General features: G+C 36.8%; 6 protein-coding genes and 2 long non-coding RNA genes across 12 annotated transcripts in view; 1 reads left to right on the top strand and 7 right to left on the bottom strand.

Moving 5' to 3' along the window:
* Positions 1-706, bottom strand: part of LOC133853777 (disease resistance protein RPV1-like) — a 6,476-nt gene extending 5,770 nt beyond the window's left edge. The window contains exons 1-2 of the mRNA XM_062289804.1: positions 556-706; positions 1-116 (exon numbers count right to left, since the gene is read on the bottom strand). The exon at positions 1-116 is cut by the window's left edge and continues 389 nt beyond it. Coding sequence (XP_062145788.1) covers positions 1-116; positions 556-682 — 243 coding nt within the window. The 5' untranslated portion in view covers positions 683-706. The remainder of the gene's footprint in view (positions 117-555) is intronic.
* A 16,668-nt stretch (positions 707-17,374) lies between these two features.
* On the bottom strand, positions 17,375-23,709 carry LOC133854822 (disease resistance protein RPV1-like). 2 transcript variants are annotated; one of them, XM_062291090.1, is made up of 6 exons: positions 23,532-23,709; positions 22,706-23,207; positions 19,967-21,065; positions 19,248-19,523; positions 18,228-19,136; positions 17,375-18,108 (listed from the first exon to the last, which is right to left on the bottom strand). In XM_062291090.1, exons 1-6 carry the CDS (start codon positions 23,656-23,658, stop codon positions 17,593-17,595), a joined length of 3,429 nt encoding a protein of 1,142 aa, XP_062147074.1. In that variant the 5' UTR covers positions 23,659-23,709; the 3' UTR covers positions 17,375-17,592. The 2 variants fall into 2 exon arrangements, with proteins under 2 accessions (XP_062147074.1, XP_062147075.1); XM_062291091.1 differs by having other exon boundaries at positions 17,938-18,055.
* Positions 23,710-30,487: 6,778 nt separating this feature from the next.
* On the top strand, positions 30,488-34,476 carry LOC133853703 (uncharacterized). Its single transcript, XR_009896713.1, has 3 exons — positions 30,488-30,637; positions 30,727-30,792; positions 34,233-34,476. It is a non-coding gene; the product is annotated as an uncharacterized LOC133853703 (long non-coding RNA).
* A 3,889-nt stretch (positions 34,477-38,365) lies between these two features.
* Positions 38,366-43,026, bottom strand: LOC133853676 (uncharacterized). 2 transcript variants are annotated; one of them, XM_062289672.1, is made up of 3 exons: positions 42,694-43,026; positions 42,027-42,623; positions 38,366-39,253 (listed from the first exon to the last, which is right to left on the bottom strand). In XM_062289672.1, exons 1-2 carry the CDS (start codon positions 42,883-42,885, stop codon positions 42,108-42,110), a joined length of 708 nt encoding a protein of 235 aa, XP_062145656.1. In that variant the 5' UTR covers positions 42,886-43,026; the 3' UTR covers positions 38,366-39,253; positions 42,027-42,107. The 2 variants fall into 2 exon arrangements, with proteins under 2 accessions (XP_062145656.1, XP_062145657.1); XM_062289673.1 differs by having other exon boundaries at positions 38,366-39,246.
* LOC133853860 (probable inactive receptor kinase At4g23740) lies at positions 38,595-42,062 on the bottom strand. Its single transcript, XM_062289885.1, has 2 exons — positions 42,027-42,062; positions 38,595-39,305 (listed from the first exon to the last, which is right to left on the bottom strand). The coding sequence occupies exons 1-2, from the start codon at positions 42,060-42,062 to the stop codon at positions 38,595-38,597; spliced, it is 747 nt and encodes a 248-aa protein (XP_062145869.1).
* Positions 43,003-48,145, bottom strand: LOC133853859 (disease resistance protein RPV1-like). The gene is made up of 5 exons (XM_062289884.1): positions 48,016-48,145; positions 47,089-47,593; positions 44,389-45,487; positions 43,732-44,007; positions 43,003-43,602 (listed from the first exon to the last, which is right to left on the bottom strand). Exons 1-5 carry the CDS (start codon positions 48,143-48,145, stop codon positions 43,003-43,005), a joined length of 2,610 nt encoding a protein of 869 aa, XP_062145868.1.
* An 8,717-nt stretch (positions 48,146-56,862) lies between these two features.
* Positions 56,863-59,377, bottom strand: LOC133854773 (uncharacterized). Its single transcript, XR_009896847.1, has 3 exons — positions 58,842-59,377; positions 57,681-57,710; positions 56,863-57,193 (listed from the first exon to the last, which is right to left on the bottom strand). It is a non-coding gene; the product is annotated as an uncharacterized LOC133854773 (long non-coding RNA).
* Positions 59,378-68,179: 8,802 nt separating this feature from the next.
* LOC133854348 (probable inactive receptor kinase At4g23740) overlaps positions 68,180-71,490 on the bottom strand; it is a 6,084-nt gene continuing 2,773 nt past the window's right edge. For all 3 annotated transcript variants that reach the window (XM_062290503.1, XM_062290504.1, XM_062290505.1), the window contains exon 4: positions 68,180-69,062. In XM_062290503.1, coding sequence (XP_062146487.1) covers positions 68,404-69,062 — 659 coding nt within the window. In that variant the 3' untranslated portion in view covers positions 68,180-68,403. The remainder of the gene's footprint in view (positions 69,063-71,490) is intronic.

The following is a 71,490-nucleotide window of genomic DNA, read 5'->3' as shown; positions in this document are numbered from 1 at the left end:
GTAGAGGTGATCGGTGAAGTTGCTGCGGGTGTCTTCACCTCTAAAACTCAGGAAGACGTCATAATTCCAATGGGGTCTGGAAAAGGAGGCACTTGTGGTGGTTGAGTTTGATTGCACTGAAAAAGGAGACAAATTCTGTGAGTTAATAGGAGGGGTAGAGCCTGTATAACGGGCTAATAACTACTAAATTGAAAAAATCTATTAAAAAAAAATCTACTAAATTGAAAAAGGAGAAAGAGGTTAATAAACAAATGCAAAATTCTTTTTATGGAAGTGAAAGTGAAAATTATTTTTATTTTCATTTTTCAGTCACTGAAATGGGTCTCTCTGTTTCTCTCTCTCCCTGAGACTTTGAAGATGAAGACGACTCCAGTTTTGTGGGAGCACCGACATCAAGATCACACCAGTATGCCAAATAATTACTCTATCAAATTGCCATTATACCCGCTCAAACAAAAAATAATCTCAATCCAAAAAATAATAATAATAGTAAAGAATTAGAAAATATTTGACCACTTGTATATATTTGATGTGTGAGTGCGGCGAAAACAGTACCGTCTCTGTTTGGGTCTTCGACGACGAGAATCTTGCGAGCCTGGTTTTGGCCTTGGAATTCTGGATCCAGCTTCCTTTTCAAGCATGGTCTCGCACTGCTGGTTGTTTGGCTCTCCAGGCGATCCATGGGTGTTTGAGAGAGAGAGTGAGAGATTCGTAAAGCAAGAAAGCAGTTGTACTTTGCCCATTGACCACGAATTTTATAATTCAGAAAAACGGTTTCAATTTTGCAATTAACAAAAGATTGACTATGTTATTTTGACTTAAAAAAAAAAACAAATTATTAAGTTGTAAATAATAATTAAGTCCACCCTAAACTTGTAACACTCGATGAGTTTATTAAGTTGATTAAGAATATTTTAATATAAATAATAATTTTATGTTAAAAAAATATATTTAATATCTAATTTTATATTTTTAATTTGAACTAAAAAGTGAACAATTCAAATTAAACTCTCATCGCATTATAGATAATTTGAGAATTGACATTTAAAATTTAAATGATTAAACTTAAAAGAAAAACAGATTAATTAAATAAAAAGAGAAAAGAAAAGAAATAAAAGAATAAAGAATAAAAGAAAAGAAATGAGCTCTTGTTGTTGACAAGTCAAAAGTTTGTGAAGAATTTTCAAACTACAAATGAAACTTCCAAGAAAAGCATAAAAGGCTGACGCATGGTGTGAAAAGAAACAGAATTTTCGGCGCCTACAACCTGTTCGCACCGACAAAACTCTTACCAAATTTTCAGTTATGTCCCTAAAAATTGCCAAGCTACATAAATATTATACGTGGGAATGATACATAATTGTTATGATGCCTAAATAATACTAAGATATTTTAGATATGTCGTTATAATGATCAAGTTGCATTATGACATTGTAAACATGTCATATGTTGTCCGAATTTATAGGATTTAAAATAAAGCTTGAGAATGAGAAATAAATAATATAGGCTAATATGAAGGTACAATATTAATGCAGAAAGTATACGAAGGCACAGAAAATTATCTAAATAGTATAAGCTTAAACGGTAAGTTCAAACTTACTGACCCTGCATTATTTTAAAAAAGCATGCCCTATTATTTTGATTACACATAGGAATATATTTTGAAATGTTTTATATATGCATGTGTTAAATAAAAATGTGTTTTCAAAGGAAATTATTTATGAAAAGAGATTTAAGTTTTGGAAAGAAAAATGTGATTTACAAAAATTGATAATATTATATGAAATTATGTATGAATGCATGCAAAGGCCCAACGATTAGATGGAGATTATGTGTCTAACACCTCGATGTTAGGAATGAGAAAAGTTTCCTAACATCCTTGTGGTTAAGTGGGGTCACACGCTTAACACTTCGAAACTATAAAATGGATAAATTATTAGCAACATTGCAGTTAAGTATGGCAACACTTAGCAAACTCTTGAGAATAAGTGGGAGTATAAATTCACTTATTGTTATGATAATATGTTATATTATGTAATATTATGTGCTTAAAGTATGTTGATTTTAACTGATGTTTTACTTATCATGTTATGAACTGTTTTATTGCTTCATATTATAAAATGTGGAGTTAATTATGTAGTAAGAAAATGCAAAGAAAGATATTTATGTTTTTGTACTATGTATCAAATTGTCTCACATGGTTTACTATTTAGCCATACTTTTATTGAAAACAACTTTGTAAAAACCCTTCATACGTGGTTATTTAGTAAACACTAGTGAACAGATGTTTTATAAACAACCGATGACTCAGATTATAAATAGTCAGTTTGTTTGAACTTTCTAATGTTTTATAAACAACTTTTGTATATCTCTTTTTAAAATTAGCCACTAACTATTAGATCTGTAAGATCCACAAGAACTCATATTTAGGTCCTATAGACAGGGGTAGAGGGAGGGGGTCGAGAGGAGTCTAGTACCTTTACACTTCCTAAAAAATATATTTTTACCTTGGTATAATTTTTTTTTTTTTTTTTTTTTGTTTTTTTTACCCCTAATCCCCTGGAACGCCCCCTCAGGATTTTACCAATGCAAAGTTGCTCACCCTTTGCCATGGTTTTTTTTTTTACCTGTTTTACAGAAATGGCAAACGTGTAAAAATAAAAAATAAAAAAAATACACAGGTGAAAGGTTGAACGGACGAAGGTCGAAGACAAGCTGATAAGGCAGGTTTTTAATTTTTCTCCAAAACACACCGTTTACAAGTCCTAAAAAGAGTCAAGTACTAAGTCAAGTCCACAAGTCTACAATTATAGCTACAATTGAGTTTCCGTCACTTTTGGATCAGATCGATTAACTTTTCGTGTTAGCTTTAAAATAAGAGTTCTTCTACACACGAGTCTCTCCTCCTTCCTTCATCCTCATTTGATAATAAAAAAATTAATTTTTATTAAAAAGTTGTCTCTGATGTGACACCAGAAACAACTTTTTCCTTAAAATTATTTTTTTTTAAAAAGAAAAAGTGATGTTAAAATAGTAGGTCTCTGTGCGTGTGAGGCTGTGACCCTTTTGGACGGATCAGATTTTTTTTTTTAATTTTTTTTTTGGTAAACTACGGATCAAATCCGTGTGGTCGAGTGAGTTGTGTGCTTTTTTCTTCTTCTTTTTGTAATCGTGAGTTGTGTCATGATTGCTTCTTTTTTTCTTTTTCTTCTTTTTTCTTTTTATTTTTTTATTTTTTTATTCAGTGTCATGATTTTTTTTTTTTTTTTTTTTTAAAAAATAGTGCCATGATTGCTTAATTGTGACTTTAGTGTGGTTATTTGGGACAAATTCGTCGGTGTGCGTGTGAGTCACGGTGTGAGTCGTCTGTCCGTGTTCTTTGGGGGCGGATCAGGTTTTATTTATTTATTTATTTGTTTTTTTTTTAAATGACGGATATGTGTGGCCTATAATTGAAAAAAATTATAAATATACAAATATATAAAAATTAAATATGAGGAGAAAGTCTACATATCCTTCTTAAATTACCACACAATTTACAATGTTTCTAAATTTTCAATTGGAACAATGTTCTCCTTAAACTTATAACACTCAATAAATTTATTAGGTTGACTAAAAATACTTTAATATAAATAATAATTTTAAGTTAAATTAAATATATTTAAAAAATATATTTGATGTCTAATTTTATATTCTTAATTTAAGTAAACAGTTCAAATTAAACTCTAATTCGCATTATGAATAATTTGACATAATCTTTAGACTTAAAAGTAAAATAGATTAATTAAATAAAAAGAGAAAATTAAAAAAAAATAAAAGAATAGAGAATAAAAGAAAAGAAAAGAGCTCCTGTTGTTGACAAGTCAAAAGTTAAGTTTGTGAACACTGTTAGTATTTTGGCCTCATTCTGTGTTTAGACAAAATCACTTAAGTGTAAAAATGCTGTAAACAGGGATTCCACTATTTAGAGTCTGCAAGTCAGAAGAATGCAAGTTCCTTGTCAGCCGTCCGGACGATCGAGCCATCCCATCCGGACGCCCATCTGTCCACAATTCCATCCTTCCGAATGACGTGTCATCCCGTCCGGACGCTAGACAGACCAGCATCATCCGTCCGGACGAAGTGTTCATTCCGTCCGGACCCCATACTGTATCGAGAAGTTTCTGTGCCAGCTTGAAACCGTCCGGACGTTTCAGCAGCATGTCCGGACGCCTCTCAGTACTCGATCAGCTTCTGATTTCTTTTCAAGTTCCAAGAAAGGGAAGATCAGTCAACCGTCCGGACGATGTGGTATCCCGTCCGGACGCGCGTCTCCGTAAGGCAAGAATCGCAATTCAAATATGACCGTCCGGACGTTTCAGCAGCATGTCCGGACGCCTCCCAGTACTCGATCAGCTTCTGATTTCTTTTCAAGTTCCAAGAAAGGGAAGATTAGTCAACCGTCCGGACGATGTGGTATCCCGTCCGGACGCGCGTCTCCGTAAGGCAAGAATCGCAATTCAAATATGACCGTCCGAACGTCTGACAGTTGTGGTCCGGACGCGCGTGCATCAAAGAAGGAAATTGCCGATTCGACTTCAACCGTCCGGACAACTGCCTATCATGGTCTGGACGCGCGCATTACTGATATGGAAATTGCGTGTTGAAGAATAGCCGTCCGGACGCTCATCCCCCATGGTCCGGACGCTATAGAGCCTTATAAGGAAATTACTTGCAGCGGACGTACGACCGTCCGGACGATGTGCCATCCCGTCCAGACGATGTCCTTAAACAGGAAAGATTTCTCCGCGAATTTTTCGAAAAATCTTGTCGCATAGTTGTCCGTCCGGACGACCCATGTCCACCGTCCGGACGGTGCCCAGGTATATTTTGCCTGACGCTCATTTGAGCCCCCAGCCTATAAATAGAGGCCCCTGGGCACTGCGAACTGCAAGAATTCAGTGTGAATTCCATTATAGCTCAGAGAAGTCATCAATCCCTCTGAAGCCGTGCTAAAAGTGTGTTGTTGCTGTACTACAACTGAAGTCTATCTTAGAGGTTGGCTCTAAGGTAAGGAGTTCCATTGAAGACCTCTTCAGGTAGGTGAACTTGGTTGGGAAGTGTTCGTGTTAGGTTACACGTCAGAGATCAAGGTACGACCACTGCATCGGTACATGTGAGTGTTACTATCTTGTATCTAGCATTGTCTTCTGAATAATGGAGTTCCTGGGTTTGGCTGCCCCGGAGTGGTTTTTCTCTTAATTGAGTTTTCACTTCGTCAACAAAAATCTGTGTGTCATTTATTTTCCACTGTGCTTTAATTTTTGTTGACACGTATGCACACACTTTAATTTTAGAAGTCAATTCAATTTTTCAATTGGTATCAGAGCTTGGTACACTCGGAGAAGATTAATTTCTTGAGTGTTATTTTTGACTTCTATATCTTGATATGTCTCAAACTCTTAATTCTGTTCCTACCTTTGATAGTACGAACTATGTCTATTGGAAAGCTCGGATGCGATTCTTTTTAAAATCTATTGACTGTTGGAGTATTGTTGACTCTGGTTGGACTAAACCGGAGGATACAACTCCTGAAACAGTCCCTCTGAAAAACGCCCGACTTTCCAATGATAAAACCCTCCATGCTCTGTGCCAAGCACTTTCTCTCTCTGAATTCGCCAAAATCTCAAACTGCGAATCAGCCAAAGAAGCATGGCAAATCTTGGAAACAACATATGAAGGCACGAAATTAGTTAAATCTGCCAAACTTCAAATGTTAACTTCAAGATTTGAAGAAATTAAGATGTTGGAAGAAGAGACCTTTAGAGAGTTTTAATCCAAGATAAGTGACCTTAGAAACTCCATGGTGAGTCTTGGGAAATCTATCTCGAATGTAAAATTCATCCGAAAAATTCTAAGATCTTTGCCCGAGCGTTTCAGGATAAAGGTAACGACAATCAAAGAAAGCAAGGATCTTGAAGAAATGAAGATTGAAAAGCTAGTTGGATCTCTTCAAACATATGAGCTGTCTCTGCTCCCGGTCAAGGAATTGAAGGCCATTGCTCTTAAGGCTTCCAAGAAGAAGGTAGAAGCCTCCTCTAAAGAAGAATTTGAGGATGAAGAAAAGGCTGTGGCTATGCTAGCCAAAAATTTTAGAAGACTAATGAAAGATGATCGGTTCAAGAAGAAGTTTTCTGAAAAAGCTAAGAAACCTCTCAGAGAAGCTGAACTAGAGGATGAAGAGAAGAAAGATCCCAGAGGACCCTGATGCTTTGAATGCTCAGGCTATGGGAATATCCGGGCCGACTGCGGGAATCTCAAAAAGGGCAAGGGGAAGGCTTACAATGTGACTCTCAGTGACGAGTCCGAAGAAGATGCTCCAGAGTCTGACAAATTTCTGGCCTTTGTAGCCCCACATGTTGAAGAAGAAGACTTATATTACTCGGAGCATAGTGAAAATGAGGAAGAGCTCAAAGAGGCCTACAAGACACTCTACAAAGGGTTTGAGAAGCTGAGGGAAGGCAGAAAGTAGCACCTGAATGATCTAAACAGTTTACAGACCGATAAGAGTTCATTGCTGCTCAAAGTACAAGAGCTCGAGGAAAAGCTACTAGAGACACAGCTCTAGCTAGAGAGAGTCACTGATGAGAAGTTGACTCGCATATTGTCCATCCAGAAGAGCCCTAATGACAAGACTGGTCTCGAGTATGTAGCTTCCTCTTCTGATGTTCCTTCTACCTCAAAGACTGTGCTTGTGCCTCCTACAGTCCTAGAGCTTCCTCCCGCTGTTGAAGATAAACAGAAGGAAAAGGTTAATGATGATGTTCCAGGCATTCAGCAGCCTTATTCCATCAGAAGACCTCCTATTTGCCATCACTGTGGTCTTAGTGGGCATGTTCGGCCTCAGTGCTCCCTCTTGAAAGCTCAAAAGGCCAAAGCCAAGAAAGAAGCGCCCAGACAAGCTCATTATGGCGCAAGCGGCCTCAGCAGCGGTTTGTACCAGCCAATCATAATGGCACTTACAAGAGCAAACCCAAGCATTTGAGAAGGCCTCAAGAGCAATATTCCAGTGAGCCTCCTGTCTGGATGCAAAACATGATGGAGTTGATGATGCAGTCTTGTCAGCAACCACCTACTGGAAGGCAGACTTGGGCTGAGAAGGGCAGTTACCCCAGGAAGGGGAACCGACGCACCTAGCAGGTTCGGGTGTTCATGCCTAGGATTTGGTTCCTAATCCTAAGGCATCAGGTTTGATTGCTTGCACTTGTTATGTTTATGTGCATATTATGCAATCTAGGAACTAGCTTGTTGTGCCCCCTGTTTCTCTTGAGAGAACTTTGCAGGTATCTATTGGGGAAGACAGAAAAAGCAGGTCGAGCGTCTGTTTTTCTATACTAGCATCTTTGAGCAGTTACAGGTGTGATCTTACCTTTGCATATGATGTCATTTTCATATTGCATGTTTTGTTTGTTTTTAATAATAATAATAAAAAAATGGGTATTTTGGGGAGAATTTGCAGGACTTTTTTTCTTCTTGGCTTATTAGATATTGTATGTATCTTTACCTGATATCTCAATTCTGTGAGCATTAATTTACTTTGCTTAGATACATTTGAGAGTATATGATTTTTTTTTTTGGCCAATTTAGTTTTCCTGGTTGTGCAAAAGTAGGATAGCTCCTTTCCTCATGCGATGAAAAAGTGCACTATCCAAGACTCCCTAAAGGTACATCATTCCTTCTCTGACTATTTGCTTCTAGAATTTCTAAATAAGAGAAGAGGTTTGTGATAAGATGGTCAATTTGACCACAGGCTAGTTGAACCTAAGATCTATAAATTCTTGCATTCCCTCTAGCTTACAGCACCATAAGAATTAAGCAGTTATTCGTATGAATTTTGTGCTTTAAAATTGTCTATTCACTGCCTCTGTACTGAATTTGCAATATACCTTGCCCTCTATGAGCAAGTAAAAATTTATCTTGTCCTTCATGGTACAAGTAAAACAATTCAGTGCAGTATCACAGGGGGAGTGTATCAGATGAGGATGACTAGACCCTAGTAAGAGTAAGGTTTGACTTTTGGCTAATCTGTCACGGATTCTCTCTCTTCTTTAGGAAATCCGGTTGCTCTTGTCATGATTTTTCAAACCTTGTCGGTTCAGTCTTCACACACACACACACATTGCATGAGTTGAGTTGCCTATTTGAATTTTCTATTTTCAGGAAAACTATTTGTGCTAAATGAAATCTCAATTCTCATTTATATCTCTGTTTAGTTTTTGAGATGCTCTCTGATTGTGTTATCAGTTGATTATACATGCGTGTTCTAACACTGACTTGAGGAAATTTGATCTTTGTAATTTTTCCTCAGCTTTTCTGGTGTTTCAGTGTGGAGCGTCCGGACGGTCTACATTGACGTCCAGACGGACTGGTGGTCCGGACGGCTCTCTCTTTGGAGTCCGGACGGAGATGGAGCCCACATGTCCGGACAGGACCTGACGGAGTCCGGACACGCGCTGTCATCATCATCCGAACGATCTCTTTATATCGTCCGGTCGCTCACGACCAGTATGCTCCTTTCCGAGGCAGCGAGCGTCCGGACGTCATCAATCCACCGTCCGGACGGGGACCCCACAGTGGCTATAAAAACCCTGCTCGCCGCACTCCCTTCATACCCCACAAAATCAGATTTTTTGGCTGTTTGTGAGTTAAGTTGGCTTTAAGTTTTTGGCTTTTTGCATATTCCTCTCATATTTCAGGTATTTTTCTAGTCTTTTTCTCTTCAGTTTTTTTTTTTAAAAAACTGTTAGAATGTTATTTTTTTTTTTTGGAATATGAGATGCATATATCTGCCATATTGAAATTTCTTGGACTTAGTTGTGATATTATTTTGTATTTTTTTTTTTTTACAAGTCCTTTTAACTGCTGTTATTCTGCCAAATTTTTATTATCCTAACAAGAATATTTTTGGAATATTTTTCTTTGGACAATTCTTGTTGGATCTTTTGCAGAATTATGTCTGCTGGCAGTCCAACCCGCAGGGTCCGTCAGAGGCTTGTGGAAGATAGGGCTGCAATTCAGGCCAAAATTATGGACCGCTTCGTCATTGCTGAGCGGAACGTTCTTCGGGCTGATATCATGGTGCCACCGCTGGACAACATACTTGACATCATCCAGACGTACAACTGGGGATATCTCCATAGCTGTGCTTGTGTGGTGTACACCAGATTGGTCAAGCTTTTCTACGCCAACCTGAAGGTGGTGCAGAATGATGATCATGGAGTGGTGCTTCAGTCCTCCGTTGTAGGCCATCTCATCACTGCTGATCCTCAAGTCATCAGTCACATCATCCGAGTCCCAGTGCTCGAGATTTTGGCCAGCCCATACAATGAGGTGGTGCTTCCTCCATCCCTGGACGATCTCAAAGAATTCGTTCGTGTTGTTCCCCAAGGTAAGGAGCGCTCTACTGCCATCTGGATTGGTGCCCTGTCATCCTTCCACCGCATGCTGGCCAAGATCATTCAGCAGAACATCTGGCCTGTTGCCCGGCGCAGTGATCTGATCTTGAAACGGGCCCAGTTTGTCTATGCAATCCACCTTCGCTTGCCTTTCTGCCTGTGCAAGCACATTTTGGGGGTTATATTAGAGGCCCATGATGAGAGCACTGCTGGTCTCCCTTTTGGCTGCCTCCTCACTCAGATTATTCTTCAGTCGGGCATCAATGTCAATGGCGAACCGAAGATGAAAATCTAGCAGCCCATCAGCAAGCAGACTTTGGTGAAGTCTAATGCGCAGCTGCGGAGAGATAACTCCGATGATGAGGCGCCCCCACCTGCTGCTATGCCAGTCGGCTTTCCAAATATGGCTTCATCCTCACATACTGTGCCGCCATCTGAGCTAGAGGTCAATTATGCTCAGATTATGGAGGCTCTTGCTGCACTTCAGGGAGGGATGAGCAGCTTGCAGGTGTCTATGTCCTCCATGCAGCAGTCTATGTGTTCCATGCAGTTAGCTGTGCACTCCATTGACAGGCACGTGGAGCAGAACCAGCTGGACCTTCAGGAGTACTTGAAGTATCATCAACCTAGCAGCAGTGATGATGAGGATGGTGCAGATGGGATTTTACCCATGACTGAGGATGTTTGATTCCCTCTTATGTTTTGTAGATTTTTTTATCTTTTGTTATTTTGAGACAATTTCTGTTTTGATTAAAACTTTTTGGATATATATTACTCTGTTTCCCGGGTCCTTCTGAGAGTGTTAGGGGGAGTAATTTTTATGACAGTTAGTTTTTTTTTATTACTCTGTTTTACCCTTTGTCCCTTCGTGACAAAAATGGGAAGTAATTTTTATTTTTCGACCGGGAATGTATTTTCAAACCGGTCAAGTGATTTTTGTCCCAGAATGGCCAATGGGGGAGTTTGTTAGTATTTTGGCCTCATTCTATGTTTGGACAAAATCACTTAAGTGTAAAGATGCTGTAAACAGGGATTCCACTATTCAGAGTCTGCAAGTCAGAAGAATGCAAGTTCCCTGTTAGCCGTCCGGACGATCGAGCCATCCCGTCCGGACGCCCATCTGTCCACTGTTCCATCCGTCCAGATGACGTGTCATCCCGTTCGGACGCTAGACAGACCAGCATCATCCATCCGGACGAAGTGTTCATTTCGTCCGGATCCCATACTGTATCGAGAAGTTTCTGTGCCAGCTTGCAACCGTTCGGACGTTTCAACAACATGTCCGGACGCCTCCCAGTACTCGATCAGCTTCTGATTTCTTTCCAAGTTCCAAGAAAGGGAAGATCAGTCAACCGTCCGGACGATGTGGTATCCCGTCCGGACGCGCGTCTCCGTAAGGTAAGAATTGCAATTCAAATATGACCGTCTGGACGTCTGACAGCTGTGGTCCGGACGCGCGTGCATTAAAGAAGGAAATTGCCGATTCGACTTCAACCGTCCGGACAACTGCCTATCATGGTCCGGACGCGCGCATTACTGATATGGAAATTGCGTGTTGAAGAATAGCCGTCCGGACGCTCATCTCCCATGGTCCGAACGCTATAGAGCCTTATAAGGAAATTACTTGCAGCGGACGTGCAACCGTCCGGACGATGTGCCATCCCGTCCGAATGATGTCCTTAAACAGGAAAGATTTCTCCGCAAATTTTTTGAAAAATCTTGTCTCATAGTTGTCCGTCCGGATAACCCATGTCCACCGTCCGGACGGTGCCCAAGTATATTTTACCTGACACTCATTTGAGCCCCCATCCTATAAATAGAGGCCCCTGGGCACTGAGAACTGCAAGAATTCGGTGTGAATTCCATTAGAGCTCAGAGAAGTCATCAATCCCTCTGAAGCCGTGCTAAAAGTGTGCTGTTGATGTGCTACAACTGAAATCTATCTTAGAGGTCGGCTCTAAGGTAAGGAGTTCCATTGAAGACCCCTTCAGGTAGGTGAACCTGGTTGGGAAGCGTTCGTGTTGAGTTACACGTCAGAGATCAAGGTACGACCATTGCATCGGTACATGTGAGTGTTACTATCTTGCATCTAGCTTTGTCTTCTGAATAGTGAAATTCCTGAGTTTGGTTGCCCCGGAATGGTTTTTCTCTTAACTGAGTTTCACTTCGTCAACAAAAATCTGTGTGTCATTTATTTTCCGCTGTGCTTTAATTTTTGTTGACACGTATGCACACACTTTAATTTTAGAAGTCAATTCAATTTTTCAAAGACTATTCAAACTACAAATGAAACCTCCAAGAAAAACATAAGGCTGACGCATGGTGTGAAAAGAAACAGAATTTTCGACGCCTACAACCTGTTTGCAACCGACAAAACTCTTATTCAAATTCCAGTTATGTCCCTAAAAATTGCCAATAAATATTAAGGCGTAACAATAAGAAAATTTACTAAAAAAAAAAAAAAAACTCTCTCTCTCTCTCTCTCTCTCTCTCTCTCTCTCTCTCTCTCTCTCTCTCTCTCTCTCTCTCGTACGAAAGTTCAAAAGATTTTTTATTTTTTATTTTTTTTTCTTAGAAAAGAAATAAAGAAGACTGAAAAATATTTTAAGAAGAAGAATTAATCTTGGAGTTACTTAGAGCGAGAGTGTCAATTATAATTCTTATATCCTTAGTTTATGTCAATTCTAATTATTAAAATTTAAATTATGTCAACAAAATGTCTAAATTGTTGAAGAAAGTGTGATTGAATATCTCAGAGAAATATATTATATTCAATTATTCTTTTAAAAATTACAAATGCATCGTTGTGTTGCCTAAATATTATTAGGTATTTTACAATAGCGTCATTGTAATGCCCAAGTAATGTTAGAGGTTTAAATAAGTATTATACTAATGCCGTAATAATGCCAGTATGAAAAATACGTGCAAATGAGACATAATCGTTATGATGTACAAATAATACTAAGATATTTTAGATATGTCGTTATAATGTCCAAGTTGCATTATATTGTAAACATATCGTTATGCTGCCCGAATTTTTAGGGTTTAAAATAAGACTTGGGAATGAGAAATAAAGAATATAGGCTAGTATGAAGGTACAATATTAATGCAGAAAGTATACGAAGACACAGAAAATCATCTAAAGAGTATAAGCCTAAACAGTAAGTTCAAACGTACTGACCTTGCATTATTTTAGAAAAGCATGTTATATATGTTTTCTTGAGCTCTGTTATTTTGATTACAGATAGGAATATTTATTGAGATATTTTACATATGTGTTAAATGAAAATGTGTTTTCAAAGGAAATAATTTATGAAAAGAGATTAAGTTTTGGAAGGAAAAATGTGATTTACAAAAATGATAATATTATATGAAATTATGTATGAATGCATGCAAAGGCCCGACGGTTAGGTGAGAATTATGTGTCTAACATCCCGATGTTAAGAATGAGGAAACAAAGTTTCCTAACAGCCTAGTGATTAAGTGGGGTCACACGTTAACACTTTGAAGTTATAAGATGGATAAATTATTAGCAACCTTGCGGTTAAGTAGGGCAGTACTTAGCAAACTCTTGAGGATAAGTGGGAGTATAAATTCACTTATTATTATGATGATATGTTATATTCTGTAATATTATGTGCTTAAAGTATGTTGATTTTAATTGATGTTTTACTTATCATGTTATGAACTGTTTTACTGCTTCATATTATAAAATGTGGACTTAATTATGTAGTAAGAAAATGCAAAGAAATATATTTATGTTTTAATACTATGTATCAAACTGTCTAGCTATCACATGGTTTACTATTTAGTCATACTTTTATTGAAAACAACTTTGTGAAAACCCTTCATACGTGGCTATCTAGTAAATACTAGTGAGTAGATATTTTATAAACAACCGAGGACTCAAATTATAAATAGTTAATTTGCTTGAACTTGTTAAGTCATGGACTCACCTTTCCCACTTATAATTTTTATAGATACGGTTGAGGAGGAGGAAGAAGAAGATGTGAACCTGTTTGAGTGTCTAATCTATGATGAGTGAGGCTGACTGTGAGCCTAAGTTTTTGGAAAGATTGACATACTTGAAGTCAATAGTGAAAATACTTGTAGTATTAGATATGTGTATTTTAGTATGCCACTTATGGCAACTTCTTATCTACCGTGTCTTGTTAATAACCTTGTAAAAGATGTAATCTGCTGACTGTGACAGTTTTGAAAAACTAAGTTCTTAATTGCTGATATTTATATAATATGTAAAGTTTTAATTAAATGTTCTGATACAATTATACCTTTAAGGAAAACTTTTATCTTTTTTTTTTTTTTAAAAAAAAGTATGCTGCTATTTTATGTAGTAGTGTTACGTGTAATTTCAGATAATTACACTTATGGCTTACTTAGAAAATTGGGGCGCTACACTACCAAAAAGTATCAATGTTCCCCAATGAAAAAACCAAGGAGTACAAAGATTGGGGTATATTGACAATATTTTGGTAGTTTGTGGGATATTATCAATTGGGTCGTAATTTAGAAGCAAGTATATGAACTTTTTCTTAAATATAAAGTATTTTGTTTTTTTAGAATAGTTTGTTAATAATTTTAATTAAATTATTTTTTATTTAAAAAATATAAAAGTGTTTTCAAAACGATTGAGGGATGAGGCCAATTGTATTTGTAGCAGAGAGCACTATGTTCATAAAACATGGGGATTCTTTTGCATCGAGGAAATTGTATCTCCTAAGTCGTAACATAGGAGTCTCACAATTTAATTTAATTAATTTTTTTATTTAATTTTTTTTTTCTTTTCTTTTTAGTGAGAGCTTGTGGTTATGGAAGTTCCTTTTTTAACTAGAGCTGTAAAAAAGGGGGAAGTGGGAGTAGAAAGAGAATTATCAACTCATGATAATAGAGTCCCATTCTCGTCCTATTATTTAACTCATGATAAAGGTTAAATAATTGATATTTCAATTGGTTGAATGCTTTCATAAAGGTTAAAAAAGAAAAGAAAAAGAAAAGTCACAATAGGTTTAGTAGTAACACTCCAAGCTATTTGAGGTGTTACAATAGTAGTTGATGTGCCCAAGAATAAACCCCATTAAGTGGGCCTCCTTAGCTCAAAGTTAGCCCAAGAAGATTTATTGCGAACGGGCCATAGAGGTCGACTAATTCCAGCTAAGCCCATATCCATAGGCCCACTGACTCCAAAAGATCATCTTGTGGAGGGCATACTGGCTTATGCCACCTGTATTCTTAATGCCCCATTATTCCCAAAGCCAAAGGAATATTCACATAACAGCATTCACTGCAGCTTCTTTTTTATTTTTTTTTTTAAATTTAAGAGACAAAATTACTTTTTTTCTTTCCTATCCAAATAAACTCCACAATAATTTTATTTATCTTTCTTTATATTAATTAAATATTCTTTCTTTACAAATATAAGTTTGCATCTACCTTCACATTTTTTACAAAATTCTAACACAATTTTCATTAAAAGGCAAAAAGATGAGAGATGAAAGAAAAATATTTGATATTAAAATAATGGATAAGGAAGCATTCTCAATGCTTAGAGAACCGATAAGGTATTGCTGTGTATGATTTTTTGTGATGTTTTTGACATTTTCCATATATATAGGAAAATATAAAAAAAACTATAAAAAAGTTGTTGGGAATGTTGCATTTAAGATTATTCGGAGTTACAAAATCAAATATCAAATATGTTATCTCTTGGACCCCACTTTCTAACCAATGAAGCGAGGGAAAACACTCTAGAAAGAGAAAGAAAGAGACTCACCCATGAGATACACATCATTCTTGCCAAACATCATCCTCACCACACATGACATAGCTATCTGTAACATCTCCACCATCTCTTCCTCAATATTTGGGTACCTCATCAGCTCTAGGTCAAACACTTCAGCTCTCCACTCTTCTGGACGACTGAATGAACCCACCTCACCAAGTGGACAATCTCGTCACCTGCTGTAGTATGGATGGGGGATTTTCCAGTGAGGAGCTCCAGTAAAACCACCCCAAAGCTGTAGACATCAGAAGGCTGAAAAGTAACAAGCATTAGAAGAGATTATGGGTTTATAGAGACTAATTAAGCACCTTCAAAGTAATACAATCCAACCAGGACTAATAAACTGAGAAATACTTCTTATTTCAATTGATACAATTTTACCAAGGAAAAGCTAATACATGTGACAGAAGAATTTGGGTATCTGGTTCCATGATGATTATCAGGTCACATAATTAGTAAACAGTTCTTAATGCTTTAACGCCAACAGTCAGGTATCTCTACCACCCAGGGACCAAGGCTTGCAAGATGTATGTGACCACAAGATTCTCAAATCCTAGCATGGAAGAAACATCAAATGGTATTCCAAACTGTAGGCTGCCCACACAACATTGCGCAGCCAGAATTGGCTTTATTGTTCAGATCATGTCAAGTCTAGCCACAACTTTCAAAAGCTTGAAACCCTTGGCTAATCTTTTCTAAATAATTCTTGTAGCACTTAAAGCCCTCACAAATTACTAAATAATAACATTGCAGAAAGAATGAGTAAAGCCAGATTGACTTTGAAGTCTAATTCTTATTATGGGGATCGACAGTTGAACTTTTACTCGATTATGCTCCTAGAGAGAAGTTGAGCATTGATTCTCAAGGTATTCAACATGCATAGCCCTCTAGCATTCAAAATGCTAAGAACTAAACTCATGAAGTTATGTTTTCAATCATTCTTTTCCAAACCCTCTTTTAATTTCTTTATACTCTAACCAAAGCCTTTCTAGAAGATGACCTCAAAGGAACGCAAAACTACAGGAATGAAATTCGTACAACAAAGTTTCATGTTTTATGCCTCAAACGAAAGGCATTCCTTTTAACTGTAAGACATGGGAAGAATGATTCAAGTAGTTGACTTCAAGTAGAGATGCACTGGCCTTAAAAGCAGCCACTACAGTTAGATTGCTCAGTAGCAAGGTTAGTTCCTCTGGTCAAATTCAAGTCATTGAAGTATAAAAAATTCTAAAGCTGCATACATGTTAGCTTAACACCTCATAATACCCTAATACCCAGTAGAGTTGTTGCCTAGTTGGAAAGGTAAGTTTGGAAACGACCCACCATAATATAGAAGCCTAAAAGATGGTTCCCTTGTACTTAATGTAGTGTACTTAGCCGGAACGCAACACAAATGTTATGCACCCAGAATTACCATTAAGATTAAACTTTTTGCACAAAATGAATGTAAAATAACACATGATTAAAGGTATGGTCATTTTTGACGTGCTTGACTAATTCTTCAGGCCGGTCGATGGCAGCTTGTTTTTGACGTGCTAATTTTTTGTATAATGTTAGCGTATCTGATCAAGTTGATAAACATTCCACTACAGCAAATGATGAAGACTCCCCAAGTGCTTGACACCTACTCTGTTTCCTCTAGTGATCAGCATCCATCTACTCAAGATGTTCTAGATATATTCCACAATTCATCTAATCACAATAGATGATCCCATAATCCCTTATTTAAAGTGCGTTTGGAACTTCGATTTCGTAGACAGAAAGTATAATTTTAAACCAAATCACAGAAAATGAATCATTTGAAAATTGCGATTTAAAAAAAAAAAAAAATCTGCTTTTTCAAATCGCTGACAATGAGAGTACTTTTTTTAAAACACATAATTTTAAAGGCCAAATTACAATTTTGCCAAACGCTTAACTACGTTTTTAAAAATCATTTTTTCAAATTGCATTTTTTCAAATCCCAAACCGATTAGGTTTGTCCGTTAAATTTATCATTTTATCATTTGTAATCGTTGTAACACTGGCTCATACTTATCATTGTAACTGTACAGCCTATATATTATGAATACAACACCAACAAGAAGTCGGCAACTATTATCCTGGGCAATTCATATCTCTCCATTCGTTTCAAAGAAAGTTAAAAAAATTCATATCTCTCCATTATAATTTACTGATAATTCATAATTCTAAAAATTCACAGATTCCTTCCTTAAATTTGTTGGGGGAGCTCATGGCATGAGCAACGAAGATTTGGGACAAGAGAGAAAGAGATCACATGTGATTTTTCATCCTTTCCACCATCATTGCCATATTTGGGAGGATCATGCCTGCGGTTGCTAATGGATCCTCTTTATCTTAAGAGACCTTCTCTTCATGGCCAGCATCATCTTTAGCAGTATCAGAATCGAGATATTGGACCACGCTTCCACATTCTTCCATTACATTTGGCACATCAACTAGCAGATGAATTCCACACTTGTTCACTTTAGCTGCTTCCCAAAATTCGATAGACAACTCAATTTCATCTCCACTTTCCATCTCAATTTCATTTCTTATGAGTGGCGTCAGGTATAGAAAGACATGATCTTCACAAGATACAGGACCAGGAAAGAGATCCAGCCAAAGAATGTGCTCGCAGCATCTAGTTTTATTATTGATTATCACGTGAGGAGTAAGACCACCCATCTTATTGTATACTCCGTTGGCTACATAAACAGCACAAACAAGCAACCGAAGGATTTGACCATTTGAAACTGAAGGTACATGGAAGGATATCGAAGACCCAATCCTCCGATGGCTAAACCAATTTGGAACCTCACTACCAGGGAGGCAAATGAAACGAAACTGATCATCGCGCATGGTTGACAGACACTATTCAAAAAAATATGTTAACATCATAAATTGAATCACAGAGAGAGAGAGAGAGAGAGAGAGAGAGAGAGAGAGAGAGAGAGAGAGAGAGAGAGAGAGAGAGAGAGAGAGAGAGGCACCTGGAGATAACTCCTAAAATCATATGCTAGATTGTTACAGCCTTCCGTGTGAATGATTGAAGTAAATTCCAAATTCTCCAGGCCTTGAATCTCGGTCAATTTGTGGCAATTACGAAGGACAAAAAATTGTCTACTTTTATGGTTCGGCAAAATTGAGAGTCTTTCCACTGATGTGCAGCCACTTGCATCCAAGACGCCTACACTTGCAGGGAGTCCAGAAATTGATTGAAGAGTCGTACACTCACCCAACCACAAAAAGTACAATTTAGGAAGGTGACGGATGCAATCAGGTAGGTTATGGAAATTATTTCTTGATAAATCCAAATTCCAGAGTGATGATAAACTCCCAAGATCAATAGGAATTCCATCTTCAGACAAATTGCGCCCAGAGATATTTATTTCTGTCAAAGAACGTAATCCAGAAATGGAAGCCGGTAGCAAACTTACTGGGTTTAAGCTTTTTTGTGACATCCATGATGAGAGAAGTGACAACCAAGATTTTGCGGATTGTTCTTTAAATCCAGATAATAATAGAGTTTTCAAATTCTTCAAAAGACCAAAGGAGAATGGTAGTTGCTTAATAGCAGTTCCATCCGCAAGCAATTTCGTTAAAGCCATCATATTCCCCAATTCTTCTGGTAACTTGTCAACTTTTAAACAGCCGGACAAGTTAAAAGTTTCAAGAGATTTTAAATTAGAAATGCTTCTTGGAAGATTCCTCAAGTTCTTACATCCTTCTAAATTTAGCGAAACGAGTCTTTCCAGATTTCCAATGGACTCATGAACCTGAACCAAGCTTATGCAACCTTCAAGTATTAGTATTTCCAGTTGTGGCACTTGAGAAAAGTCTGGTGATTTGGTGAGATATTTGGAATTGCTGAGATTAAGGACCTTCAACTTGTTGAATATCTGTGGAAAAAAAAAAAATCTTGCTATTTATACATTTAACATAATAGAGAGAGAGAGAGAGAAGAATAAAAGAAAGAAAAAGAAAAAGAAGCATTGTAAGATTTGTTATACTTTGTTCTTCTTCCAAACTTGTTTGAGATTACTATGTTGCATATCAAGAATAACAAGGTTCTCTAGATGAAAATTTTGTGGTAGAAATGTCAAAGAGGACTTATGCCAACAAAGCCATCTTAGCTCTTTAGAGAGATGTTCATAGGATCCTGTGAGATGTACAGCATTGATTTGTAGCAATCTCAAATTCTTCATATTTGCAAATGCTTCAGTATTCAAATTTACATCTTCAAGTACAGAGAAATTTAAGATGAGAGCCTCCACTGTTTTCGATCCCTAGCAAAATAGACAGTTGGATTAGCAATGCAAATTCTCATCTTGTGTAAAGCTAGAATAACTTTGAACTAGAGTAGGCCTATATATCCTCATCATAATAAAAATAACATAAATAAATAAAACACTAAATTGATTCAGACATTATTAAAATTGCTTAAAACATGATTGCATACCCTTTAAATATTGTTAAGTATCAGTTGTTGACTTGATTTAGAGAAGATTTAGATTTCAATTTATTCAATTACAAGTCATATTGATATATTATTTGACTGCGATTCACGCTTGGCGAAAAGGCAAAATGCTAATATGTACCTACATAAGACATTATGTGACTGTGTATGTGCATTTGTTCATACATAAGAATGCTAATATATACCTACATAAGACATTATGTGACTGTGTATGTGCATTTGTTCATACATATAAATGAATATGCCTCTTACCGTATGCTTGCGTAATACATTTAAGACGTCCTCGCGAAACCACAACCTACTACGTTTTCCTGGCAAATTGGGTGACTTTTCACGAATAATCTCCCTTCCCATATCTCGAATAAGATCATGCATCCTGAACTTATTTCCATGATCAATTGTCACTAGGGATCTCTGAGCGAGAATAATGATACCAATAACCGGAAAGAAACCACATCCATCAAGTATTTTGATGACATATTCTTTATCCATACCGATAAAAAAGCATGCAATATCAAGAAATATGTCCATTGTACCATCATCTAGTGATTTTAAACTTATTCGAAGTATTTCTTGAATCTGGTGGTGAGGAATTTTTTGTAATTTTTCCAATTCGCTTTTCCATTCACCAACACTTCTTCCTAATAAAAAAGAACCCAAAACTTCAAGAGCTAATGGAAGTCCTCTGCAATACTTCATTGCACCAATTGAAAGCTCCAAGTAATCTTCTTTTGGATGACGCATGCCGAAGGCATTCAAATTGAAAAGTTGAAGAGACTCCTCCTCTCCCAATTCTTCAACCTTATATTTTCCGTGTACGCCAAGTTTAATTAGCACATGTTCATCTCTAGTTGTTGCAATGACTCTACTTCCCGGACCAAACCATTCTGCGTTTCCGACTAATGCGTGTAATTGTTTCATGTCATCCACGTCATCAAGAACAACAAGAACTTTTTTTCCATGAATTCTTTTCTTAATCAAATTGATTCCTCGATCAACATTGTCGATCTTCAAATCCTTCATTTTTAATATATCACAAAGAAGTTGTTCTTGTAATCGAACTAAACCATTAGGCTGTTCTGAAATTTCTTTAATGTTTAAAAGACAACTACTTCCTTCAAATCCATAACATATTTGGTTATAGGCAGCTTTTGCGATGGTTGTTTTACCTATTCCACCCATCCCGTAAATGCCTACAATGCGAACGTCACTTGTTCCAAGATTTAATAAATTTTTAACCCGATCAACACGATAATTTATTCCTATTGGGTGTCTAGCAACATTCATGCCAATGGGTTCCACTTCACAGGAAACTTGTGCAACAATCTTCTCAATGAAGCTTGATTCATACCTGATTATCATATCAAAAGAAAATAAACCAATAAAATAAGCACAAAGAAAGAAAAAGAAGAAAGAAAGTTATGAGTCATGAGCATCAAAAGGATGTTGTCATCTCAATTATTTGAGATTAGTATGTCATGGCAAGCGAGTAAGTTCTATCAAATTTATTAATTTCTTTTTTTTTTTGAATATGTCATGGCAACAATCTTTTCCACTAGACAATTTTATTTTTTTTAAACAGTAGCCATTAACTCTTTCATGCATAGTATGGTTGCAATATCATTCCTCTCATGTGTGTGTGACAATTTATTTAAAGGAAAAAATTATATTTAGTTCCTAGGTTTTCATCTTATTTTGATTTAGTCTTTCCAATTTTAACAATAAGGTCTTCACGCTTTGTCCAGATTTCTAATATGTCTGTTTGTCATTTTGCCATCTACCACATGTGTCTTATTTGACATGTCAACGTCCACATCAAGAGCCCAATATCAACGCCACATCAATAGGTGCCACATCATTGATACAAGAAAGAAAAAGAAAGAAAGAAAAAAAAAAACAAACAAACAAAACACCACGTAAAAAGCTTAACCTTTTGAAACCATTGTCCTTTACCATCTTTACCACATTTGCAGCCAGCGGAGGGTGCATTGCCTGGTTTCCAGCTCCAATTCCACTCACAGAACCCATTGAAAGTACAACAAATAGCAACGAGAAGCCCAACAAAATCCACACCTTTCAACCAACCCATAATCCCTTCCTTCACCAATATAGAATATAGATTTTTAATCATTTTCTTACATCCAATTGCATATCCCTCGCTGCCAAGCCAAAAAAAAAATGCTACTTAGATGGTCCAAAGCAATGGCATATAAACTGAACCAAAAGCCAATTTCTTTTTAGCTTTCATAGCTGTCCAAGCTAACATGTTTCGTCTCCATACTCAAATACAATCTAAATACAATATAGATTTTTGGGCTTCTTGTTGCCATGTTGTTGCTATTTGTTGTACTCTCGATGGGTTCTGTGAGTGGAATTGGAGTTAACTGGGAAACCAAGTGACGCGTCCTCCACCAACTGTAACAATAGTGAAGATGCTAAAGGACAATGGATTTCAAATGGTTGAGCTTTTCACAAGGTGTTTTGTTTTTCTTCGTATCAATGACGTGGCACCTACTGATGTGACATTGATATTGGGTTACTGACGTGGACATTGACATGTCAAATGAGACACACATAACAAACGGTAAATCATTAATTTAACAATAAAGCGACAGAGTAAACTATATAAAACCTGGACAAAACCTAAGTACCTTATTGTTGAAATTGAAAATTCAATGACTAAACCAAAATCAAACCAAAACTGAGCTAAATATGATTTTTTTTTTTTTCCCCTTATTTAAAAGGTCATCCTAGACTTCATAATTCTTGAAGCAAGATTTCTCTCTAAATGGCATTATCCTTATATACTAGTAGAGTAGGCATGGACCAGAAAACAATCAACTAATTCAACTTAAAAACTAATTTTTGCCAAGCCATTTTAGCTTAACATTAATTTTTATCAGTTTTTACATAAATTTAAAAGAAAAGAAAAGGACAAAAACATATTAAAAAAAAATGCATGAAAAAGCAATAGAAACAGTAGCATAATACCCATTTGCAAGACTTTCCAAATTCCAGCCGGAACAATTTGCAGCTTCAGTAAGAGCTACTCTCCACCTCTGCACTCTCTCCATATCAGTCTGAAACCGCTCTTCATGCTTAGCAAATGCTTCAGCAAAAGTTCCGGCTTGTCTTCGGACATCCGAGGGGTTCACGTGATAAAATAAAGGAAGAAGAGTGTGGCCTGTGGTATTCCTACAATGCACGATCTCCACAAGTTCATCAAGGCACCACCGGGAAGAAGCATAGCCTTTAGAGAATACCACAATGGAAATCCTCGATCCACGAATCGCATTGAGTAGCTCGGTAGAGATGGTCTTTCCTCTTCGAAGCTCCTCATCATCTCGGAATGTACGAATTCCGACTCGCACCAAGGCGGAGTAGAGGTGATCGGTGAAGTTCTTGCGGGTTTCACCTCTAAAACTCAGGAAGACGTCGTAATTCCAATGGGGTCTGGAAAAGGAGGCACTAGTGGCGGTTGAGTTTGATTGCACTGAAAAAGGAGACAAATTCTGTGAGTTAACAGGAGGGGTAGAGCCTGTATAAAGGAGAAAGAATTAATAAACAAATGCAAATTCTTTTTATGGAAGTGAAAGTGAAAATTATTTTTATTTTCATTTTTCAGTCACTGAAATGGGTCTCTCTGTTTTGTGGGAGCATCTTCATCAAGATCACACCGGCCAGTATGCCAAATAATTACTCAAACAAAAAATAATCTCAATCCAAAAAATAATAATAATAGTAAAGCATTAAAAAATATTTGACCACTTGTCGATATATATATATATTTGATTTGTGAGTGCGGTGAAAACAGTACCGTCTCTATTTGGGTCTTCGACGACGAGAATCTTGCGAGCCTGGTCTTGGCCTTGGAATTCTGGATCCAGCTTCCGTTTCAAGCATGGTCTCGCACTGCTGGTTGTTTGGCTCTCCTGCCGATCCATGGGTGTTTGGGTGACACACAGAGAGAGAGAGAGAGAGAGAGAGAGGGAGAGAGATTAGTAAAGCAAGAAAGCAATTGTAATATACGCATTGACCACGAGTTTTATAATTCAGAAAAACGGTTGCAATTTTGCAATTAACAAAAGATTGACTGACTGACTGAATAATAATAATAATAATAATAATAATAATAATAATAATAATAATAATAATAATAATAATAATAATAATAATAATAATAAAAATAAAAATAAAAATTAAAAAAAAAACAAAAAAAAAACAAAACAAACAAAAGATTGACTGACTACGATTATTTTAACTTCAAAAAAAATATATATTATTTTGTTTTATGGATAAGACAAGACAAAATCTAATATTTTACTATCTTATCCAAGACAGTATTTAACATTGCATATTAAGTAGTTGTTTGAGAAAAGTATGTAAATTTTTATCTATATATTATCATATTATTTAAAATTTGACATCATGTAAAATTGTTACATGTAAAAGAATAAATTCTTAATTATGAAATGATTATCTTCTATTTCACTCAAAATAAAAGTGTATATATATATATATAGTCTCTGTGATTATTTTGATTTGTAATAAGTTTTATGTGGTATAAAAATGTTATGAGAGCTTCTTGTGATATGTAAAATTAATAAATAGGTCATTGTACCAAACTTTTGTCTAATTTTTTAATGGAAACCGTTAAATGACATGTCAGCACAAATCATATTATGATACGTGTCACCTATAATTGAAAAAAAAAAATTATAAAAATACAAGTATATAAAAATTAAAAATTAAATATGAAGAGAAAATCCGTATACCCCTCTCAAACTATCATACAATTGACAATGTCCTCAAACTTTCAATTGGGACAATGTCCTTCTTAAACTTGTAACACTCAAAGAGTTTACTAGGTTAACTAACAATACTTTAGTATAAATAATAGTTTTAAATTTGATTAAATACATTTGAAAAATTTGACTATGAATAATTTGATATTTAAGATTTAAATGATTAAACTTAAAAGGAAAATAGATTAATTAAATAAAAAAAAAAAAAAAAAAAAAAAAAAAAAAAAAGAAAGGAGCTCCTGTTGTTGACAAGTCAAAAGTTTGTGAAGAATTTTCAAACTACAAATGAAACTTCCAAGAAAAGCATAAAAGGCTGACGCATGGTGTGAAAAGAAACAGAATTTTCGGCGCCTCAACCTGTTTGCACCGACTAAACTCTTATGAAAATTCCAGTTATGTCCCTAAAAATTGCCAATAATTTATAAATACTAAGGCAGAACAATAAGAAAATTTACTCAAAAAAAATTATCTCTCTCTCTCTCGTACGATCAGTTCATAAGACTTTTTCTTCTTTTTTTTTTTTTAAAAAAAAAAAAGGGTGAAAAATATTTTAAGAAGAAGAATTAAGCTTGGAGCTACTTAAACCGAGAGTGTTAGCTATAATTCTTATATATTTAGTTTATGTCAATTCTAATTATTAGAATTAGAATTCAAATTACGTCGTTATAATATCTAAATTGTTGGGAAAAGTGTGATTGAATATATCAGTGAAAGATATTATATTCAATCATTTTTTTAAAAATTACAAATGCATCGTTGTGCTGCCTAAATATTATTAGTTATTTTACAATAGCGTCATTGGAATGCCCAAGTAATGTTAGAAGTTTAAAAAAATATTATACTAATTAGTATAATGCCGTAGTAATGCCCGTATGAAAAATATGTGAAAATGTTACATAGTCATTATGGTGCCCAAAAAATATTAAGATATTTTAGATATGATGTTATGATACTCAAATAATATTAAGATATTTTAGATATGTCGTTGTGATTCCCGAATAATATTTAGATATTTTAGATATGTCATTATATTGCTCAAGTTACATTATGACATTATAAACAAGTTGTTATGTTGCCCGAATTTTTATGATTTAAAATAAGGCTTAGGAAAAAGAACTAAAGAATATAGGCTAATATAAATGTATAATATTAATGCAAAAGGTATACAAAGACACAGAAAAATCGTCTAAAGAGTATAAGCCTAAACACTGACCTTACATTATTTTACAAAAGCATGTTATATATGTTTTCTTGAACCCAATTATTTTGATTGCACATAATAATATATTTTGAGATGTTTTATATGTGTTAAATGAACATATGTTTTCAAAGGAAATGATTTATGAAAAGAGATTGAGTTTTGGAAGGAAAAATGTGATTTGCGAAAATTATAATATTATATGAAATTATATATGAATGTATGCAAAGACCTAGCGGTTAGGTGGGGATTATGGACCTAATACCCCGATGTTAGGAAGAGGAAACAAAGTTGCCTAACAACCTAGCGATTAAGTGAGGTCACACGCTTAACACTTTAAAGCTATAAGAAGGATGAATTATTAGCAACCTTACAGTTAAGTAGGGTAGCACTTAACAAACTCTTGAGGATAAGTGAGATTATAAATTTGCTTATAGTTATGATGATATGTTATGTTCTGCAATGTTATGTGTTTAAATAGTGTTGATTTTAACTAATGTTTTATTTATCATGCTATGAACTTTATTGCTTCATATTATAAAATGTAGAGTTAATTATGTATTAAGAAAATGCAAAGAAATATATTTATGTTTTAGTACTATGTATCAAACTATCTATCATATCGTTTACTATTTAGCCATGCTTTTATTTAAAACAACTTTGTGAAAACTGTGCATGCGTGACTATCTAGTAAACAATAGCGAGGAGATATTTTATAAACAACCGAGAACTCAGATTATAAATAGTTAGTTTGCTTAAACTTGTTGAGTCATGGACTCACCTTTCCACCTATAATTTTTAGGAAAAATTACCCTTTACCTCCCTAAAGTTGACAGCAATTTGTAATTTTCCCTCCAAAGTTTCAATTTCATCAATTGTAACCTATAAAGTTGAAAAGATTTTCAATTTAGCCCATTCCATCCAAAATTGCCGTCCCAACTCACGGAAGTCGGCCCACGTGCACAGCACGTGCGTTTTTTAGGTATAAGTGGACAAAAATGCCCTCGTGTCTATTTAAAACGCAGCGTCTTGTAAAATGCGATCATGCGATCGACTGCCTCTCTCTTTCTTCTACTCTCATAAAGAAGCAATTAGACTGGACCTCTATTTCCATGCGATCATGGAAGGAGGCGATGAGCTCAACCGCCCTAATTTCCCCTTCCAGTTGCTAGAGAAGAAGGAAGACGACCCATGCTCCACCTCTGCCAGCTACCCTTCCCTTGACATATGCGCTGCCGAGCCCAACGCCATCCTACCCATCACTGTACCCTCCAAGAAGCCGCTGCCAAAGAGAGCTTCAACCAAGGACTGACACACCAAGGTTGACGGCTGAGGCCGCCGTATCCGAATGCCTGCACTCTGCGCCGCGAGGGTCTTCCGGCCAGCTCACGCTCAAACTGGGTCACAAGTTTGACAGCGAGACCATCGAGTGACTGCTCCAGCAAGCCGAGCCGGCCGTGATCGCCGCCACTGGCATCAGCACCAACCCCGCCAACTTCACTTCGCTCAATGTATCTCTCAGGACATATGGCCCCGTTTACTAACTCCCTCCCCTTCCCTTTTCCTTCCCTCCCCTTACTTTTACCTTTCCCAAAAAACATCAAATTCAAAACATTCTTTTCTTTTTTACTTTTTATATCACATCAATAATTTTTTATTATTATTTAATTAAAAAAATCCAATACAATACAAATTTTTTTCACTTTTCCATATAAATTCTTTCTACTTTATATCACATCAATTACTTTCTATTTTTACACAACAAAAAAATTCTCACAAAGGGAAGGGGAGGGGATTACTAAATGGATAAACAAGTCCCACCTGTCAATGATGTACGTCATTTCCTCAAATAGAGCATGGTCTTTAAGACACGTGAACTGTGCAAGAGACCGAACGGCGCCGTATAGAGCAACCGAGAGCAACACACGTACACCACTGAGAATGGACTCTCCCTAAGTTGACGAAAATCTTCTCCTCCAAATACATGGATAACACAATGTCAAATGCATTCAACCCCATCTATATTCTCCAAAACTATAACAGAGCGATAAACAGACAGAGGTCTTCCTTGTAGGCGATCGGGACGACTGGATTTGGACCGTCGTCCTGGGGAAGCAGAGTAATGTCCGACCAATCGGGCCTCTGGCTCAGCGGGACCCTCTGCTCGTTGCCTTCGTCGGAGTCCATCCCTCCCAAGTTTATTCTCAGTTTCTCTCACTCTCGCTCACTCGCACTACTTGGAAATGAAGAGAAAAAAAGATAAGAGAGTGAGACACCTGTTTCCCGTGCCGACTTCGTCGGAGAGTGAGACACCTGTTTCTATTGGGGACAGGTTTCTGCCACTTGTTGGGTGGTTGATGATGACGAGGCCCAGCATTTGTCATTAAAAAATAAAAAGAAATGCTATAACATCTCTTCGTGTTCTCATATAATAGATTTTTATCTTTTTTTGGATGGCATAAATGTAATCTTTTAATCAAAAAAATTACATTTATATCATTTCAAGAAAACACAAGAAAAACACAAGAAAATATTTTAACATTCCTAAAAAATAAGATATATAGTGTTGAGAACTTTTAGACTTTGGGTAGGTGATGCAAGAAAAAGAAAAAAAAAAAGAAAAAGAAAAAAAAGAATGAAGTTGTTCGTTGGGGAGAGATGTTGTTCACCTTTGTTTTAGAACTTGAAAATTGAGGTGAATAGAAGAGCTTGTCCAAATAAAAAAAAGGGTTAAATACCTTTTTAGTCCCTGAGTTTCAATTCGCATCACAGATGATACACAAATTTTGAGAAATGACCAAGTTAGTACCTCGGTTAACTTCTCCGTCCAAAAATTAACGGTCCGCCACGTGTCAACCTCAGAAGTTGACACGTGGCACTATATAAAAAATAAAAAAATAAAAAATCTTTAAAAATTAATTAAAAAATTAAAAAAAAAAACTGAAAAAAACTAAAAAAAAAAAAAGGGGGGTGGCTCCACCATGGGGGTGGCCGGCCACCCCCATTTTGGCCAGGGAGGTGGCCGAACCACCCCCAAGGGGCACGGGGGTGGTTCGGCCACCCCCGTGCCCCTTAGGGGTGGTTCGGCCACCCCAAGGGCAAAACGGGAAAAATAAACCCTAATTTTTTTTTTCCCGTTTTGCCCTTGGGGTGGCCGAACCACCCTCAAGGGGCATGGGGGTGGTTCGGCCACCCCCAGACCGGCCGATATGCGGGTGGCCGAACCACCCCCGTGCCCCTTGGGGGTGGTTCGGCTACCCCCAAGGGCAAAACCCTAAACCCAATTTTTTTTTTTTTTCTGTCCAGGGGGTGGACGAACCACCACATGGGGGTGGTTCGGCCACCCCAAACCGGCCGGCCACCTCCCTGGCCAAAATGGGGGTGGCCGGCCACCCCCATGGTGGAGCCACCCCTTTTTTTTTTTTTAGTTTTTTTAGTTTTTTTTTTTAATTTTTTAATTAATTTTTAAAGATTTTTTATTTTTTATTTTTTATTTTTTTATATAGTGCCACGTGTCAACTTCTGAGGTTGACACGTGGCGGACCGTTAATTTTTAGATAGAGAAGTTAACCGAGGTACTAATTTGGTCATTTTCCAAAATTTGTGTATCATCTGTTATGCGAATTGAAACTCAGGGACTAAAAAATAAAGTTGTCAAAACTCAGGAACTAAAAAGGTATTTAACCCTAAAAAAAAAAAAAAAAGGGAGCAAAAATGTGGGAGAGACAGTAGTGGACGAGATAACTTAGGGGGATGTGGTGTAAATGAATGGGAATGTTTGAGTGCATGGGCATGGGCGTGGCATGGGAATGTTCGTGTCAACCCGTAGTTCTTCTCCGACGGGCGAGTCGCTGCGTTTCAAGTTCTTCGAATACAGCGACATCTGACACCGCTTTGTTCTTTCTGTAATGCAACTCGTGAGTCGAAACTGGTCCCCTTCTCGAGCTTGTTGTCGCTTAATGGAAACTTTCAGTGGACTGGAAGCTCAAGTTCTTCCCTTCATGCTTCTTGTAAAAAGGTGAGTACTTTTGGAGAGGATCTCTGTATGTTGCTCGCCCTTCTGATCCGGTCTGGTTTGTACTATAGTAGTGCCCACCTCTTTAACCGTGCAGGGGTAGCAATGTTGGAATTACTGTGAAGGCTAATTTCGGGAAATCAGAGATGCCTACAGCGTCATCCTCTGTCAGAGAAGTCACAATACAATGTGCACGGGGCTTATTTGGCCTTTGAGGAGTTCAATGGAGGCGGGACGTGAGGTGTCATTCTACTTCCTGAAGGCAAAGAGAAGTGGGTCTGGTGTTGATTTGGAAAGGTGCTGTGTTTTTTGCTGAAGCCTTTCTTCGCCCCTGAAACAGACTCCTCCGGCAACTTGTTCTTCTCCAACGTTCATTTAGACAAACAACTCCTGTGAAGCCATGACTTTCTTTCAGACAGTCTCGGCCAAGAAAGCTCAGTCCATCCCAGTAAGTCTTGGGGGCGCTCTTGCTTCGTCAAGCTCGGCTTCATAATCAATAGCCGTTGGTAGGAGTGTTCAAACGGAGCGGTTATAACCGCTTTAAAACCGTTAACCGCTTTTAAAAGCGGTTATAAATAACCGCTAACCGCTTTTTTATATATATATATATTAAAAAAAAAAAAAAAAAAAAAAACTTGACCTGAGAGCCTAGAGGGCGTCGTTTTGGGCATTCAGCAATGCCCAAAACGACGCCGTTTTGATAATATATATAAAGCATCTCAAATAGTTTTAGGTTTCCAATTCCATTCCCTCCCATTTCATTTTTGTAGCCGACGGCGCCCTCTCTTCTCTGGAGTCCAGACTCTCTGCCCTCTCGTCTTTGCCCTCTCGTGATCTCGTCTCTGCCCATCTCGTCTCCGCCGCCGCTCGTCTCCGCCTCCGGTCGTCTCCGCCGCCACTACACTGTAAGTTTCTCTCCTTTTTTTTTTTTTTTTTTTCCTGAGTGATTTCTTATTTATTCCCTTATATTATCTATGTTTATTATTGTACTCAGCTAATCAGCTTTGACCGCGACTAGAAAAAGATTGAAGCATTTGTTGGGTCTAAGTCAGTTATACAGGTGATCTTAAATGCCAAATACCCATTCTGTTTACCAATTGTTTATACCATTTTTTCTACATGATTTATGTGTGTTGCATATAGATCTGGATTCTTTCATTTACTCAATAACCCAGAGATTAATTTCTTTTCTTTTTCTATTCTTTTCTTGCTCTCGTTTGTACTTGTGTTTGTCTTCAATAACATCTCTTGTTCAAGATAAACCGTAGGTGTTTACGGCTTAACAGACATAAGATGTTATTAAGTGGGATAAGGTGTTCATTGTTTATTATGATTGTTGTTGTTTTTTGTTCTTAGAATTTATTAGAATCTTTCTCTTCGGTTAGTTGTTCTCGGATTATTGAGGAGGGATTGTTTCAGTTTAATGTCTTTTATAGGTTGGGGATTTGGTCCTAGAGTCGTGCTTCAATTACTCTTGAGAGCGTGATCTACTTCTGGAGGTCTGAAATGATGATCTTAAATTATATTAATGAGATTAGCTTGTCAGGATGGAGATGTGCTTTAAGGAGTTGTCAAGTGTGGGAGATTGGACAACTATACTCAACTTGTTATGATTTGCTCTCTTAGACGGAGATGACCCAAAAATGTTTTATTATCAGCTCAGGCATAATATTTTTGGACTGATCTGAGGCGAGTTTCCTTATGGTTTTGGTATAATGGGAATAGTATTTGTTTATTTAATTTAATTCATTTAATATTTTTTCTAGCTACTGATTTGTATTAAACAAGTGTGGTTCAGGTTTTTTCTCATGGCTCAGAAGATCCTAGGTTTTTTTCTTTTTTTCTTTTTTTTTTTTGATAAGTGGGTTGCTGTATTTTCCCTTTGCTTATTTTAGAGGTGCTTTATTTTTATTTTTTGGTGTATGTTTTGGTGAAAGGGTCCTTGGAACATTGGAATGGTCGTCAGCCGTCTTCCCCCCCCCCAAATCTAATTGTATTTTGTTGAGATGGAACAATGAAAGATGGGTTCTTTCATTTATTATATACAGGGTCATTACTTGCTTTTCGTCTGTTGGTTGCATTGCTTGGTTTACTTTTGTTTCTGACTTACCTGATTGTCTATTTGTCATGTAAGCCCTAGCTATGTTATCTAAAAGCATGGAGTAGTTGCTAAAAAAGAAAAAATTATTTGTATATAAATGTGTATATTTGAAATTGAATTTGTAGTTTTTATATTCAAATATACACATTAATGTAATCTCTTCAGTTTCTTCTTATTGTGCATAAGAATTGTTATTTGTATTTAAATGTGTATATTTGAATTAAAATGGCAGATGGAGGATGCTAATAGTAATAGTGGTGCAATTGGTACTTCTTCGACTCCCGCGGGTAGCCCTGCCCCTGTTCTTATGGATGAGGATAGTCCCGGAACACCTTCCTCCATAAATACTCAAAACCCCTCACAATCCAAGAAACGACATGTTAATCAATCTCTTGCATGGGAGCACTTTAAAAGGGTGGAACCAATTGATAAGGAGAACCCTAAAGCTTGTTGCAATCATTGCAAGAGATTGATAGGGTGTCACCATAAAAGACAAGGCACTTCAGCTATGATGACCCACCTTACCTATAACTGTCCAAACTCCCCACTTAGAAAACCAAAAATTGCCAAAGATCAAACTTTGTTGCAGATGTCAGTTAAGAAGGCGGTAGAAGGCACCCAACTAGGATATGTAAAGTATGATCCGGACCGTGTAAGGCGTTTGCTTGTTCAGTATCTCATCTTATGCGAGTTGCCTTTTAGTCATGTGGAGAGTGAAGGGTTTAGATTATTTGTGAATGGATTGGAACCTAGGTTCAATTTGCCTAGTCGTGTTACGATACAAAGAGATTGTTTGAAATTATATGAGGAAGAGAAGGTTCATTTGAAGGAGTTGATGAGCGGTCAAAGGGTTTGTCTCACTACTGATACATGGACATCCATACAAAACTTGAATTATATGTGTGTTACCGCTCATTTTATAGATTGTAATTGGGTGTTGCATAAGAAAATCGTGAAGTTTTGCCTAGTTCCCAATCATAAGGGTGAGACTATTGGAAGAGTGTTGGATAATACAATGCAAGAATGAGGGATTCATAGTATCTTCACAATTACAGTTGATAATGCCTCATCTAATGATGTAGGTATTGATTATGTGAGAAGGAGGATAAAGGAAAAAAAAATTCAACTGTTTTGGGGGGTGAGTTTCTTCACATGCGGTGTGCTGCTCATATTTTGAATCTTGTAGTAAACGATGGTTTGAAAGAGTTAGAGGACTCTATTTGTAATGTTAGAAATGCAGTGAGATTTGTAAGGTCTTCACCGGCGAGGATGGCAAAGTTTAAAAGATGTATAGAACAACTAGATATTCGAAGTAAGAAAGTGGTGTGTCTAGATGTTCCTACTAGATGGAATTCAACATACTTAATGCTAAGCATTGCTGAAAAGTACCAAAGAGCATTTGAAGTATTGGGGGAGGAGGATAGTCAGTTAGTTGTTCCTACATATATTGATTGGGAAAATGCTAGGGCATTTGTGAAGTATTTGAAAACTTTTTATGATGCCACAGTGATAATTTCTGGTTCAAATTATGTCACTGCCAGTTTATTTTTCATGCAGCTTTGTATTATTCAAGATGCCTTGAATGATGAGTGTCTTAGTTCTGATCACATCATGAGTACTGTGGCTGTCAGTATGAGAAGTAAGTATGAGAAGTACTGGGGGAGTATGGATAAGATGAACTTGATGTTATATATTGCTTTTGTCCTTGACCCGCGCTACAAGATGAAGATTTTGGTGTGGTGGTTGAAAAGGTGCAATGGGCCAATATGGGCGGATAAAATAGAGAAAAGGGTGAGAGAACTTTTGGATCGTTTGATTGAGCAATATAGTAAGTTTCAGGGGATTGCGGTGTCTCAATTTAATGCGACTTCAAAAAGTGCAAATAATACTAACTTGAATGTTGATGATGATGATACAGAAAGTGCAGTGGATAAAATTCATAATCTCATCTCCCAACACCTTGAGGAAGAGAATGATTTTGAATGTAAGTCGGAGGTGGATAGGTATTTGTTGGATGGGTGTGAAGCAGCAATAAAGGACTTTGATGTTTTAGGTTGGTGGAAGATTAATGCACCTAAATATCCTATCATTGCAGCAATAGCCCGTGATGTATTGGCTATGCCAATTTCCACTGTTGCCTCTGAGTCCGCCTTTAGCACTGGGGGACGTATATTGGATCCCTTTAGGAGTTCATTGTCTCCACTTACCGTTGAAGCGTTGGTTTGCACACAAAATTGGATAAGGAATACTCCAATTGACATTCGGGAGTTGGAGGAATTTGTGGAAAGCTTTGATGAAGAAGGTAAATGTTTGTAAATTAGTTGTAACTTTTCATTTGTACAATTATTATTTTTGAAACTTAGTTACTTTTCAATTAACTAAAGCTTCTTCTTTTGTAGATGGCGCTCAATCAAGGAACGAAGCATCCTTGGACGGTGACTATGTGGATTTGTAATTTTTGAATTTTGGATTTGTAATGTCTTGGACTATTTGGTTATTTGGATTTGTTTGGTTTGTAATTTAGAATATGTGCCTATGTGGTTATTTTGGATTTGTAATGTCTTGGAGTATTTGTTTATTTGGATTTGTTTGGTACTTTGGTTTTAGAATTTGGAGTATGTGCCTATGTGGTTATTTTGGATTTGTAATGTCTTGGAGTATTTGTTTTGTTTATTTGGATTTGTTTGGTTTTAGAATTTAGAGTATGTGCCTATGTGGTTATTTGGATTTGTAATTTTTTGCTTTTGAATTTGGTTATTTTGGATTTGTAATGTCTTTGAGTATTTGATTATTTGGATTTGTTTGGTTTTGGAATTTAGAATATGTTTGGATTAGTAATTTTGTAACAAAGGACAAAAGGCCCAAAAAGTATTAAATTTTTTTCTTGAAAAATCTGTACAAAAAATCTGTACAAAAAAAATGCCCAAAAAATGGCCCAAAACAGGTGTAAAAATAGCCCCAAACCGATTTTAACCCGACCCAAAACTGGTCTAAACCCGGCCCAAAATCGGAATTCGAAAGCGGTTTCAAACAGTCGGTTATAACTGCTAACCGGCGGTTATAAAAATAACCGCCTCCGCCAAGGCGGTTAGCGGTTGCGGTTGGTAAAATAAAAATAACCGCTAGGCGGTTAGCGATTGCGGTTTTAGCCAATAACCGCCGGTTATAACCGCTTGTACACCCCTAGCCATTGGACAGAACAACAGGACAAAGCCCGAGAGATTTGCGTGAAAAGAAAAAGGAAGAAGATGACGAGTTCAAGGGTTAAAAACGCTGCGTTTTAAATAGAAAGTAGGACATTTTTGTCAAGTTTCGTCCAAAAAATGCACGTGATGCGCGCATGGTTGGACTTCCGTCATTGAGATGGCAATTTTGGGCGGAATGGGCTAAATTGAAAATCTTTTCAACTTTATAGGTTGCAATTGACAAAATTGAAACTTTGGAGACAAAATTGCAAATTGCTGTCAAAGAGTAAAGTGTAATTTTTCCTAATTTTTTTAAATGCGGTTGAACGGGAGGAAGAAGAAGACGCAGACCTGTTTGAGTGTCCGATCTATAATGAGTGAGGCTGACTAGTAGTCTTAGTTTTTTGAAAGAATAACGTAATTCAAGTCAATAATGAAAATGCTTGTAGTATTAGATGTGAGTATTTTAGTATGCCACTTATGACAACTTTTGATATACAGTACGTTGTTAATAAACTTGTAAAATGTAGCCTGCCGACTGTGATAGTTTTGGAAAACTAAGTTTTTAATTGTTGATATTTATATAATATGTGAAATTTTAATTAGATGCTTTGATACAATTATACTTTTAAGGAAAATTTTAATCTTAAAATAAAAATAAAAATATGCTGCTATTTTACGTAGTAGTATTACGTGTAATACACTTTTGGCTTGCTTAGAAAACTTGGGCGCTACACTACCAAAAATTATCATTGTTTCTCAATGACGGAAATACCTTTAATATTTTTTAAAAAAATATTTAAAAAAAAAAAACCAACCGGTGCAAATATTGGGGTATGTTGACAATTTTTTGGTCATTTATGGGAAACATTATTAATTGAGTAGTAGTTTTGAAGCAAATATGTGAACTTTTTCCTAAATATAAAGTATTTTGTTTTTTTTGAATAGTTTGTTAATAATTTTAATTAAATTATTTTTTATTTGAAAAATATAAAAAAAATTTCAAAATGATTGACGAACAGGGCCAATTGTATTTATAGTAGAGAGCACTATGTTAATAAAGGAAAATGTTATTTGCACTTCAAGTGCACAACATGGGTACAACACCCCCTCACATGGAAGTGGGCCCCACATACTGGGACCCACCCCATGTGAGGGAGTGTTGTGCCCCTATTATGCACTTGAAGTGCAAATAACAAATCCCGTTAATAAAATATGAGGATTCTTTCGCATCGAGGAAATTGTTTCTAGTAAGTCGTAACATAGGAGTCTAACAATTAAATTTAATTAATTAATTAATTTTTTTTAGTGAGAGCTTGTGGTTATGGAGAGTAATTTTAGAAGTTCATCATGTATCATTCTTGTATCCATCTAAAAATGAGGTAGTTTTTAAAATAATTATTTAATCAAAATTCAATAATGATCAATCACAAGTCCAATAGTGATTTTAAAAACCACCTTATTTTTAGATGGATACGAGAGTGACATATGATGAACTTCTAAAATTACTCGGTTATGAAAGGTCATTTTTTTAACCAAACTAGTGTTTCTCTACTAGAGCGGTAAAAAAGGGAGAAGTGCTGGTAGAAAGAGAATTATCAACTCATAATAATAGTGTCCTATTCTCGTCCTAGTTGATGCTATGGCATATAATTTTTTTTTTTTTTGAACAAGAGTAATCTTCTCATTAAGAAAGACGACTATTACAGTCTAGAGACTAAGAAGTCTCTAAAAGAAGCAGAAGAGATAAACCATTAGCTATGGCATATAATTGTGATTTCAATTAGTCGAGCGCTTTCAAAAAGGTTAAAAAAAAAAAAAAAAAAAAAAAAAAGAAGAGAGAAAAGGAAAAAAAGAGGGTCCCAATAGGTTTAACAGTAACACTACAAGCTATTTGATGTGTTACAATAGTAGTTGGTGTGCCCAAGAATAACCCCTATGAAGTGGGCTTCCTCGGCTCAAAGTTAGCCCAAGAAGAGCTCTTTCGAATGGGCCGTAGAAGTCGACTAATTCCAGCCAAGCCCATATCGGCAGGCGCATTGGCTCCAAAAAATCATCTTCTGGAGGACATACTGGCCTATGTCCCATGTACCCTTAACTAAGGCGGGCAAAACGGGTTCATTTGTCGGGTTCAAGTCAATCCATTAGACTCGCCAACTCGTTAAGAGTCAACCCTGACATGACCTGTTTAACTTAAAGGGTCAGACCTTTCAACCCTAACACGACCCACTTAAAGGTCGTGTCAAGTTGACACGACTCGTTTGACCCATTATATAATAAAGTCTATAAAAACAAAAACAAAAACACAAATTTAAACTTAAAAAAAAAAAAAAAAAAAATCATATTGTTTGAATAATCATATTATTTCACAATTGAAATATGAAACATTGAGTTATGTTATTGTTTACTTGTTTTGATTTAATTTCAAGTTTGAAAACTTGAAAAAAAAGAAAAAAAAACTTTGCTAATTTTTTTTTTAGTCTTTTAATTTTTTGCTCAAGTTCTAACTCATTAAAAGAAAAAACACTTGTTTTATCTTTTGTGAGTTTTTTTAGTTTAATCTTTACTCTTTAGACAATGAGAAAAAAAAAAGAGATAACATGATTGTTTAAGTTTACTTTTTAATATTTAAAAAAAATAAATAATAATAAAAAAAAAAAGTGGTCAAATGGGACGACCCACGGGTCAAACAAGTTGACCTGATAATGACCCGTTTATTAAACGGGTCAACCCTTTTATGACCCGTTGACCCGAACTCTTTTAAGCTTAACTCTAACCCTTTAACTTCCTGTTGAGTTTGCGGGTCATGTCAAAAATTGACAGCCCCACCCTTAACGCCCATTATTCCCAAAGACATGGAAACATTCGCATAACAAAATATTCTAAGTTACAAAATCAAATATCAAATTTGTTATCCCTTGGACCCCACTCTCTAACCAATGAAGCACGAAAAAACACTCCATACGGAGAAAGAAAGAGGCTCACCCATGAAATACACATCATTCTTGCCAAACACTCCTATATTCTTTAAGCTCCTTATTTTCTCTGATCAATTAATAATCAGAATGAACCACCGCCGGAGCCGGAACCCAAAAGGATCCTTCTTGCTTGGGATTTGGGATTCAGTGTGCGACCAACAGGTTCTTCAGGTGACAAATGAACTATGGCTCAAAAATTGTAGATTTGAAAAAATAAAATGCGACATGTTGTGCTCTATGTAAAAAGTTATTCATGCATTCACTTACTGTGGAGAAGAAAATTGCATGATTTTGAATTCAATCAACCAGAGCATTCCATATGACTGCTAGATGTTAATGCATGAGAGAGAGAGAGAGAGAGAGTTAAGGTTATAGAGCAAATCTTACCGCCATCACGGGCATCAACAGGCACGTACGTGGATACACCGATATATAACCTTACCCAACTCTACCTTACTGGGATCAGGTTGACAAAAATCAATCATAATTTTGTTCATCAACAGGAGCAAAACATCTTGGATTTGGATGAACTGAACTGAACTACCTAACAATACACCACCAGAGCAGGGAAAAAAAGAAGAAGATAAAAATGGATCAATCACTTTGAGATAGACGATTCTGTCCCAACCACCAGCTGTGGTGGGGTTGAATGTCCAGATTTGTTTCCAGATGATGGCAGTTTGTCGGATTCAAGCCGCCGGACATTTCCAATCAATTTAACCACTTCTGGCATTTTAGGTCTTTGATCTGGCATCCTCACCACACATGACATTGCTATCTGTAACATCTCCACCATCTCTTCCTCAATATTTGGGTACCTCATCAGCTCTAGGTCAAACACTTCAGCTGTCCACTCTTCTCGGACGACTGAATGAACCCACCTGACCAAGTGGACAATCTCATCACCTGCTGTAGTATGGATGGGGGATTTTCCAGTGAGGAGCTCCAGTAAAACCACCCCAAAGCTGTAGACATCAGAAGGCTGTGCTGCTTTCTGGGTGTCCGTCACTTCCGGGGCCTGGTATCCAGCAGCTCGGGAGATAGGTGGGGCCAGTGAGCTCATTACAGTTGCCAGGCCAACATCGGACACACATCCGTACTGTTGGGAGTTTAGAAAGATGTTCCAGGATTTGATGTTGGCATGGACTAGCTTCCCAGCATTCTCTAAATGGATACGAGCAATGCCTCTTGCCGCACCTATAGCTATTCTTAGACGGGTATCCCAATCCAAAGGGGTCCTATCCTCTCCTCTTTTACCTGAAAAGTAATAAGCATTAGATGAGATTATGGGTTTATAGAGACTAAGCACCTACAAAGTAATACAATCCAACCAGGACTATAAACTGAGAAATACTTCTTATTTCAATTGATACAATTTTACCAAGGAAAAGCTAATACATGTGACAGAAGAATTGGGTATCTGGTTCCATGATGATTATCAGGTCACATTAGCAAACAGTTCTTAATGCTTTAACACCAACAGTCAGGTATCTCTACCACCCAGGGACCAATATTCTGCATGGCTTGTAAGATACATGTGACCACAAGATTCTCAAATCCTAGCATGGAAGAAACATCAAATGGTATTCCAAACTGTAGGCTGCCCACACAACATTGCGCAGCCAGAATTGGCTTTATTGTTCAGATCATCAAGGCTAGCCACAACTTTCAAAAGCTTGAAACTGTTGGCTATTCTTTTCTAAATAATTCTTGTAGCACTTAAAGCCCTCACAAATTACTAAATAATAACATTGCAGAAAGAATGAGTAAAGCCAGATTGACTTTGAAGTCTAATTCTTATTATGGGGATCGACAGTTGAACTTTTACTCGATTATGCTCCTAGAGAGAAGTTGAGCATTGATTCTCAAGGTATTCAACATGCATAGCCCTCTAGCACTCAAAATACTAAGAACTAAACTCATGAAGTTATGTTTTCAATCATTCTTTTCCAAACCCTCTTTTAATTTCTTTATACTCTAACCAAAGCCACTCTTTGGCACTAGCTACACAAGTCCTATTTTGACGTTATGCTCTATCTAGGGCAGTGTTAGCTGTCAAATCATATGCTCACAATATCCTTTCTCACTCACTCAATTCTTTGTACAATAAAAGTCTCTAAGAATTCTATCCCCTACCGAGATTGTAGGAAAATCTTTCTAGAAGATGACCTCAAAGGAATGCAGAACTACAGGAATATGCAATTCATACAACAAAGTTTCATGTTTTATGCCTCAAACTAAAGGCATTCCTTTTAACTGTAAGACATGGGAAGAATGATTCAAGTAGTTGACTTCAAGTAGAGATGGATATCAATACCAAGTCGGTGTCCAAGAACTGTCTAATGGATATTTTATTTCTAAATCCCTATCTCTGCTGTCCAAACCTGTAAAAGCAAGCCCTATTCAAAAGACAAACTCAAGGGACAAACTCAAGGGTCCTAGGTAATTGTTTGCAAGACCACTTTGTTCAGATTATGTAAGTCATCCCTAAATACAACTTCTCACCTTCTCGGACAATGTAATTGTCCAAGCCTTGGAAAAAATCTGGCACAAATGAAATATGGTTAAGCAGCACATGTGTGATTTTTCTTCCTATGGTGAAGCAGCAGACGACGCAACACAAATCTCTATTTACTCTTGGTCCCTACCAGTATGGTTATGTCTGTGTAGACGTAAACAACTAATAAAGAAGTTTCTGACAGTAAAAATTTCCATGCTCCATTACTACTGGCCTTAAAAGCAGCCACTACAGTTAGATTGCTCAGTAGCAAGGTTAGTTCCTCTGGTCAAATTCAAGGCATTGAAGTATAAAAAATTCTAAAGCTGCATTCGTGTTAGCTCAACTACATGGGGAAAAGGTAAAACGGATTATCCCAACATTAAAGTTAATAAATTTGAAAATACAGAAACTTAACACCTCATAATACCCTAATACCCAGTAGGTTTGTTGGCTAGTTGTAAAGGTAAGTTACGAACCCACCATAATATAGAAGCCTAAAGGATGGATCCCATGTACTTAATGTAGAGTATTTATTAGCCGGAACGCAATGCACAGGGTTTAGTTGGTGTAACATTTTCAAATCTTCCACAAGATGTTCTTTTGTATATATATATATCAGCAGAAATGTTGTGCACCCAGAATTACCATTAAGATTAAACTTTTTGCACAAAATGATGGTAAAATAACACAGGATTAAAGGCATGGTCATTTTTGACGTGCTTGACTAATTCTTCAGGGCAATGGCAGCTTGTTTTTGACGTGCTAAATTTTCGTATAATGTTAGCGTATCTGATCAAGTTGATAAACATGCCTCTACAACAAATGATGAAGACTCCCCAAGTGCTTGACACCTAATCTGTTTCCTCTAGTGATCAGCATCCATCTACTCGTGATGTTCTAGATATATTCCACAATTCATCTAATCACAATAGATGATCCCATAATCCATTATTTAAGGTGTGTTTAGAATTGCGATTTCGTAAACAAAAAGTGTTATTTTAAACCAAATCGCAGAAAATGAATCGCTTGAAAATTGTAATTTAAAAACGCAAAAAAAAAAAAAAAAATTGTTTTTTCAAATCGCAGACAATAAGATTTTTTTTTTAAAACACATAATTTTAAAGATTAAACTGCGATTTTGCCAAACGCTTAACTACATTTTTAGAAATCACCTTTTCAAATCACACTTTTGAAATCGCAAATCAATTAGGTTTGTTTGTTAGATTTATTTCTTCTTATCATTTTATCATTTGTAATTGTTGTAACTCTGTGGCTCATAGTTATCATTGTAACTGAATAGTCTATATATAGAATACAACACCAACAAGAAGTCAGCAACTCTTATTCTGGCCAATTCATATCTCTCCATTCGTTTCAAAAAAAAAAAAAAAAAAAAAAAAAATCATATCTCTCCATTATAATTTACTGATAATTCATAATTCTAAAAAATTTCAGATTCCTTCCTCAAATTTGTTGGGGGAGTTCATGGCATGAGCAACAAAGATTTGGGACAAGAGAAAAAGAGATCACCTGTGATTTCTCATCCTTTTCCACCACCATTGCCATATTTGAGAGGATCAAGCCTGCGGTTGCTGATGGATCCTTTTTATCTTAAGAGACCTTCTCTCCATGGCCAGCTTCATCTTGAGCAATGTCAGAATCGAGATATAGGACAACGCTTTCACATTCATCCATTACATTTGGCTCATCAACTAGTAGATGAATTCCACACTTGTTCACTTTAGCTGCTTTCCGAAGTTCGATAGACAACTCAATTTCATCTCCACTTTCCATCTCAATTTCATTTCTTATGAGTGGCGTTTGGTATAGAAAGACATGATCTTCACAAGTTATAGGACCAGGAAAGAGTGTTGGCGAAAGAATATGCTGGTAGCCTCTAGTTTTATTATCGATTATCACGTGAGGATCAAGAGCACCCATCTTATTGTATTCTCCGTTGGCTGCATAAACAGCACAAACCAGCAACCGAAGGATTTGACCATTTGAAACTGAAGGTACATGGAAGGATATCGAAGACCCAATTCTCTGATGGCTAAACCAATTTGGAACCTCACTACCAGGGAGGCAAATGACACGATACTGATCATCCCGCATGGTTGACAAAAACTATTCAAAAAAATATGCTCACATCATAAAATGAATAGAGAGAGAGAGAGAGAGAGAGAGAGAAAGTTACCTGGAGATAATTCCTAAAATCATATGCTAGATTGTTACAGCCTTCCGTGTGAATGACTGAAGTAAATTCCAAATTCTCCAAGCCTTGAATCTCAGTCAATTTGTGGCAATTACGAAGGGTAAAAAATTGTGAACTTTTATGGTTTGGCAAAATTGAGAGTCTTTCCATTGATGTGCAGCCACTTGCATCCATGACACCTACACTTGCAGGGAGTCCTGAAATTGATTGAAGAGTCGTACACTCACCCAACCACAAAAAGTACAATTTAGAAAGGCGACAGATGCAATCAGGTAGGTTACGAAAATTGTTTCATGATAAATCCAAATTCCGGAGTGAAGATAAATTCCCAAGATCAATAGGAATCCCATCTTCAGACAAATTGCGCTCAGAGAGATCTAGTGTTGTCAAAGAACGTAATCCAGAAATGGAAGCTGGTAGCAAACTTACAGGGTTCAAGCTTTTTGGTGACATCCATGATGAGAGAAGTGACAACCAAGATTTAGAGGATTGTTCTTTACATCCAGATAATAATAGAGTTTTAAGATTCTTCAAAAGACCAAAGGAGGATGGTAGTTGCTTAATAGCAATTCCATCTGCAAGCAATTCTGTTAAAGCCATCATATTCCCAAATTCCTCTGGTAACTTTTCAACTTTTAAGCAGCCAGACAAGTTAAAAGTTTCAAGAGATTTTAAATTCGAAATGCTTCTTGGAAGATTCCTCAAGTTTTTACATCCTTCTAAATTTAGCGAAATGAGTCTTTTTAGATTTCCAATGGACTCATGAACCTGAACCAAGCTTATGCAACCTTCAAGTATCAGTATCTCCAGTTGTGGCACTTGAGAGAAGTCTGGTGATTTGGTGAGATATTTGGAATTGTTAAGATTAAGGACCTTCAACTTTTTGAGTATCTGTGGAAAAAAAAAAAAAAAAAAAGTTCTTGTTAGTTATACATTTAACATACGAGAGAGAGAGAGAGAGAGAGAGAGAGAGAGAGAGAGAGAGAGAGAGAGAGAGAGAGAGAGAGAGAGATTTGTTACTTTGTTCTTCTTCCAAACTTGTTTGAGATTACTATGTTGCATGTCAAGAATAACAAGGTTCTCTAGATAAAAATTTTGTGGTAGAAATGTCAAAGAGCACTTATGCCAACAAAACCATCTTAGCTCTTTAGAGAGATGTTCATACGATCCTGTGAGATGTACAACATTGATTTGGAGCAATCTCAAATTCTTCATATTTGTAAATGCTTCAGTTTCCAAATTTACATCTTCAAGTTCAGAGAGATTTAAGATGAGAGCCTCCACTGTTTTCGATCCCTAGCAAAATAGACAGTTGGATTAGCAACGCAAATCCTCATCTTGTGTAAAGCTAGAATAACTTTGAACTAGAGTAGGCGTATATATCCTCATCATAATAAAAATAACATAAATAAATAAAACACTAAATTGATTCAAACATTATTAGAATTGCTTAAAACATGATTGCATACCTTTTAAATATTGTTAAGTATCAGTTGTTGACTTGATTTAGAGAAGATTTGGATTTCAATATATTCAATTACAAGTTATATTGATATATTATTCGAGTATGATGCATGCTTGGCAAAAAGGCAGAATGCTCATATATATCCCTATATAAGACATTATGTGACTGTGTATGTGCATTTGTTCATACATAAAAATGAATATGCCTTTTACCGTATGGTTGCGTAATACATTTAAGACTTCCTCGTGAAACCACAACCTACTACGTTTTCCAGGCAAATTGGGTGACTTTTCACGAATAATCTCCCTTCCCATATCTCGAATAAGATCATGCATCCTTAACTTATTTTTGTGATCAATTGTCACTAGGGATCTCTGAGCGAGAATATTGAAACCAATAACTGGAAAGAAACCACATCCATCAAGTATTTTGATGACATATTCTTTATCCATACCGACAAAGAAACATGCAATATCAAGAAATATGTCCATTGTACCATCATCTAGTGATTTTAAACTTATTCGAAGTATTTCTTGAATCTGGTGGTGAGGAATTTTTTGTAATTTTTCCAATTCGCTTTTCCATTCACCAATGCTTCTTCCTAATAAAAAAGAACCCAAAACTTCAAGAGCTAATGGAAGTCCTCTACAATACTTCATTACACCAATTGAAAGCTCCAAGTAATCTTCTTTTGGATGACGGATGCCGAAGGCATTCAAATTGAAAAGTTGAAGAGACTCCTCCTCTCCCAATTCTTCAACCTTATATTTTCCATGTACGCCCAATTTAATTAGCATATGTTCATCTCTAGTTGTTGCAATGACTCTGCTTCCCGGACCAAACCATTCTGAGTTTCCGACTAATGCGTGTAATTGTCCCATGTCATCCACGTCATCAAGAACAACAAGAACTCTTTTTCCATGAATTCTTTTCTCAATCAAATTGATTCCTTGATCAACACTGTCAATCTTCAAATTCTTCATTTTTAAAATATCATAAAGAAGTTGTTCTTGTAATCGAACTAAACCATTAGGCTGTTCTGAAATTTCTTTAATGTTTAAAAGACAACTACTTCCTTCAAATCCATAACATATTTGGTTATAGGCAGCTTTTGCGATGGTTGTTTTACCTATTCCACCCATCCCGTAAATTCCTACAATGCGAACATCACTTGTTCCAAGATCTAATAAATCTTTAACCCGATCAACACGATAATTTATTCCTATTGGGTGTCTAGCAACATTCAAGCCAATGGGTTCCACTTCACAAGAAACTTGTGCAACAATCTTCTCAATGAAGCTTGATTCATACCTGATTATTATATCAACAGAAAATAAACCACTCAAATAAGCACAAAGAAAGAAAAAGAAAAAAGTTATGAGTCATGAGCATCAAAAGGATGTTGTCATCTCAATTATTTGAGACTAATATGTCATAGCAAGCGAGTAAGTTCTATCAATTTTATTAATAATTTTTTTTTTTTTTTTTTAATATGTCATGGCAACAATCTTCTCCATGAGACTTTTTTTTTTTTTTTTTGAAAACAGTAGCCATTAACTATTTCATGCAAAGCATGGTTACAATATCATTCCTCTCAATTGTGCGACAATTTATTTAAAGGAAAAAATCATATTTAGTCCCTAGGTTTTCATCTTATTTTGATTTAGCCTTTCCAATTTTAACAATAAGGTCCTTCAGTTTTGTCCAGATTTCCAATGCCTGTTTATCATTTTGCCGTCTGCCACGTGTCTTATTTGACATGTCAGCGTCCATGTCAAGAGCCCAATATCAACGCCACATCAATAGGTGCCACACCGCGTAAAAAGCTTAACCTTCTGAAACCATTGTCCTTTACCATCTTCACCACAGTTGCAGCCAGCGAAGAGTGCGTTGCCCGGTTTCCAGCTAACTCCAATTCCACTCACAGAACCCATTGAAAGTACAACAAATAGCAACAAGAAGCCCAACAAAATCCACACCTTTCAACCAACCCATAATCCCTTCCTTCACCAATATAGAATATAGATTTTTAATCATTTTCTTACATCCAATTGCATATCGCTGCCAAGCCAAAAAAAAAAAAAAATTGCTACTTTGATTGGTCCAAAGCAATGGCATATAAACTGAACCAAAAGCCAATTTCTTTTTAACCTTCATAGCTGTCCAAGCTAACATGTTTCGTCTCCCTACTCAAACACATTCTAAATACAATATAGATTTTTGGGCTTCTTGTTGCCATGTTGTTGCTATTTGTTGTACTCTCGATGGGTTCTGTGATTGGAATTGGAGTTAACTGGGAAACCAGGTGACGCATCCTCCACCAGCTGCAACAATAGTGAAGATGCTAAAGGACAATGGATTTCAAAAGGTTGAGCTTTTCACAAGGTGTTTTGTTTTTCTTCATATCAATGACATGGCACCTAATGATGTGACATTGATATTGGGCTACTAACGTGGACATTGACATGCCAAATGAGATACACATAACAAACGGTAAATCATTAATTTAACAATAAAGCGACAGAGTGACCTATTTAAAACCTGGACAAAACCAAAGTACCTTATTGTTGAAATTGAAAATTCAATGACTAAATCAACATCGAACGAAAACTTAAGAGGCTAACTATGATTTTTTTTATTTTTTTTCCCCTTATTTAAAAGGTCATCCTAGACTTCATAATTCTAGACTCAAGATTTCTCTCTAAATGGCATTATCTTTATATAATAGTAGAGTAGGCATGGACCAAAAAGCAATCAACTAATTCAACTTCAAAACTAATTTTTACCAGGACATTTTAGCTTAACATTAATTTTTATCAATTTTTAGATAAATTTAAAAGAAAAGAACAGGAAAAAAAAGACATATTAAGAAAAAAAAGCATGAAAAAGCAAAAGAGACCGTAGCATAATACCCATTTGCAAGACTCTCGAGATTCCAGCCGGAACAATTTGCAGCTTCAGTAAGAGCTACTCTCCACCTCTGCACCCTCTCCATATCGGTCTGCAACCACTCTTCATACCTAGCAAACGCTTCGGCAAAAGTTCCGGCTTGTTTTCGGACATCCGAGGGGTCCACGTGATAAAATATGGGAAGAAGAGTATGGCCTTTGGTGTTCCTACAGTGCACAATTTCCACAAGTTCATCAAGGCACCACCGGGAAGAAGCATAGCCTTTGGAGAAAACCACAATGGAAATCCTCGATCCACGGATTGCATTGAGTAGCTCGGTAGAGATGGTCTTTCCTCTTCGAAGCTCCTCGTCATCTCGGAAGGTACGAATTCCGACTCGCACCAAGGCGGAGTAGAGGTGATCGGTGAAGTTCTTGCGGTTGTCTTCACCTCTAAAACTCAGGAAGACGTCGTAATTCCAATAGGATCTGGAAAAGGAGGCACTTGTGGCGGTTGAGTTTGATTGCACTGAAAAAGGAGACAAATTCTGTGAGTTAACCGGAGGGGTAGAGCCTGTATAACGGGCGAATAACTACTAAATTGAAAGAAATCTATATATATATAAACTATTAAATTGAAAAAGGAGAAAGAGTTATCAAACAAATGCAAATTCTTTTTATAGAAGTGAAAGTGAAAATGAATTATTTTTATTTTTATTTTTATTTTATTTTTCGGTCACTCAAATGGAAATGGGTCTCTCTGTTTCTCTCTCTCCCTGAGAATTTGAAGATAAGACGACTCCAGTTTTGTGTGAGCATCTATATCAAGATCACACCAGTATGCCAAATAATTACTCTATCAAATTGCCATTACACCCGTTCAAACAAAAAATAATCTCAATCCAAATTATATATAATATATTTGATGTGCGAGTGCGGCGAAAACAGTACCGTCTGTGTTTGGGTCTTCGACGACGAGAATCTTGCGAGCCTGGTTTTGGCCTTGGAATTCTGGATCCAGCTTCCGCTTCAAGCATGGCCTCGCACTGCTGGTTGTTTGGCTCTCCTGCCGATCATCCATGGGTGTTTGAGTGACACAGAGAGAGAGAGAAGTAAAGCAAGAAAGCTGTTCTAATTTACCCATTAAAACACAAAATTTTTCAATTTTCTATACAAATTATTTTTACTTTATTCTCTACTTATCAATTTTTACTAATTTTAAAATTAATCAATCTACTATTATATTTTGCACAATACTTTACCAAACAAGGCCTGTATTTATGTCTCATAAATATATATGGCGAAAATACCCTTAATGTAAGGTCAATGTTCTTCCCAATAACAAAAATACCCTTAATAATAATAATAATAATAATAAACTTATTAAAATAAATAAATATATAAAATTAAGGATGGCCAAATTTAAAAATTAAAAAAAAAAATTGTTTTTTTAAAATTAAAATTCTGTTTTTTAATTTTCGTTTTTTTTTAAAAAAAAAAAATAAGAATTCGTTTAAAAAAATTAATTTATTTTATTTTTTCTAATTTATAAGGGTCTCTTTGTTTTATTAAAAAATTGTAAGGTAATCTTTGTCTTTTTCCTGGTCTTGAGGGAAATAATAATTTTTGGTAGTTTGAGAGGACATTATCTCAATTAAAATTTTGGGGGGGACATTGTCAATTGTGTGATAGTTTGAAGAGGATATGTGGACTTTTCTCTATATGTTATCACATTATTTAAAATTTGACAAAAAATGTTAGGGGTATTAAATCTTTTACTATGAAATTGATACTAAGATGATGTTGAGCTTATTCATTGGAGATGATCAAAACAATTAATGCTGCGGGTACTAATGAATAAGCTCCACATCATCTTAATTGAGCTTATTCATTGGAGATGATCAAAACAATTAATGCTGCGGGTACTAATGAATAAGCTCCACATCATCTTAGTACCTATCTCTTAGTAAAATATTTAGTACCTCTAACATTTCTCAAATTTGACATCATGTAAAATTGTTAAATACAAAAGATTAAAATCTTAACTATGAAATGATTCTCTTCTATTTCACTCAAAATAAAAGTATATATATATATATAATCAGTCTTTGTGGTTACTTTGATTTGCAATAAGCTTTATGTGGTATAAAAATGTTATGAGAACTTCTTGTGGTATGTAAAAATCATAAATAGGTCATTGTACCAAACTTTAATCTAATTTTTTTATGAAACCCGTTAAATGACACATCAACACAAATCAGATTATGATACATGTTACCCATAATTGAAAAAAAAAATTATAAATATACAAGTATATAAAAATTAAAAATGAAATATAAGAGGAAAATCCACATACCCTCTCAAACTACTACACAATTGACAATGCCCCCAAACTTTTAATTGGGACAATGTCCTTCCTAAATTTGTAACACTCAATGAGTTTATTAAGTTGACTAAGAATGCTTTAATATAAATAATGGTCTTGTTTGGTAAGGGAAAGAAAATTGATAGTAGGAGTTAGAAGTGATAAATGTGATATAAAATTAAAAAAAAAAAAAACAAAACAAAATTGTATAGAAAAGTGCAAAAGTTTTGTATTGTAGTGAATTTCTTTTATTTAAATAATAAAAAAAAATTATTGATGTAATATAAAGTTGAAATGTTTTGAAATTGATTGTTTTTTGGATAAGTGAAGAGGGGAAGATAAATTTTATTTCTCTTGCCAAACAAGGCCAATAGTTTTAAGCCGAAAAAAAATATATTTGGAAAATATATTTGATGTCTAATTTTATATTCTCAATTTGAACAGAGAAGTTAACAGTTCGAACTAGGTCTAATTCGCATTATGGATAATTTGACATTTAAGATTTAAATGATTAGACTTAATTTACTTAAAAGAAAAATAGATTAATTAAACAAAAAGAGAAAAGGAAAGAAATAAAAGAATAAAGACTAAAAGAAAAGAAAGGAGCTCCTGAAGTTGACAAGCCAAAAGTTTGTGAAGACTTATCAAAGTACAAATGAAACTTTTTTTTTTTTTTAATGAATAAAATCTTTTATAAAACCAACAAACCAATTACAACTCTCCAATGAAAACTGGAACACAATCCATCAAGGAACAGCCAACAATACAAGCCACACAGACAGGCCAAAACCATCAACCATCAACTGCAACACAAACGGCTAAACAATAACTAGCCTAAACAGCAGCAAACACACCACGGTTCTGCAAAAACAGAACACCCAAACTGCTACAAGCAGCACAACGACAGGCAAAACTACAACTGGAGATTCCATCTATGCATAATCTCCAAGTTCTTCCCAGAACACTTAAATCTGCCTTTAACCATCATCCTAGACCGAACATCTCACCAGATCTGCTTCATAATTGCTTCTTTTGTTCTTGGCTTGTTACAATGTAACAAATCATTTCTCTGTCTCCATAAATGGTAAACAGTAGCCCCAAGGCACAATCTTACCAAGCTAGCCTTTAATCCTTTACCTTGTAGCTCAGCAACTCCCCAGCTTTCAATATAGTCCCAATCCAACAGGACATTCTTAAAAGAACACTCAGCCATGATACTAGACCAAATCCTGACACTAAAACTACACCTAAAGAAAAGGTGCTCTCTACTTTCCTGTCTGCCATAATAAGAGAGACAGAGACTTTTTTTCGGCATAGCCCTAACAACATATCTTTTGTTTAGTCACCAAAGCATCCCAGAAAGTTAACCAAAGCATGAAAGAATGTCTAGGTATAGCCAAGGGAAACCAAACCAACTTCCACCGGTTTACAAACCGGATGAATTTCTCGCAACTGACCCCATATATCAACACATGAGTATATACCATTTCTAGAATCCCAAACAGCCACATCTGCATCTCCTATTATAACATCAGGAAGCTGACTTTGAATAACCACAACGTCATTAGACCGAACCGAGCTCCAAGACCACTCCCCATCCTTTATAATGACAGCAAGTTTAGCATTAAGAGGAATTCCAGAATCATACACAATTCGGTATCCAAATCTATCGAGAGGGTAACCTACAGGATGCCATTTATCAAGCCAAAGAAATACTCTACTTCCATCACCAACTTTGAAGTGGATAAAATTCTTAGCAAGGTCTCGGATCTTTAAGAGTTTCTTCCAACTTCAAGAACAAGTAACCGGGGTAGACACTTGCCATAAACTTCGACCCTTCAGCCAATTAGCCTCAACCCAAGCTACCGACAAAGAACCAGCCTTAGAAAAAATATTCCAAATGTGATTCAGCATTGAGGCCTTGTTCCAAACTTCAATCCTTTTTATCCCTAACCCTCTTTCTTTGTAACAAAAACAAATTTTATCCCAAGCAACCTTAGCGTGGGCCTTAGTATCCCTCCCATTCCAAAGAAAACGGTTGAATTTCTACTCAATCAACTTAATATTCTTTTTAGGCAAAATAAAAAGTTTTGCCCAAAAAACCTGCAAACTAAGGAGAATTGAAAAGAGAAGCTGAAGTCTATCTGCAAAGGATAGATTCCTAACAAGCCATGAATCAATCCTCGAAGTAATCCAAGCAACCAAATTCTCACAATCTGCAGAAAGTAATAAGTGGAATACCTTCTGGCATTTGGATCATGGCCAGAATATCTTGCTTAACCTCAAGAGAAACTCCAGCTAGAAAAATAGAGCTTTATGAGGGATTGGCTTTCAACCCGACAACATTTCAAACTCAGCAAGAGCACAAAGAATGGCCAAAACTGAATTACAATTTGCAGAGGAAAAAACCAACAAATCATCTGTAAAGCAAAGATGGTTAAGCTGAACTACTTGCATCTTGGATGGTAAGTGAACTGAGGAGAAGAAGTAATCTCTTCCAAGAAGAGTGACAGCCCCTCCATGGCCAACACAAACAGATAAGGAGATATAGGATCCCCTTGTCGAAGACCCTTCCTCTTTGGAAAATGCCCCACCAATGTACCATTAAGAGCTATAGGGAAGCTAGAACCAGAAATGCAAGCCTGAATCCAAGCAACAAATCTGGTAGGAGCTCTAAAGCAAGGAAGACCATGCAGAATGTATTCCCAGTCCACTGAATCATAAGCCTTCATCAAGTCAATCTCCAGAGTACACCAAGGAGTCCCCTTCTCTTTATGATAATCACAAACAATCTCTTGAGCTAAGAGGATGTTTTCAGCAATACCACATGCAGAGATAAAGGCACCTTGGTAGAACTAATCACTTCTTCTAGCCTCGGTAACATTCTATTCACCAAAATTTTAGTAATACACTTGTACGCTAAATTGCAGCAAGCAATAGGCCTATAATCACCCATAGTAGAGGCATTCTTCTTCTTAGGAATCAATGTGAGAATAGTGGAATTCACTTCCTTGAGTAGTTTCCCGGAAGTAAAAAACTTTAAGACAGCTTCACAAAAATCATCTCCTATCACTGGCCATGCTTTTTGAAAGAATCCAGCCAAAAATCGATCTGGTCCAGGGGCTTTACTAGGATTCATTGCAAAGATCACCTTATGTATCTCAACTCTAGTCACAGGAGCACACATTCCAGCCACACACTTAGCAAAAAAAAATTTCTTGATCAAATTAGAAACCTAAGCAAACTTGTCTGAGGAAAACTCATGAAGAGTAGTTCCTAAAAGCTGCTGATAAAAGTTTATGGCCATGCTCTTAATCTCCTTCACATCATGAATACTATTACCCTCATTATCCTTTAACACTTTTATAAGGTTAGTAGAGTTTCTAACCTTTACAGAATTGTGGAAAAACGAATTATTACCATCTCCAAGACTAAGCCACTTAATTATGGACTTATGTTTAAGGAAATTCTCCTCTGCAGCCAGAAGAGACACCAACAAATGCAAACACTCCCTTTCCTTCCTTTGACACTCCACATTGCCTCAGGAAAAAATAAAACTACTTTGAGCCTTTGCTAGATCTTGCCTAGCCTGAATCACTCTTTGCCCTAATCACCATATACTTCCTTATTCTTAGACTTCAACAAAGCCCTTACTGCTTTAAGCTTAGCATAGAATTGGAACATAGATGATGTGGACAGCCTGCTAGGGCTGACGTGGCATATTGCAGCCCTAGCCGCCACACTACAGCATAACCTAACCCTAACCAAATTCAACCCTAGCAGCCTCTAGTTGAATAAGGAGTAGGATATCTCTCCATATTTTCTTTCCCTAAAGTGTCTTAGCTAAATAAGGAATGTATTTCCATTCTTAGTTATTTTCTACACAATGTATGACGGCTAGACCTAATGGTTACGTCTTATGACCTAGCCGTCTTTTATATATATGTAACCCTAAGGAATAAAGAGGCATGCTGAATATTATGAAACCCTAAACCTTTTGGTTGTTTTGGAGATCAAGGCTCTCTCGAAGTAGCCCCTATCTTTATTTTGTGTCTTTTTATTATTTGATTGCATCAAGTGGTATCAGAGTCGGGGTTCCTCTCGTTAACCGCATTGATAAACCTTGAGGCCCGGTTTCCCTCACTAGAAACCAGAAACTTTTTTTTGAGAAAAATTCCAATTAATCACCATAGGTCGTTCCCGCAACAAGAACAAGGCCTACTTGGATTTTGCGGTGGAAGCAAGACCAGCCACGCGTTCATTCACCCAGCGACACGAACAGCAAGTTATGGAAGGATGCATGGGCAGCTTGGAGCAATCGCTGTAGGCCTTGACAGCAAAAAACCAGCAACTTATGGCCCGAATTACCGAGGCATTTGAGATGCTGTCCACCAGGGACCAACGTGACGCAGAGGAGAACGGGCGTAGGAGGTTACGGGCAGGAGAAGGAGAAGAATTCCAGGATGGAGAATGGCTTCGGGCATTTGGACGTCCCCATGTTAAACTGGATTTCCCTAGATTCAATGGAGAAGAAGACCCAACCAGCTGGGTCTGTAGAGCGGAGCAGTTTTTCAGGTTCCAAGGAACCCATGAGGAGGATAAGGCGGCTTTGGCTTCCTTCCATCTGGAGGGAGAAGCCCAGCTATAGTTCCAAATCTTGTTACGTGAAGGAAGGGAGATAGGCTGGACGGAATTCAAGGAAGGGGTATTCGCTCGTTTTGGGCCAACCCAATTCTACGATCCCTTTGGAGAGTTCACTAAATTACAGCAAGAAGGAAGTGTAAGGGAGTACCAAGCCAAATTTGAGTCCCTACTCTCAAAGGTAGGCCCTTTACCACAAAACTAGCAGGTTAGTTGTTTTGTGAGGGCCTAAATGAGGTCATCAAGGCGGACTTTACTGCTGGAAGACCCCTTACTCTCACCTCAGCCATAGGCCTAGCCCGAGTCTATGAAGCCCGCAACATGGCAATGAAAAAGCACCCCCTTTTGGAGACGCGGAGGCCTCCTGTGAGTACCAGGCTCCCCACGAGCCAACAACCGCTTCCCATCAAGCAGTTAACCCCGGAAGAACTCAAGGAAAGGCAAGAGAAAGGCCTTTGTTTCAAGTGCAACGAAAAGTATGGTCCCGGACATCGTTGCAAGAGATTATTCATGATTGAAGCATATTTGCGAGAAGAAGAAGATGGGGAGGAAATAACACAAGTTGAAGAGGAGGAGGTAATCCCGGAGATCTCTTTGCATGCCATGACCGGCAAGGATAACCCCGAGACTATGAAGATTTATGGGCGGATTGGGAAAACAATTTTTCTAGCTTTGATTGACTCGGGTAGCACTCATAACTTTATGAGTCTCGCCTTGGCACGCAAGCTAGGGTTGCAACCAACCAAGGGAGAAGGAATGGAAGTAGTGATTGCCTCCGGTGAAAGGATAAGCAGCCTGGGTAAGTGCATACATATTTCATTAGAATTGCAGGGCCGAATTTTTGTAGTTGATTTTTATATTCTGCCATTGGAGGGTTATGGAGTAGTGTTAGGCATTCAGTGGTTGCGAATTTTGAGGCCCATTTGTTGAGATTTTGAGACCTTAAAGATGCAGTTTGTCTGGAATAGTGTACCGATAATATTGCAAGGCATAAAATATCAGTCGGGTCGATCTAAAGAGCTGCTGTCCATCAATCAGGGAAGTACCGAACACAGCAGAAAAAGGGAGATACTGACCAGGAACGAAAAAGAAAGTGAGATGACCTAGTTACTGAAGGAGTATGAAGCAGTTTTTGCAAAGCTGAGTAGGCTGCCCCCGCCCCACAGCCACGATCACTGCATTATTCTACAGGAGAATGCTGGTCCGGTCAGTGTGAAGCCATACAGGTACCCTTTCTTCCAGAAAACAGAAATAGAAGAGCAGGTCAGGGACATGCTGGGCAGGGGAATCATCCGATCCTTTAACAGTCCCCACTCCTCTCCAGTGCTCTTAGTCAAGAAAGGAGATGGAACATGGCGGATGTGTGTCGATTATCGAGAGTTAAATAAGATCACGGTAAAGGATAGATTTCCAATACCCGTCATCGATGAACTCTTGGATGAACTCCATGGGGCTCAATATTTCACCAAGCTGGACTTAAGCTCGGGGTACCACCAAGTTCGAGTAGCCGAGGAAGACATTGAGAAGACGGCCTTCCGTACTCATCACGGGCACTACGAGTACCTTGTCATGCCCTTCAAGTTGACCAATGCCCCTTCCACCTTTCAATCTCTCATGAACAAGGTATTCCACACTCAACTTCGTAAATTTGTGTTGGTTTTCTTTGATGATATCCTAATTTATAGCCGAGGGTGGGTGCAACACATGGGACATGTGAAATTGGTGATGACCTTGTTGGAAGAACAGCAACTCTATCTCAAGAGAGCCAAGTGTAGTTTTGGGCAGTAGGAGGTTCAATATTTGGGGCATGTAATTTCCCCCGAGGGCGTGGCGGTTGATCCCGAAAATATAGAGGCCATGAAGGAATGGCCCAAACCGACAACCCCCAAGGCTATGCGTGGATTTTTAGGTCTCACAGGTTATTACCGGCGCTTCATACAAGACTATGGGAAGATAGCAGCCCTGCTGAACCGGATGTTGAAGAAAAACGGCTTTGCTTGGTCCATTCCAGCAGAGGTCGCTTTTGAGAAACTCAAGCTAGCCATGACAGAGGCTCCGGTACTCGCTTTATCAGATTTCTCTAAGGAGTTTGTGGTGGAATGTGATGCCTGCGGAGTGAGAATAGAGGCTGTTTTACACCAGGGTCGGCCCATAGCTTTTTTGAGTCAAGCCCTACAAGGAACACAACTTTTGTTGTCTACCTATGAAAAGGAGATGTTGGCTCTAGTAATGGCAGTTCAGCGATGGTGGCCCTACCTCATTGGGCGGCACTTTGTGGTAAGATCCGACCAACATAATCTCAAATATTTATGGTCTAAAAAAATCTCTACTACTGCACAGCAGAGGTGGTTATATAAGTTGATGGGTTTCGATTTTTTGGTGGAGTACAAACGCGGGAAGGAGAATACTGTGGCGGATGCACTTTCTCGTAGAGATGAAAATACTGGGCAGGGAAGGGAGCAGAGTTCACAGCAGGTTGAGCTCTTGTCCGTATCCGGACCGGTTCCAAGGTGGCTCTACATTGTCCGGGGAGAAGTAGAGAAAGATTCGACTCTTCAAGAAGTTATCAAGAAAATTCAGGAGGGTGAGTCACTCGGTCCTTGGGAATTCAGGGACGGTCTCTTGTACTATAAGGACCACAACTATGTAACGACCCGCTTTTTACAAAAAGCGTAAGTAATTATATCTGGATAATTACGTGTCATTAACCATTCAGAGTTGATAAATCTGGCAGCGGAAAAAAAAATACGAATATCTTTTTTTTTAAACATTACCGATAGGGACACTTCCCTTTCAACACACATAGAGCTTTATTTGAAATACCTCAACTTACATTAAAATAATAATAAAAGGTCTTACAAATAAATACACACAAAAGCAATAACATAAGGGCCACTACGGCTCACGTCCTATATAATAGTAGTCATATTACAAACCATAAAATGAAGCATAAGATGTCTAGAAAGTACATAAAATAAAACCTAATAACGACATGGAAGATAAACTGTTCAACAAGTCTATCATAAAAAAGGAGACTTTAGACAGTCTCATCTATGAAACCAGAATCATCATAAGGCTCCTGATAATCTTGATACTCGTCAGTGTCTGTGCCTGCACAGTCATCTATGAGAAGGTGGTTATAACCACAATCCCATAGTTCCATAAGTGAGCTAACTGTCATTCAACAACATCATGATTTATGCGTTATTTTAAAGAACAGATATGACATAATGATGTGGTGATAGTTTTTCATACAAAGTTTAACAATTTATATAGTGATTACACTCCTCTCTTGTAAGGGCCGTTCCCCCGGTCAGCGTCTTTCTAGAGGCCGTTCCCTCCTCTCCATTACATTTTAATTAACTTGTTTTCGCACTATCGGAGACCTCCCTCCTCTAGTACTTTGAAAGCCGTTCCAAACAATATGATTATTATTGTTTCCGGTTCAAGCCCATCTCTATCATGAACCTTTGGGAGACGTTGCGCCCAATATTAATAGGTTGATTATTAACAGTATGCAATAATCAATCACACGCATCCAATTAAAATAAAACATAAACACAACACTATTGAAATCCAGTACTACCCTCAGTAAGTAATTTATACTTACAGTCCTTTTTATGCAGTCTCAGTTCATCATCTGCAACAAATACATATACATGTGCATACAAGGTCAATATCATTCCTTCTAGGAACTCATGCCTAAACATGAATCACATATATACATAAATGGAAGCGATCATCATGACTAGAATTCAACATGTCAATTTTCAAACGTTAATACCTTAATCCTTTCTAGGGAGCATCAATCCAATTATCAAACTAATTAACAAAACATATTAACTCTAACAATTATCATATATTAAAGAACTCACAATAAAACATCATGCTCAATTTCCATAATTAATTTTATATTAAAGTAAACTAATATATTTAAACCTTACATATTAATCCCTAGCCACAGTTATACGTATTTATATAAATCATTTAAAAGCCTAACTTCACTGACAGGACAGACAAAACTTTTCATACTATTTTCATCAGATGACCTAAACCTACACTATATATAAAAACTATTAATTGATAACCACTCTTATTTATAAATGGAACTATGGAAACTTCAATTTATTAATAAATCTTAATTCTATTTATAAACCTCTTTACCTAATGTTATTATTATTATTAGTATTAACACATAAACCCATCTTCTGTAAAAAAAACTAATATTTCTAATAAAACTAATTTATCAATTTTCCATATTATTCCACTCACCAATCTTTAATGCACACACCACTCACCAATATTTAATTCACACATATTATTCCACTCACCAATATTTAATTAACTTTGACTTAACCAATACACCTAATATTTAACAAAGCACCCACATACCATTATCAAACATAAAATATTCTTTAATATATTATTCAATCTCACACACACCTACGTTTAACAAAGCACCCACATACCATTATCAAACATAAAATATTCTTTAATATATCATTCAATCACACACACCTACATTTAACAAAGCACCCACATACCATTATCAAACATAAAATATTCTTTAATGTATTATTATTATTAATATTATTAGTTTTAGTACTTAAACTATTTTCTATAACAACTAATATTTTAATAAAACAAATTATTATATGTTATACTCATTTGGGTAGCAGCATAGACGTGGGGAACATAAGCTGCCCAAGACAAGGAGAAAAGCATGTATATTCCTATTCTAACACGTGGACTACATTGAAACTATGCAAACCTTGTGATTGTTGTTATTCAGATGACTTCCTGGGTGTTGCGGCAGAACTGGGTTCGTCGGGTTCACGGCTGGGTTGCACAGGTTTCGGGTAGTTCTGGCTTCAAGCTTGCTGGGGTCATATGATCTTGCGTTGTTACTGGATTCTCTTGGTGGTTCAGTATCTTGCTGGCTGGGGTCGTGATGCTGGGCTCATGCACGTATGGTTTGGTCACTTGATGGGTTCTGTTTTGGCCAGAGCAGTCACGGGTGGCGCTTGCTGTGGTCCGAGCTGGGTTCTACGGGTTGGGAGATGAAGTTGCTGGGTTGGACGAGCTGTTGAGGTCAGGTTGCATGGGTTCATGCAAGCACTGACTGGGTCACTCACACGCACACACTCTCTTCAGGTCTCTCTCTCTATCGGTTAGTTTGGTGGTCTTCAACTCTCACTGTGCCTCGGTGAAGAAGAGAACCGAAGAAGAAGGAATTTAAGGAACAAATGGGATTATAAAATAATAGAGGAAGAGAAAGAAGGTGCTGGAAAGTAGGATATAGACTTAAAGAAAGAAAACATCATAATGCTCAAATGGTGCCAGTCGGCCATTATAATTATTAATAGAAAGAATGGAATATAAAAAGTACACATATTGTTGAAGAAGAGCTGGAAAGAAGGGTGCGATTTTGCAGAGAAAATGATCTGCTTTATTATTGTGAGAGTCATGAGTGCCGTGGGTTGGTGCCGCAAGGTGCTGAGTCAATTTTAAAAACTGTGAGGGTGATGAGTGGAGGGAGCTGGAGAACGTGAGAGGAATGAGTGCCTGCTGGTGGGGTGGTTGGTGAGAGTTTTATTAAATGCAGAGTGGAGAGGATGGTCAGAGTATTAAAATGTAAGGTGGAGTGGGTGGATTGTTTATTTAGTAGAAATAATACTTCCGAATTATACACAAAGAATAATTGCCAAATAATATATCGTACATTTATGAAAATAAGGCTAATTAATCTAATGGTAAATTATCTGTCTATTTTATTAACTCAGTAATATTTTTGGTGATAAAATAATTATCAGCTTATTAAAACACAGTTCATTAAATCAGTTGAAAATACATATAACATAATTGATTGATTATTTATTCACATGAATAATCATTTTTCATCTTTTAATCAAATTATTAATATGTTTTAAAAACTGGGGCGCTACAAACTACCTCCCAGAAAATTCCGCGTTGCTCACCACCATTTTGGAGCAAATACATGGTCATTTCCACGAGGGGTACCACAAAACCTATCAAAGAATTCGGGCTAGTTTCTATTGGAAGAGAATGAGGAGTTGGATTAAAGAATTCATCAGAGGTTGTGATGTATGCCAACGCCACAAGACGGAGAATCTCACGCCACGGGGATTGTTGCAGCCACTTCCTATTTTGGAGCGAATATGGGAAGATATCTCTATGGACTTCATAGATGGTTTGCCAAACTCAAGAGGGAAAACAACCATTCTCGTGGTAGTAGACCGGCTGTCCAAATATGCCCATTTCTTAGCTATCTGTCACCCCTACACTGCTGTGAGCATAGCACAGGCTTTCTTTGAGAATGTGTTCAAACTCCATGGTATGCCGAAGTCAATCGTATGTGACCGAGACCCAGCCTTCACCAGCAATTTCTGGAAGGAATTATTTAAACTGCAGGGAACTTCCTTCAACTTCAGTTCAGCCTATCACCCTCAAACCGATGGGCAAACAGAAGTGGTCAACCGGACTTTTGAGATGTATTTGTGGTGTTTTACAAGCAACCAACCAAAGGAATGGGGCAAGTGGCTGGCTTGGGCAGAATATAGCTACAACACCAGCTGGCACTCCACCATGAAAAACACACCTTTTATTGTGGTTTATGGTCGGGATCCTCCCAAGCTATTCACCTATCTTCCTGGCATAGCTAGAGTCGAAGCGGTAGGAAGGGAGTTGATGGAGCTAGATCAAATGATGAAGGACTTGAAGAATAACATGCAGGCTGCCCAAGAACGCATGAAAAGGCTCTATGATGGCAAACACCGAGAAGAAGAATTGGAGGAAGGTGATTGGGTCTACTTGAAGCTGCAGCCCTATTGGCAGGTTTCAGTTTATATGCGCAAGAATACTAAGCTGGCTGCTCGGTTCTATTGACCATTTCAGGTTATCAAGAAAATTAGCAATGTGGCCTACAAGTTGAGCTTGCCACCGGGGTCCCGGATTCACCCGGTTTTCCACATAAGCTTGCTAAAAAGATACCTTGGCAGCAAGCAGGTTGCTTGCTAGCACCTTCCGGAAGCACTAGAAGACGGCCGACTTACTCCCACACGACAAGCTGTATTGGAAACTCGGATCAGGCACAAGAAAACCGAGTTGCTCATTCATTGGCAGAGCCTTTCTCCGGCGGAAGCGACATAGGAAGAGGAAGACATGATCAAAGCTCAATTTTCGGAGTTTTTCCTTGGGGACAAGGAAATTGTTAGGGGGGAGGGAAGATGTGGACAGCCTACTAAGGCTGACATGGCATATTGCAGCCCTAGCCGCCACACTACAGCAGAACCTAACCCTAGCCACATTCAACCCTAGCAGCCTCTAGTTGAATAAGGAGTAGGATATCTCTCCATATTTTCTTTCCCTAAAGTGTCTTAGCTAAATAAGGAATGTATTTCCATTCTTAGTTATTTTCTACACAATGTATGACGGCTAGACCTATGGTTACGTCTTATGACCTAACCGTCTTTTATATATATGTAACCCAAAGGAATAAAGAGGCATGCTGAATATTATGAAACCCTAAACTTTTTGGTTGTTTTGGAGATCAAGGCTCTCTCGAAGTAGCCCTTATCTTTATTTTGTGTCTTTTTATTATTTGATTGCATCAATAGAGTACCCATCTACTTCAATCTTCCAAGCGTCTCCAATCTACTCCAAAAATTGACTATGATTTGCCCAGTGATTGAAGAACTTGAATGGTTTAGGACCATAGCTAACATAGCTAGAAACAACAACTAGAGCTGGGGGAATGATCTGAAACCCCTCTCTCCAGAAACTCCACAATAGTATTACCAAACTTTTTTAACCAGTCACAATTGGACAGGATTCTATCAAGTTTTTTAGAGACAAAATCCTCTCCAGATTGATTATTGGTCCAGGTATGGAAGCAGCTCGTGTAACTAATATCATCCCCCTCCAAATTATGTATGCAATCCACAAACTCCTTACCCCATTTCTCTTGAGGACACTAGATCACATTGAAATCCTCTGATAAAATTCAGGGTATGTTATTCATAGTCTCCTTAACCAAACTCAGTTCATGCAGCAACCTTCTTTGATCAGGACCATTGGTAGATCCATAAACAACAGAAAGCAATCAACTCTCTCCAGACTCCTTAGATATTACCTTGCAAGTAATTATGCTCTTGTATATCATAAGGATTAATAACAAATCCTCCAGGATCCCAACAGATCCAAATCTTACCCAAATGAATTTTCGGCACTGACAACCTGTTTGCACCAACTAAACTCTTATAAAAATTTCAGTTATGTCCCTAAAAATTGCCAATAAATACTAAGGCGGAACAATAAGAAAGTTTACTCAACAAAAAAAAAAATTCACTCTCTCTCGTACGATTAGTTCATAAGATTTTTTTTTTTTCCAAAAAAAAAAAAAAAAAAAAAAAAAAAAAAAAAAAACAAGATTGAAAAATATTTTAAGAAGAAGAATTAAGCTTTGGAGCTACTTAAAGTGGGAGTGTTAAGTATAATTCTTACATCCTTAATTTATGTCAATTCTAGTTATTAGAATTTAAATTATGTAGATATAATGTTTAAATTGCCGGAGAAAGTGTGTTTGAATATCTCATGAAAAGATATTATATTCAATCATTCTTTTAAAAATTGCAAATGCCTTGTTGTGCTGCCTAAATATTATTAGGTATTTTACAATAGCGCCATTGTAATGCCCAAGTAATGTTAGAGGTTTAAAAAAATATTATACTAATGTCGTAGTAATGCCCGTATAAAAAATACTTGGAAAAGCTATATAGTCGTTATGATGCTCAAACAATACTAAGATATTTTAGATATGCTGTTATGATACCCAAATAATATTAAAATATTTTGGATATGTCATTATAATACCCAAGTTGCATTATGACATTGTAAACATGTCATTACACTGCCCGAATTTTTACGATTTATAATAAGGCTTAGGAAAGAGAAATAAAGAATATAGGCTGATATAAATATATAATATTAATGCAGAAAGTATACAAAGACGCAGAAAATCATCTAAAGAGTATAAGCCTAAACGTTAAGTTCAAACTTACTGACCCTGCATTATTTTACAAAAGCATGTTATATATGTTTTCTTGAATCTTGTTATTTCGATTACACATAAGAATATATTTTGAGATGTTTTACATATGTGTTAAATGAAAATGTGTTTTCAAATGAAATGATTTATGAAAAGAGATTGAGTTTTGAAAGGAAAAATGTGATTTGCGAAAACGATAATATTATATGAAATTATGTATGAATGCATGCAAAGACCCGGTGGTTAGGTGTGGATTATGCACCTAACACCCCGATGTTAGGAAGGGGAAACAAAGTTGTCTAACAACCTAGCAGTTAAGTAAGGTTACACGTTTGACACCTCAAAGTTATAAGAGAGATAAATTATTAACAATCTTACCGTTAAGTGGAGTGATGAGTGCTAGATATTGTATATTTAGACCCCTTAATTTACATTAGTTAGACCTTTAGTTTTGTTATTTTCTAACGTTTTCTGTTAGTTGTGGTATTTTAGTAAATTGCAGGTCATTAAGGAAAAATTGCATTTTTAGAGCCATTCAAGCACAAGTGTTAGGCTAACGTGGCAGCATTATTGAAGACACAAGGAGAGCTGAAGACCTGGAAGGCGTTCAAGTGAAGAGTGCAATTCACTGAGATGTCGCTTGAGTGCAATCGCGGAAAAATTGATAGACGTGAATTTCTTCTCCTGACAGCTGCTGACACCCTAAAACCCTAACATCCTTTTCTCCTATTAGGTTTTTGAGGGGTAGAAGTGTCATTTTGAAAATATGACTCTAAACCCTAGCATTCTTTTCTCCTATTAGGGTTTTGAGGGGTAGATATTCCATTTTGTAAATTTTGGGTTTTAACCTAATTTTCTAATATAAATACCTCATGCTAGGCACCACTTAGGTCATCCTGTACATTGTATATATCATCAATTTTTCTTCAGAGCATTGTTTTAGCTCTTGTCTTGTTCTTTTATTTTGTAAGTTTATACTTCTTTTATTTCATTTAATTTATTTAAAGTTATTTAGTGTCTATTCTTCTTTCTTTATTCGTCATTTTAATTTATTCATTTAATTTATTTAAAATTATTTAGTCTCTATTATTCTTTCTTTTTTCGTCATTTTAATTTATTCCTTTAATTTATTTAAAGTTATTTAGTTTCTATTCTTCTTTCTTTCTTTGTCATTTTAATTTTTTTTCTTTATGTTTTAATTTCAAGATTGTTCGGTGTTTTTAGTCATGAGAGGCTAAAATCCTCAACAAAGGTTGATGATGAAACCTCATCAATGATAACACTTACATTCTTGTCATGATGTTCATAGATTCGATATTTTTTATCATTTCATATTCGAGTTTTATTTCAATTTATGGATTTATTTCTTTAGATTGAGAATTTTATTTTAAGTGGATATTTGTTGTGTTTTAACCGATGGATACATCGATTGATTTCTTTTAGATTGGGGTATCCATTGTGATTTATTTGACAAACGGATACAATTGATGATTTCTACTCTAAGGGATAATCGTTGTGATTTGTTTTTGAATTGGATTCATCAAATGGTTTCACGCTTTGTTGTTTAAGAACTTGAATATCGAGCTCCTTTGAATCGAATTTATAAATAGAATGCAAGAGTATGGTATTTTATTTGATTTGGTGGATTCCGATACCTTAGTGTTTTTTTATTCTTTGTGTTGTTTACTCATTTTTATTTATTTGTTCTTAAAAAAATTCAAAACGCGACTCTAGGTTAAAATATAATTAATCTAAATAGAAATTGATTTTTTTTTTTTGTGTTTACACACAATTCCCTATGAATATGATCTCGCACTTGCATGCATTATACTACATACGACTCGTGCGCTTTGGAGTAAAATTTGCACATCATGGGGCAGCACTTAGCAAACTCTTGAGGATAAGTGAGAGTATAAATTCATTTATAATTATGATGATATGTTATGTTTTGTAATGTTATGTGCTTAAAGCATGTTGATTTTAACTAATGTTTTATTTATCATGCTATGAACTTTACTGCTTCATATTATAAAATGTGGAGTTAATTATGTAGTAAGAAAATGCAAAGAAATATATTTATGTTTTAGTACTATGTATCAAACTGTCTATCACATGGTTTACTATTTAGCCACACTTTTATTGAAAACAACTTTGTGAACACACTTCATATGTGGCTATCTAGTAAACACTAATGATGAGATATTTTATAAACAACCGAGAACTCAGATTATAAATGGTCAGTTTGCTTGAACTTGCTGAGTTGTAGACTCACCCCTTCTACTTATAATTTTTATAGATGCGGTTGAGGAGGAGGAAGAAGAAGATGTGGGCCTGTTTGAGTGTCTGATCTATAATAAGTGAGGCTGACTGTGAGCCTAAGTTTTTGGAAAAATTGACGTACTTGAAGTCAATAGTGAAAATACTTGTAGTATTATGCTTCATTTGTTTTGGCGTAAAATGATTTCTGAAAAATGATTTTGGCATTTTACGGTGTTTGGTAGGGGCGAAAACAATGGTCAACAGAAATAATTTTCAGTTTGACCGTAAAAGCTTCTTTAAATTTTGGAAAACAATTTATGGTTTTCAACTGTAAATCGTTTTTCAAAATTAAACTCTTCGTCCTTACATGCACGTTTGATATCCAATTGCTGGAATCCAGCAATAGTCGGTTGTCGGAATTCAACCAGCGTTGGAATTCGGCAACATCCGATCACCACGTCGGAGCCGGCCGGAATCCGGCCATGGTTAGAAGCCAACCAGATATGGCCAAAATGACCAGGATCCAGTCAGGTCTGGCCAAAACGTCTGGAATTTGGCCGGCTCTGGCCAGATCCGGCAGGATCAATGGCCGGATTTGGCCAACATGGCTAGGATCCAGCCGGATCTAACCGGATCCGGAGGAGTCCTGCCAAAATCCGGCAATTTTGGCCAGATCCAGCCAAACCTGCTTGCCGGAATCCGACAGCAGTGACCAGACGTTGTCGAATTCCGGCGGCAGTTACCGGATTTTGATCTTCACCTTTCGTAATTTTTTCATGCGAGCCAAACGCCGGAAAATATTTTCGAGAAAATCATTTTTTCTAAAAATGAATTCGTGGAAAATATTGATTTCCGTCGAAACAAACGGAACATTAGATGTGTATTTTAGTATGCCACTTATGACAACTTCTAATCTATAGTGTATTGTTAATAACCTTGTAAAAGATGTAGCCTGCTGACTGTGGCAGTTTTGAAAAACTAAGTTCTTATTTGTTGATATTTATATAATATGTAAAGTTTTAATTAGATGCTCTGGTACAATTATACTTTTAAGAAAACTTTTATCTTTAAAAAAAAAAAAAAAGTGTCTGCTGCTATTTTATGTTATAGTGTTACGTGTAATTTTAGATAATTACACTTACGGCTTACTTAGAAAGCTCGGGTGCTACACTACCAAAAAGTATCAATGTTCCCCAATGACGAAAATACCCTTAATATATATATAAACTGAAATCTTAAAAAAAAAAATGAAAAAACCAAGGGGTGCAAAGATTGGGGTATGTTGACAATTTTTTGGTAGTTTGAGGGGAGACATTATCATTTGGGTGATAGTTTAGAAGCAAGTATATGAACTATTTCCTAAATATAAAGTACTTTGTTTTTTGAATAATTTTAATTAAATTACTTTTTATTTAAAAAAATTTATAGTGTTTTCAAAACCGTTGAAGGACCAGGCCTGTTATTACCGTGCACAATAATGATGAATAATATGGAATGAAAAGAGAGATCAAGAGTTCTGTAAGATATAGATTTAACGTGGTTCGACAATTTGTCTAGTTTATTGGTACTCTCATATTACTCTTTATACCGAAAAGAATATGAGCCACTTATTCCAACAAGGCCAATTATATTTGTAGCAGAGATCACTATGTTCATAAAACATGGGGATTCTTTTGGATCGAGGAAGTTGTCTCTTATAAGTCGTAACATAGGAGTCTCACAATTTAATTTAATTTAACTTATTCATTTTTTAGCTAGAGCTTCTTTTGGTTATGGAAGTTCCTTTTTTAACCAACCTAGTGTGTATCTTTACTAGAGCTGTAAAAAAGGGAGAAGTGCTAGTAGAAAGAGAATTCTCAACTCATGATAATAGAGTACTATTATCGTCCTAGTAGATGCTCTCGTATAAAATCATGATTTCAATTAGTTGAATGCTTTCAAAAAGGTTAAAAAATAATAATAATTTTAAAAAAATAAAAATAAAAAAAATAAAAAATAAAAAAAATAAAAAGAAGAAGAAGAAGAAGAAAAGTCCCAATAGGTTTGATAGTAACAATCCAAGCTATTTGGGGGTGTTAATAGTAGTTAGTGTGCGACTCTGTGTGCCCAAGAATAACTCCCACGAAGTGAGCCTCCTCAGCTCAAAGGTAGCCCAAGTAGACTTATTCTGAACGGGTCATAGAGGTTGACGAATTCCGGCCAAGCCTATATCAGCAAGCACACTGGCTCCAAAAAATAATCTTGTGGAGACTGAAGGGCATACTGGCCTATGCCACCTGTACCCTTAACTCTCCATTATTTCCAAAGGCAAGGGAACATTTAACGGAATATACGGAGTTACAAAATCAAATATCAAATTTGTTATCCCTTGGACCCACTTTTTAACCAATGAAGCGCGGTAAAACACTCCATTAAGAAAAAGAAAGAGGCTCATGAGATACCCATCATTCTTGCCAAACACTTCTACATTCTTTAAGCTCCTTATTTTCTCCAATTGACACCGACTTAATAATCAGAATGAACCCTCGCCAGAACCCAAAAGGATTCTTCTTGCTTGGGAGTTGGGATTTCCAACAGGTTCTTCAGGTAACAAATGCACTATGGCTCAAAACTTGTAGATTTGAAATAATAAAATGCGACATGTTGTGCTCTATGTGGGAAAGTTATTCATGCATTCACTTGCTGTGGAGAAGAAAATTGCATGATTTTGAATTCAATCAACCAGAGCATTTCATATGACTGCTAGATGTTAATGCATGAGAGAGAGAGAGAGAGAGAGAGAGTTAAGGTTATAGAGCAAATCTTACCGCCATCACGGGCATCAACAGGCACGTGGATACACCGATATATAACCTTACCCAACTCTACCTTACTTGGATCAGGTTGACAAAAATTAATCATAATTTTGTTCATCAACAGGAGCAAAACATCTTGGATTTGGATGAACTGAACTAACTAACAATACACCACCAGAGCAGGGAAAAAAAGAGAGATAAAAATGGATCAATCACTTTGAGATAGAGGATTCTGTCCCAACCACCAGCTGTGGTGGGGTTGAATGTCCAGATTTGTTTCCAGATGATGGCAGTTTGTCGGATTCAAGCCGCCGGACATTTCCTATCAATTTCACCACTTCTGGCATTTTAGGTCTCTGATCTGGCATCCTCACCACACATGACATTGCTATCTGTAACATCTCCACCATCTCTTCCTCAATATTTGGGTACCTCATCAGCTCTAGGTCAAACACTTCAGCTGTCCACTCTTCTCGGACAACTGAATGAACCCACCTCACCAAGTGGACAATCTCATCACCTGCTGTAGTATGGATGGGGGATTTTCCAGTGAGGAGCTCCAGTAAAACCACCCCAAAGCTGTAGACATCAGAAGGCTGTGCAGCTTTCCGTGTGTCCGTCACTTCTGGGGCTCGGTATCCAGCAGCTCGGGAGATAGGTGGGGCCAGTGAGCTCATTACAGTTGCCAGGCCAACATCGGAAACACATCCATACTGTTGGGAGTTTAGAAAGATGTTTGAGGATTTGATGTTGCCATGGACTAGCTTCCCAGCATTCTCTAAATGGATACGAGCAATGCCTCTTGCCGCACCTATAGCTATTCTTAGACGGGTATCCCAATCCAAAGGGGTCCTATCCTCTCCTCTTTTACCTGAAAAGTCATAAGCATTAGAAGAGATTATGGGTTTATAGAGACTAAGCACCTACAGAGTAAAACAATCCAACCAGGACTAATAAACTGAGAAATACTTTCTTATTTCAATTGATACAATTTTACCAAGGAAAAGCTAATACATGTGACATAAGAATTGGGTATCTGGTTCCGTGATGATTATCAGGTCACATTAGCAAACAGTTCTTAATGCTTTAACACCAATAGTCAGGTATCTCTACCACCCAGGGACCAATATTCTGCATGGCTTGCAAGATGCATGTGACCACAAGATTCTCAAATCCTAGCATGGAAGAAACATCAAATGGTATTCCAAACTGTAGGCTGCCCACACAACATTGTGCAGCCTGAATTGGCTTTATTGTTCAGATCATGTCAAGGCTAGCCATAACTTTCAAAAGCTTGAAACTGTTGGCTATTCTTTTCTAAATAATTCTTGTAGCACTTAAAGCCCTCACAAATTACTAAATAATAACATTGCAGAAAGAATGAGTAAAGCCAGATTGACTTTAAAGTCTAATTCTTATTATGGGGATCGACAGTTGAACTTTTACTCGATTATGCTCCTAGAGAGAAGTTGAGCATTGATTCTCAAGGTATTCAACATGCATAGCCCTCTTAACATTCAAAATACTAAGAACAAAACTCATGAAGTTATGTTTTCGATCATTCTTTTCCAAACCCTCTTTTAATTTCTTTATACTCAAACCAAAGCCACTCCTTGGCACTAGCTACACAAGTCCTATTTTGACGTTATGCTCTATCTAGGGCAGTATTAACTGTCAAATCATATGCTCGCAATATCCTTTCTCACTCACTCTATTCTCTGAACAATAAAAGTCTCTAAGTATTCTATCCCCTACCGAGATTGCAGGAAAACCTTTCTAGAAGATGACCTCAAAGGAACGCAAAACTACAGGAATGAAATTCATACTACAAAGTTTCATGTTTTATGCCTCAAACTAAAGGCATTCCTTTTAACTGTAAGACATGGGAAGAATAATTCAAGTAGAGATGGATATCCATACCAAGTCAGTGTCCGAGAACTGTCTAAGTGATATTTTATTTCTAAATCCCTACCTCTGATGTCCAAACCTGTAAGCAAGCCCTATTGAAAAGACAATCTCAAGGGATCCTAGGTAATTGTTTGCAAGACCACTTTGTTCAGATTATGCAAGTCATCCCTAAATACAACTTCTCACCTTCTTGGACAATGTAATTGTCCAAGCCTTGGAAAAATCTGGCACAAATGAAATTTATTTGCTTATATATGTGATACTTGCACGTCCATGTGTGATTATTTGCATTTGCACTCTCGCATTCAAGGCATTGAAGTACAAAAAATTCTAAAGCTGCATACGTGTTAGCTCAACTACATGGGGAAAAGGTAAGACGGATTATCCCAACATCAAGGTTAATAAATTTGAAAATGCATAAACTTAACACCTCATAATACCCTAATACCCAATAGAGTTGTTGGCTAGTTGGAAAAGTAAGTTTGGAACCCACCATAATATAGAAGCCTAAAGGATGGTTCCCTTGTACTTAATGTAGTGTATTTAGCCGGAACGCAATGCACAGGGTTTAGTATAAATGTGTGAGTGTAAAATAATCGAGTATAAAGATGCAAGTGTGAGTACTTAATAATAGCATAGTTGAGCCCGGCTTAAGCTTTTGAGTTGTGTGGTGTCTCAATATACTATGTTATGGGCTCACTAAAAAAATATATTATGGATTTCCCCAACATATCAATCTCATTAACAAGTGGTATCAAAGCCGATGATGGTGTGCTGTATGGTAGAGCGGCGTAGGCACAAACAAAGGTCACTATAGTATGTACAAAAAGGTGCAAGGAACGAGTATGGATGGCATGGGCGTGACAAGGTCTTGAAGTAGGAACAAATGTGCAAGCTGTGAGAATGGACAAGGGACCTTGTAGAAGAAAAAGGTTAATGGCACATGCACAAACGAAAGTCTATGGAGTAGGGACAAATGTGTATGGCGTGGGCAAACCCACATAGCCCACAAGTAATCTTGGAGAGGGTCCATAAGATTGATAAAAAAAAGCTTCCGTTTGAAGGGGAGTATAGCAATGTGGTGATGGACTCACACATTAAGGGGAGATTGTTGAGAATATATGTGTGAGTGTAAAATGATTGAGTCCTACAATGAAAAGATTTAAGAAGTGTAAGTGGTTAATATAGTTGGGCCCAAACCCATAAGCTTAAGCTTTTGGGTTGTATGGTGTCTCGATAGGGTTATATTATGGGCTTGCTAAAAAACTCTCCAAGGTATTAATCTCCTTAACACACGGAATTTTGAATATTGTGAGAGCTCGATGAGAGTTAAAAGCTTTCATGTTCAAATCACTCTATGTTTGGCCTACTGCCCACAATAGCCTTCCATT

The sequence above is a fragment of the Alnus glutinosa genome, chromosome 13 (genome assembly GCF_958979055.1).
Source record: "Alnus glutinosa chromosome 13, dhAlnGlut1.1, whole genome shotgun sequence".
Classification (NCBI taxonomy): Eukaryota; Viridiplantae; Streptophyta; class Magnoliopsida; order Fagales; family Betulaceae; genus Alnus; species Alnus glutinosa.
Note: the sequence above shows the minus strand (reverse complement) of the source record. Positions and strands in the feature narration are given on the sequence as shown.

Coding starts and splice junctions, on each gene's coding strand:
- LOC133853859 (XM_062289884.1), bottom strand. CDS start 48,145: ATGGATGATCGGCAGGAGAGCCAAACAACCAGCAGTGCGAGGCCATGC. Junction 45,488..47,088: donor CTCGAGAGTCTTGCAAATGG/GTATTATGCTAC, acceptor TATAATAATCAG/GTATGAATCAAGCTTCATTG. Junction 44,008..44,388: donor ATGTATTACGCAACCATACG/GTAAAAGGCATA, acceptor CTATTTTGCTAG/GGATCGAAAACAGTGGAGGC.
- LOC133853860 (XM_062289885.1), bottom strand. CDS start 42,062: ATGGCAATGGTGGTGGAAAAGGATGAGAAATCACAG. Junction 39,306..42,026: donor AAAAGGATGAGAAATCACAG/GTGATCTCTTTT, acceptor ATTACTTTGTAG/GTGCTTAGTCTCTATAAACC.
- LOC133853676 (XM_062289672.1), bottom strand. CDS start 42,885: ATGGATGCAAGTGGCTGCACATCAATGGAAAGACTCTCAATTTTGCCA. Junction 42,624..42,693: donor ATTTTAGGAATTATCTCCAG/GTAACTTTCTCT, acceptor TTTTTTGAATAG/TTTTTGTCAACCATGCGGGA.
- LOC133854822 (XM_062291090.1), bottom strand. CDS start 23,658: ATGGATCGGCAGGAGAGCCAAACAACCAGCAGTGCGAGACCATGCTTG. Junction 19,524..19,966: donor ATGTATTACGCAAGCATACG/GTAAGAGGCATA, acceptor CTATTTTGCTAG/GGATCGAAAACAGTGGAGGC. Junction 19,137..19,247: donor AAGTTTGGAAGAAGAACAAA/GTATAACAAATC, acceptor TTTTTTCCACAG/ATATTCAACAAGTTGAAGGT.